General features: G+C 38.3%; 1 protein-coding gene across 1 annotated transcript; it reads right to left on the bottom strand.

Moving 5' to 3' along the window:
* Positions 1-13,385: 13,385 nt before the first annotated feature.
* Positions 13,386-56,601, bottom strand: PAXIP1 (PAX interacting protein 1). Its single transcript, XM_085316429.1, has 21 exons — positions 56,379-56,601; positions 50,585-50,719; positions 48,667-48,710; positions 43,440-43,503; positions 42,288-42,401; positions 32,741-33,382; positions 29,053-29,776; positions 28,122-28,216; positions 27,127-27,222; positions 26,629-26,766; positions 25,697-25,818; positions 25,012-25,196; positions 24,834-24,877; positions 22,562-22,629; positions 21,131-21,233; positions 18,658-18,826; positions 17,105-17,205; positions 15,778-15,912; positions 15,617-15,692; positions 14,306-14,365; positions 13,386-13,873 (listed from the first exon to the last, which is right to left on the bottom strand). Exons 1-21 carry the CDS (start codon positions 56,463-56,465, stop codon positions 13,857-13,859), a joined length of 3,219 nt encoding a protein of 1,072 aa, XP_085172555.1. The 5' UTR covers positions 56,466-56,601; the 3' UTR covers positions 13,386-13,856.
* Between the last annotated feature and the right edge of the window lie 15,488 nt (positions 56,602-72,089).

Below are 72,089 nucleotides of genomic sequence, written 5' to 3'. Positions count from 1 at the left end.
TTAGGGAAGTTACAATAATTAATCACTCCCATTTCCATACGTGGGAAAAATATTGAAAGAACTATCTCCAAAGAAAATGTGCATTGCTAAAGACCAGAAAAACTGATTCCTGTCCCTTTGCAAGCACGATCAGAAGGAAGACAATCTATCAATTGTAATGCATGTTTCTGCATGCTATTAAAGCCATGCCAGAAGATGACAGCAGTGCCTACCCTGTTTCTGGTCARCCTATATTGCATATAGTGCATATGCACAAGCAAAAGCTAGAATAGGCCCATTACTAATAAGATTCACTCTGGTCAGGAAATGAGAGGAGAGATGAAGAAGAGATTATAGCAATATCCAGGATGTCCTTTACCTTTTCCCCTTTGCTTTCAATGTGCAAAGGCAGAACCACTAATTGAACTCCACATGCCTGGATTATTGTAATGAGATTTCAATTCCACCCAATTAAGCCTGACTTCACACCAGTCAATTCAAGATGAGTTTTTATACTAATTTCTGAGTGGGAAAGAATGAGATTCTCTCAGCAGCCAGCAAGTCCTTGGTCTCCTTTGTTGCATTTTCATGGCCATAGCTAACACTGTCTTCAAAATATAAATACTGCGAGACCAAGCTAACCAGCCTGGCATGGAAGTCTTCCTTACGCTAGATGCATGATGTCAGGTTACCTTGACTCTTACCTTTAAAGTCAATGGGATTAAATCAACTAAACCAGGGGTGTCCGCTGTGTCGACATCTGCACTTGGGCTCATCAGCTTCTTCACTGCGGAGGGAGCCGTGGCTGGATCTGGAGCTGGCAACATCATCTCTGCAGCCATCCGAAAGCGAAGCAATCATTAAAGCAGCAGAGGAGCTTTCTGCCGTTCTCCTCCAGCGTCCACCCGGCGTGGACGGCCTCTGACTGTGCGAGGGGCCGCAGAGAGTTGGTAGCAACCGCCGTCAGGGCCCAACCAAGGGGAACAGGACTTTGCCTGGCAGCGGGCTGCAGGCTGCAGCAGACCCCCAGGAACAGCGATCAGACAAACGGGAATTATTTTTCTGTGTTATATCATGCTGGGAGATTTTTGTCTACACTTTTCAGATCATTCAGATCATTTATTAACATTAAAACAGGAGTAAAAATRCTTCAGTGTTTTTGTTGTATTGCCACGGACAGCAGCAAGAGCAGAGCTACAAAACATGAGCATCTGTATGGGATTTTCCCTAGCGATTTTTGTAGGGCAAGGGGGGTCCCAGAAATCTCCCTTGAGTCCCGGGACTCTGCGAGAGGAGACTGCTCCTTAGGTGCCCGTCTCGCGGCCCGCTGCTGCGGTGTGTGCACACGTACAGCCTCTCGGAGACGCAGAACAGCGTTCCCGCTCAATCTCTACCTGTAAAGGATGGATTAAAACCAATCACAGTGGAAAAGGAAAGTCAAATTAATGCAGTCCATGTTAATGGACTGCTTACTAAACAGAGAGGAAAGTCTTTTCATGGAAACCTACGCAGACACGCACATCTGCAATTATCTTTTTAAATTCCAAATCAAAGCAAATTAGCAGCCTAGCGCTGAGCAGTAAACATGATTTGATTAGGCATTTCATACTCAGGATACAACAGGATTTTTTTGAAGAACTCAATTACGATCGTGATTCATGCTTTCACTGTGTTATGAAGAGCTCACAACCCAGCGATGACAGCTCCGTACAGAGGGTCACATTTTGAGAGCTTTCCTTTCAACCTGGCACCCTTGGTAGATACTGAGGTTGCAAAAGMTGCCAGCTCCCCGTCTAACTGCGAGCTGAGTAATTTTACTTTATTTTAAACTCAAGCTCCGGYTGCTGGAGYTATATGAATAACACGAACTCCTAACCTTAGTTACTCAATTCCCTATTTAAAAGCAAATTTCTAATCYTCTGGCTGCCCAGAAAGGCTTGAAGACATACTTAAAGTTTTAAACCTCCAGAATTAGATAGCTAACGTACATTTTAAATGTTATGACCGTCAAATCAGTGTCTGGATCGTAAGCACCCGGGGGTGGCAGCACCGGGCGTTGGTATGCATGTCACTCAGCTGAGCCGCAGTATTTGAGACCGTCCTTGCGTRGAGGAGCCCTTCTGCATGGCACCACCAGACCAGAGGGCACAGGAGGGCCCGGGGGCGCTTTGCRGTGACTCTGTTCATCGCTAAGGTCATGGCTTTGCGGTAGAAAGTGCTAATGACGGGTGAACTCGAACGTGAGAGACAAGGATGTGTCTGCTGGAGGCTCAGCAGCCATGAATCTCAGCAGTGCATTAGCTATGCAGCAGTGTATAAATAGTTAACTCTCATTAGCATTAAATATAAATAAATATGGTCTTAGGGGAGGGACATCTGTGTCCAGCAAACATCAGACTCACCTGGAGTTCTCGCGAGGGYGGGTATATAAATAACAGACCTTAGTTAGTGAAGCCGTTCGTAGATGCCTTGCTTCTCCCCAGCTTTGGGTTAGCGAGGAGCGCCGCGTGCCGCCGGGCTGCCAGGCCCGGGAAGAGCAGCAAGCCAAATCAACCGGCATTAGCGGGCTCCTGCTTGACCTGGAGCCTTTGAGCCCCGTTTTTCTCCCCGGAGAAACCTCCCCGCTTGCACTCGACGCTGCCCTTGCAGGTGAGGTTTGGTGTCCCTGCTGCGCAGAGGCACGCGGCAGCGCCGGGCGCTCGCCCTGCCACCGCCACGCCGATCCTGCCCGTCCCGGCGTCCCGGCACGGCTCTGCCCCGCCTGAAACGGCGGCCTCGTTCTGTTGCCACCTCCTGCTCCCGCGAGGTGTCCGCGGAGGAGGAGCAGAGCGCGGAGGAGCTGCCGGTGGTAACCGCGACGGCAGCCTCTGCCGCAGGCGTTGACTCGTAGCTCGGCGCTCGAAGAGGCGGGCGGCTCRGGCGATGGACGGCAGCGCCGGCGGCGCGGACCTCTTGGGACACCAGGGCTGCGTCCTCGCCCCGGGTCTGCAGGAGCGTAGGTGAGACCCGCTTCGAGCAGTCCTGGAGGAAGAGGCACGTATGCCCGAGGTATTTTCCATACTCGCTCTGTATTGCTTTCTACAGAGGTGTAACAATTAACATTTTCACAGAGGTTCTCCGCATTTTATGAGTGGAAGAAGAGAATCAGAGATTATTATTCTTTTTTACTGCTGATGAGCTGTTTTTTCAGTCTCCGTTTTTGCAGCAGCTGTGAGTCACTGCGACCTGGCTAAGCACAGACCTGCAAGGGGCAAGTCAGCGGCAGAGCTGGCGGGCTCGGTCTCTGCAGCGCGGCGGTCGCCTGCCCACGTTTTGGAAGACGAACTCCACGACGGGTAACGCTGCGGTGGAGGCAGAGCGGTGCTAACTGGGGAGAGCGGCACGAGGCGTCTGCGGCTCTGTCCGCGTGGCTCTAGGTATACTGCACATCCAGTATTTGGTTACCCTCGGGCTCTGCAAAGTGCTTTTGGTGTGGGTTTAGCCTGAAATTTGGTGATAATCCCAAGACAGGTCGGTAAAAATATTTCCATGCTTTACGTTAAACATATGCTTTCATGCCTTGGGGACTGAATTTACCTGGACTTTCTTCTCCGGATTCAGCAGCTAAAGGGCAAATCCCAGCTTAATAAGGGAGAGCTGTTCAGTCTTTGCTGGTACYGACGTACTAAATTCTCTTGTAGTGAAACAAAAGGAAATATTATATTGCTAAAGACCTGGGAAGCTGTGTTCACCGTGACAAAGCAGCACAGCACAACTCTGCCGTTTCTCAATTTGATAAGTAGACAAGCCTAGGAAATGCTTTATATATATATATATATATATGTTTGTCTAAAGAATATAAGACAGTGGAGGCTGAGTTTTGGCGAGGGATTTTTCTTGGGGGGGGGAAGGGGGTAATGGAATAAAATCCTCCTTACCCAGCAAATGAACTTAGTTTCTGCCTTTGTTTTTCTCGCATGGTGGTTTGGTAGACCACCAAAATAAATCAGCAGCTGAACTACCCTACAGCGCTACATGGTATTACTTGTTCATTAGAGGTGCTACCGGAAGGAGCTGGTAGGTTGGCTTTCATACCTAGCACAGCCATAGAGGGGGATAAAAACTTGAAAAGTTTCTTCAGTACATCTCTTTTCCTTATCAGAGTTTGGATAAACTGTTAAACCTCTGCAATGTTTCAGCAGTTATCAAGTGATGCTGCTGCAGAACTGAAAACTTGAATTCCCATTCCGATTTCCCCATGGTGAGCAAGTTTGATTACAGTGGCATAAAATGTTTTGTTTCTGCTTTGTTTTCTTCATTTGTTTCATTCCAGCTACTTTATTTCATACCTTAATAATTCCTTGTGCCTTCCTACTCAAAAAGCTCCAAACAAATTTCATCAAATCGACATTCTTTTGCAAAATATTTCAATATAAATGGAATAAGTTACTAATTTCACAGATCCCAGAGGTTCTTAGCCTTAAGAAATTTCCTGCTAGCCTTTTTTTTGGGGAGAGTACATTTTTCTTCATTGCTCGTAGGCAGTAGATTAAGCTTCTGGTCTTGCTCAGTATTACCCGTGCATCTCTCTTGAGGTTTGCATAGGAAGAAGCAGGATGGCACTATGCTTCCAAAAGATGCTTAGCTTTTCTGCCTCTAGGCTGAAGACCAACGACTTAGCTCTTTGGAGCTACCCTACAATTAACTATCAATCACATCTTTTGCATTCACGCCTCCTTGTGACCCATCTATTGACCTCAGTATTTCATTTAGCCCTTATATCTTTCTTAGACTGCCCCTAGCTAGGTTTTGTGATGGCTCTGGGTATCTGACATTTGGCGAATTTAACAGTCTACAGAGAGAAGCACCTCTTGTTCCTGTAGGAAGGTTTTAATTCTCGCAGAGTTGTACTGTTCATGCTTAAATAGCCCAGCAGGTGGGTGTAGGGGAGCAAGCTTGTTGGGAAGGAAAATGCTTTTCACTGAACCACCTGAGGTCACTGAATAAAACACGTGAGTTTTCAATCACAAAAGCTTTTGTTCAGATCTGCATATGTKCTAGGGCTCGGCCAGTTCGATCGTCTACATCGGTTGTCCAATTTGCTCTCTGTGTAAAGCTTTCTGTAATATCTCTGGGTTGTCACAGCTGCAACAGTACTTCCAAGGGTTTGTTAATATTGAAATTTCACTGCAAATATAAACAACTGGATATTTGAAAAACAAAATGGAGCTTGCATTTGGTCCATTCTYCTTTCAGTTATTTTTCTACCTTACAACAAAACAAATCAGAGCGGTTTACAAATGTTATGCAGCTCTATTTTCTTCTGCTTGCTTCTGTCTCCAAGATTTAGAGAGATTTTTTTTTAATAACTAGATTTTATTATATTATCTGTTCAATAAAAGTACAAATGCAGTCTGCAGTAAAAGAAATCTTGGCATGGTAGGACAGGAAATTAAATCATGTCAGTCGCTGCTAGCTGAGATAGGAAGGCTGGGGGGAACACACACACCCTGGGACACTCATGCCAATGTGCCTCCACGACCTGCCAGGCTGCAGAGAAACTCTGGAGAAGTTGCTAGTGAACAAAATGCTTTATTTCCTTTCTGGAGCCATGCTGGCAACCCCCACGTTGACATGAASACCCGACTAGGACAAGTGGAAGAAATAGCATCCCCGCCAGCGACGGCAGAAATGAGAGCTGGTCTTCTCATTGCAAACAGCGCCCTGGAGGGTTCAGCGACTTGGCAGAGGACACCCAGGGCTACTTGAAAATRCACAAAATCCATTACTTTTAATTCCCTCACTTGCCATTGCATTTTCAATATCCTGTCCACTTCATATACTGCACCATKCTCTGCCTTCCACAGGAAGATGGTGGGTTTGGAGGATCCAGTTAAAGCAGAGTTGCCATAGAAAGGCTCCGTGCRTGCACTTTGCCCACATGAGATAGCAAAACCTAAATCCCCTTCCCTGAAGAGGATGTGCTGTACTCAGCAGTGCYGACTTGCATGTTTTGCAGTTTACTATCATCAGCTTGCTTGCAGAGGAGTCCAGAATATGAAATTATTTGTGCAGAAACCGATTCTACCTTCTTCTGACTACTAGAGCCCAAATTCCTCACCTTTCAAGGGAAGCCTCATTGCCTTGGGCTCRGTGCAACTGCTTCGGTGGGAAAGAAGCAAAGCACACACGTAGTGTGATGCAGTGGCTCAGACTGCCCAGACTGAATTAAGTGTGAAACAATCTTGGGAAAAAACAGTTTTAACCTCTTGCAGGTTTCAAAATTCTTAGTCCCACAGCTTAAAAAAGATTTAAGAGAAAACTGTTACCTTTCTTACTGGCAAAATATCTAGAAATGTACTCCATACTTTTCTGTTGATTAGGGTTCTGTGTTTCTTTAGCAGATAGTAAACAAATATCTCAAATAAGGGGCTTAATACTTAGTAAATCTTGATTTTTGTTTCATTATTCATCTAACAGTTGTGGAAGCCAGAGTCATAAGGATAAGTGTGTGTTGGCTTGGCAATGCTGTTGCATCTTGGCTCGACACTACCTAGCTTCTGAAATTCTATTTTCTTTTGAAATGTCACTTGCATTATTTTCATTTGCTAGCTTGGTTTAGCATACTGCTAAAGCAGGGCTGGTTGCAAAGTTGGAAAGACAGATGGATAGATAGATTATAAACCACCAGGCTCAGAGGTGTCCAAACACTTCATTAGATTTCTGGGGACGTTCTTTGCTTCAAGAATTGAAGACCTGATTAAATTTCCTTATTGCAGGGATTAAAGGAGGTAGGGAAGATAATAAGAGGGGGGAAAAAAAGAACAAAAAGCATACTAAGATGCTCACTGGAAGATCTGAATGAAGTTGATTACAGGAGGAGAAATGCATTTTCTGCAGAGGTTGACATAGTCAGGGACTATGATGAAATGAGGAGATTGCATAATTTGGTGATGGTTCAGTTCAGAGCTGACAAGGGGACATGGACCCAGGAAGGGAAGATCGAAAAAAACCTCAGACCTCAGCAGGTCAGCTCCATGTACCTCACTGTACACTGCAGTCAAGTATTCTTTCTGCAGCAAGACACTATTATGAGTCTTGAGGCAAAGAAAAGGAATTTGGTACCWASTTCCCTGCACCCAACTCCARTGTGCCCTCTTTGGGCTTCAGACAAATCAAGATCCCACATTCACTTGAGTAAAGCAGAGCGAAATCGTAATGAGCCGGGGCTATATTCTAGCCCTTAACTCGGTGCCAGTTTGTGCATACTTTAAACCGAGCAAAATCAAGCAGCATACATTAAATTACCTCTAAAAAAAGCATGTAGATGATTCATTCTAAGAGGTTTTGATGCCACTCAGCTCACGTATTTCCCTTCAGAGAGTTCCTGCTGTGAGGGCTCCCTGCTCTTGGCTCAGGTTCCTGGCTAGTGCATAGCTGAAATCCTCTTCCAGCTCCGGAAGGCTAATGGGCTCCTACCAGTTTGGGCCCTATAGGTTAGCTGTGCCTCACCACGTACAACTGGAATGTAGAGCTTCCCTGAGCAAGTCATTTCCCCATCTTCTTCTGCAAAGTATCTTTCTACAGGAGACAAGGATTGTAGGAAAGAGTCAGTGTTCACAGGAGGCTGTGAATTTGTCAAATGTAAATGACAATTATGAATAGAAAAGGATGTTTCCAAAAGCTGTGAAAATGTTGAGGAGGTGCCATTGCTCAGCAGGATATTCAAAATTTAACACTATTGCTCTCTCCTGAAACTAAGCCAATGTTGCACTTTACAGTGCTTTGGGGATTATGAGGACTCTGCTTCACGTATTTGTTCTTTGTTCATATGTCACGTCCCCATAGGAAGAGGGATGCTGCCTCCAGTGGAGTCTCTTAGGGGAGACTGGCTGGCAAGGGAGAAGCGAGGCACTTATGAGCCTTGCTCAAATAAAATTTGGCCTATTGAGCCTAGAAGACTTTTTTGCTTTAGGAGTAGCTAGGAAATGTCCTAGCAGATCCACTCAAAAAGCTGTATCTGATCTGGGATCCCTACGTAAGGATAAACTGAACACCATGCCCTTTTTCTCCCTGGCGGACACGCAGCACGGTCCCTTTTTGAGAAAACAACACTTGAGGATCAAATCTACCACACAGGTAAGGGCAGGAATATTTTACCAAGCTTTTCTCACTTGCTCTTCAAAGTCATCTGGGTGTATTCTCTGCAGGTTGAAATTCCCTTGGTAGAGTGCTGAATATCTCCCATGGGCTCAAACGGGCTTTTTTTCACTTGACTTTCTCCAGGGATAGCGCATATATCCCCCTGAGGAAGCATCGTGAGCTTGCCTGTCCCTTGAGAGAGGCCTGTTGTATTCCAAAGAGACTCTGGATTTCTATTGTAGAAAAAAAGAGATAGCACTTTCCTAACCCCCTTTGCTAGTGCTAGGGAAAGCTCTTCCTCACCGAAAAATTAGTACACAGCTCATCCCCTGAAGATCGTGTCTTTTCCTTTGAGCTTTGATAGGCAGCAAGCTAACAATGTTGACATTTGAAGTATCATCATTAGCACTGAGTGAAATGAATTGGGTAGATAGTGCATGTCTCAGAACCACTGTTTCATGTTCTGTAAATGTCACAGTATTAGCCAGACTCAGAAATATTTGGAAACCACAAGTTGAAACTATCGGGGTATTTTTTGGTTTTGTTTTTTATTTTTGAATGAAAACACAGATTCTGAAGACTCGTAAGAAAGCAACAAGAAAGAACTGCCTGTACCCTATGGTGCTTCATGCAGAATGTATGTAGCAATGAAATCATTTTGGAGATACGTTTCTTTGAGCGTAACTGCTGCAGGTTAAGAAAAACACATCTACAATTTCCTTTTTGTATTCTTTATCATGGCTCTGTAGAAATTCTAGGCAACTTGTCCCTATTAAGCCCTGTTTGTTCTTCGAGGGGTCAGCCCGTAAGTCCCTTTTCTTCTTTCAGTCATGGATACCCTGTTTCTTCTGCTGTCATTCCTTGGCTTCACTGCTTTGGAGTATCTTTATTCTTGCTGTGAGCAGCACAGGGCAAGCAGAAGAAAGGGGAATGGAATGGACTTTGACTGACTCTCTAGATGTAAACTCAGAATTTAGGCAACATAGGTTTTATTCTGCCTCACTACTCCCAGTACAAATTTCTCTCTGAACCTCAATTCACATCTGTGAAAAGGGTCATAGTAGTTCTTACCTAATATATATATTAATTTATTCAATCTCCTAGCACCTAGTACCTTTTTTGTCTCTCTTTTCACTGATTAAGATTTGTCCTCAGGCCTCCCGGGTCCTTGAGCGTACCAAGAGAGTGTATGGCAGAGCAGCATTGTCCACAGTAGAGGAAAATAGGAGCTAGGACCACAGAAGCCAATTGGACATACATGAGTTCATAGGACCAGAGGGGATGATTCTGAGGGTGCTGGTTGATGTCTTCACAAGGCTACTATCACCTTTGAAAGGTCATGGTGGCTGGGGGAGGATCTTAATGATGTGAAAAGGGCAAGAAGGACCCAGAGAACTACAGGCCAATCAGCTTCACCACAGTCCCTCGGATGGTTTAGGAGTAAATCCTCCTTGAAGACTTTTGCAGATACATGAAGGACAAGAAGGTGATTGGCAATTGCCAAGATGGATTTACCAAGGATAGATTGCATCTGTTAAGTCTGATTGCTTTTTATGATGAAACAACTGGCTCTGAAGACAGGTGAAGAGGGGACATCCTCATGGACAGGCAAAACCTGAAAAAGCCRTGTATCTTTGCAACAAAGGTGGCCAACAACATCCTGGCCCATATTAACAAGAACACAGCCAGCAGGTCAAGGGAAGTGACTATTCCCCTCTGCTCTGGACTTGTCAGAACACATCCGGAATATGAGGTCCAGTCTGTGGCTCTCCCATGCAAGAAAATCCCCAGTGACCTACTAGAGTATGTCCAGCAGAAGGCCATCAAGATGATTAGAGGGCGTGAGCAATGCACACCAATGCACAAGGAGAGGCTGACAGCTAGGTTTAAGGAGAGGGCTCAGCCCTAAGATGAGGACCTACTGCTGTCTGCAACTGCCTAATAGAAAGGCAGAAAGAAGACAGAGCCAGAATCTTTTTGGAGGTACTCTTAATCAGAGATAGAATCATAGAATCAGCAAGGTTGGAAGGGACCTCTGGAGATTATCTAGTCCAACCTCCCTGCTCAGCAGGGTCACCTACAGCATGGTAGACAGGGTTGYRTCCAGGCAGGCCTTGAAGATCTCCAGAGAAGGAGACTCCACAACCTCTCTGGGCAACCTGGTCCAGTGCTCCGTCACTCTCACGGGGAAGAAATTCCCCCTCACGGTCAAGTAGAACTTCCTGTGCTTCAATTTCTGCCCATTGCCTCCTGTCCTGTCACATGGGGCAACTGAAAGAGTTTGGCCCCGGCCCCTTGACACCCTCCCTTCAGGTACYTGTACACATTGRTAAGATCCCCCCTSAGTCTTCTCYTCCCCAGGCTGAAGAGGCCCAGCTCTCGCAGCCGTTCCTCRKAGGGCAGGTGCTCCAGCCCTCTGATCATCTTTGTAGCCCTACGCTGGACTCTCTCCAGTAGCTCCATGTCTCTCTCATACTGGGGAGCCCAGAACTGGACACAGCACTCGAGTTGAGGCCTCCCCAGGGCTGAGTAGAGGGGCAGGATCACCTCCCTCGACCTGCTGGCAACACTCTTCCCAATGCACCCCAGGAAATAGGCTAAGATGCAACAGACAAGTGGGAAGATGGGAAATTCTGATTAGATGTAAGGATTGTTTATTTATTTATTAGGAGGGTGGCCAAGTGCTGAAACAGGTCGCCCACAGAGGTTGTGGAATGTCCATCCTTCAGCATTTGCCAAGCTTGAACGCATCTCCAGAGGTTGCTTCCAACTTCACTTTTATGATTCTGTTCTACAGTGCTGCTTAATGACTAAGGGCAAGTGAAAGGAACAGGACAGTGAGGGAGGAACAGATCTTCCTAACTTTTAATGGATCTGTAAATGCTATGTTTGTGGAACATCCTCTAAGGTTTACTTGAAACGTTTCATTATTTATTTTGTACTATCAGGAAGGTTTTCTACAAAGAACACTAGCAAATGTTAAGAAGCGACAAGTTCCTACAAGGTAACTAAGCAATGAAGTTATTTTTTTTCTGAGAATTAGAGGAGACATCAGAATCAAATAGGGGACGCTTTGAGTATTATACCCTTCCATTAAAAGGAAAGTGTGCTCATAATAGCAATCTAGTATCAGAATACTGCATCAAATCCTTTCTTGACCACTAATCGCACACACAGCAACATCTGTGCAAGCCAGTTGGCTCTAGACAGCTCCCGTGGTTCTTGAAGGACTATTTCTTGGCAGGTTCTGTTTTTTACTCTAATTGAAAGGTTAATCAAATCAGTMATACTTGTATGTTGGCTAAATAAACACACCGTCTCCACTGATGATGAAACAGATGTGTCACCACTCATGTTTCCCACGGGGTTCATTTGTTCCATGATTGCATTTGCTTTTCTTCAAGCTTCTCTGTGCAATATCTGACAGTATTTTGGATAGCTTTCACAAAATTAAAATTTATCTTTCAGATGCTATTGCCTTGATATTGTCACTTAACTATAGTTCTTTTTGTCAAAGGCGTATGTATGTATCCTCAGCACTGCTTGGTTGTGGAAAAGGTGGGAGAAGTTAATCTTAAAAAAGGGATAAATAAACTACGAAGTCCAGCAGTTTATGTTGCTAAGGCAGAAACTGGTAATGCATTTAACCTTGGCTTCTCTGCTTCTTCTTCCCCCAGTGAAAAGTTTCATTCTGCAGTAAGTGATAGCAACAGGTCTCGTTAGCTTGTTAAGAGAAAAAAAATGGTATATCTTCTTCTCCATTAAAAAAATAGTATTTTTGCAATGCACTACTGTTGTTCTTTATGGTGGGATTCATCTCACCTATCTTCAGTTGTCTAAAAAAGCAGACACCTACTTGAAATTAGTTTGTTCAACTCAATATGTTAAGAGGTATGTTTTCTGCAGGGGCCTCTGCAGAGGTGCTCTCACACCCCATCCACAATAAAATGAGTTATTCAGTTATTATGTGTTTAACTCCCATCACATTCCCCTCCTTCCTTTTCATTTATTGTTACTTTCAGAAACTAAAACTGTTAAAAATGCTATCAACTTCTAGAGCTAAGTCTCCACACTGAAGATTTTTTTACTTAATCTTGTAATGAAGAGGAGATTGTACCATGAAAAGCTGAACAAAAAAAGTACTTAACCCTGCTGTTACATRTAAGTGGAATTTGGGGAAAAGTACCATTTCCCCCACCCTGTTCCACACCATTTTAAGTTCCGATACATTGAAAAACATCCTGAGCCAAAAGTATGAAATTTCTACAGTTTGTTACCTTACCAATAGTCATACTGATAGAAATTTTACTGTCACTGTCACCATCATGTAGCCCCTTATTACTTACAATAAATAATAGTACTAAAACAGGAATAAATCAGGTTAGCTCCAGAACCCAGTGCATGCAAAGACAGTTAATAGGCATAGTATTGACCTCAGTGAGATTTCACTCCCCTTAAAATTTACTCTCACTGTGTAGCTTGAATTTGTCATTTGCTTAAGCACCATGCTGAACTAAGGCATGAAAAGAAAGGCAACGGGAAAAGTGGCCAAATATCAGGTGGATTTATATTTTAAGCCTTGACACAAAAGAGAGATTTGAAATTAATAACTTGCCCACAGAAAGCTTTGCTTAAGCTCAAAACAGCAGCTTTTCTCAGTTTAATGTTACTATATTTATAAAAGCTTCTCTGTAAAATGATTCTGCACAAAATTGTGAAACGCTTGAAAAAGTACGGTGAGCTACAGTTTAAAATAGTTTTAATCTTACTTTTTTTGCTCTGTGCATGGTTCACAACATGCCATAACATGCTTGATGCTATATAAACAACTGAATATTTGCATTCCCCATCAGCATTTAATGGCTTACTGATTAAAGACTATGTTTTTAGGATGATTTTTCATCTATACAATCTTCAGTGGTAAAATGGTAAATTTGAATTATTTAGACCTCTGTGTATTAGGAAATACAAGTTGAATATAGATTTGGGAGATTGTTTTTTAATATTTATTTAGTAAAACTCACTATACAAATAAAAGTTTTCACAACAACATAATACGTAGGGTTATAGTTGCTCCTTCCTTCAAGCTATTCCTTTGTATCAGTAAAAAACACATTTATACACTTACAACAATTTCCCTTTAACGTACTGGGCTTTTATATATTAAAACATACCTGGTAAAATAAGCTTAAAATAATTTTACATTGCTCGGAAAAAGATTAGTTTACCCTTACCAGAGTGCCATAACTGCACAGTATTCAAAAAAATGATCCACCACTAAAATATAGAGTCAAACATTTAAAAGTACATTTATTTAAAATGTGGGCAAAATATCAATATAAAAGAAAATAGAGTATAGGAAATAAAAATAAAGTACAAAACATTTTCATCTTCAACATCCATAATTTAATAGACAGCAAGCCCTTTTATTTTACATCCAAATTACACTTTTGGCCTGAAGTACCATTGTTTATGTTAAAATGCTTAAAAACTGGCTAATCATGATACCTAAAGTGGGCTTTTTTTAAAATGGTAGTATAATACAAAACATAGTAAATTATGTTTCCTCATAATAAAATTACACATCCTAAAAAGATGCAGTTTATTTTTGCTTTCCTGCTTTAAACTGCTCATCATCCCTAGGAAAACAGCTGGAAAACAGCATCCACAGGAAGTTTTAGTTACTTTGTACAATGGCTGAACGGTTAGATTTAATGCTCCAAGAATTCCGAAGCAGTAAGGCATTTCACTATCCATCAAGTAAATTTATATGTATGTTTGTTAAGAACAACAACTTTGAAAAATATCTGCAAAACAGAGCTTTTAAAAACACTCAAAAAGACAGAACAGAACCTTTCATTTTCCTATACTGCAATTATTAAGCAGGGCTTATAATCTTCTTCAGTAGAGGTATTCTCCACTTCTATAAGTCACTAGTGACAACTATTTTTCCTGCTGCTTAAAATTCTACAACTGATACAGTCTTGACAATCCTGCCTCCCCCGTCCATCGAAGTATTTTCTTGCAGAAATTAATTCCACTTTGAATTTAACCTGGTTATCTGTGTGTTAAACTACTCTCTTTTCGGGTAAACAAACATTACGCATCCTAAAAATTATGCAAGTAATTACATTCTAATCAAGAAAACCATTTAATAAACCACACTGCCTTACGCTTTTGACAGCCTTTACACAAAAAGGATATGATTCATAGTCCAGTGTTTGAGTAAGTACTCCAGTCAAGACAAACTCTGCATTGTGGACATCTGGAAATATTGAAAACACGTATAAAGTTTACTTAACTTTAAGTTTAGTAAAGGTTACTATAAAGATATTATTCTTTATTCTGCATATGTGTCAGAAGAGGCTATTCTGTACCTTTCTGCTCTTCGCGTAGAGACTTTAATGAACATTGTCCTACCACCAGACAGTGCCCTCCCGCTAGCCATCACAAAGTATGCAAGCATCACATTGCTTGCACTGGAAATACAAGATTTCCCCATGCGCCTCTGTTAGGAAATACAGAATGTCTGGGTTTCTACATTGAAGTAAAAAAGCTAAAGTGAAACATACAGCATGTCTGGGCTTTTACACTGAGGTAAAAATAGCTAAAGTGAAAAAACCCAAATCTTTTCACCAACCTGATAAACACCAAGACAATAAACTTGTCTTATGCAGGACTGATGTCCCAAGTTCAAGCCATAGCCTTCCTGTTATAACTGAACTTACGCTATTTCCCCTTCAAGGYAAAACAACTTAAAAATTCTACTGCCATTATTTAAGAGCACTAATTGAAAGATGACCAATAATATATTCACCCTGCAAAAAAAAAATATAGTAGAATATATATATATTTGTAATAGTATAGTGCTGCACCAAAATGACATCACATGTGCACTGTGATGCAGAAAAAACTAAACAACTCTTGCAGGGTCTGAAAAAGTTTTAGCAATAACATAATGAAGTAAAAAAGCTGTGTGCAAGGAAGAGTGCAATCTGAGCAGGACTGGCAATGTTACTGCACTGTTGAGGAAACTCTTCCGAATTATTTTTGAGTATATAGGGGGCAGGAGAAACCTTATCTGAAAACTGAAGGTATGGTATTAAAAAGGACTCACTTCTTTTAAACTGAAATAAATAAAAATCAGAACAGGTAGAGACTGAGTATGGCTATATTGCAGCACAGCACAAAGACATGGGAATAGTTTTAAAAATACRTAGCTTGGATATGTTCTGTAGTAACTTCTGCAGCCTAGAACTCAAAAAATGGGTAACATATGCTGTTGATAACAGAGTGAAAAAGCTAGCACTAAGATTTGGCRTGACGTGGCTAGAAAATACCTCAAYTAGAAATATCTAGCAAGCAATTGGGTCAGCCTTCTCCATGGCTTGCAGGATAAGACCAAGTATTGCTCTATTTTTATCTGAAAAGTTCAACAAGTATCTGTACATGTAAAATAATAATAAATCAATACAACAGCTATAATGTACAAATTACATTGATAGCTTATACATACCTATGCCTCTAGCAAAATATTCTCGACATAAATGAAGGTCATTTTCACAAGAAATCAAGATTATCTCTGGCAAACTCTAAATGAAAAAAAAAATAGATGTAAGCTCACAATAATGCAGTAAGATATTTTCAGTTAATTTTAGAAAGCAACACTGCACATACTTTATTCTGTTTATGCTCCATGAGTTTTCGAAAAGAAGGCTGTTTAGATAATACTTTTCCTCCTGCACATTCCACAATAGCTTTCATGGTGGAAAGACTGGGACAAATTCCAGGAGTAATGTAAAAATATTTTCCCTGAAAAGAGAAAAGAAAGAATACAAAAGAGTGTTATTTTGTTAGCTGATTTCTGATGTGTATCACATCAAGTTTTATTATCATGCAACTCTCATCTTCTACAATCACTAGGCAGGCTGTCAGSTGGTGGTAGATCTCACAGCTTTTAGTAGCCTACCACAACAAATCCATCAGTTGATGAGTTGGGTTTAATTACTGCTGATCTGTTTTCTCTGGAGATGCCAACCCCTGATTTTGGAAAAATCTGAACAGCTTAGGTGTGCCTATTACAACACTTAAAATAACAGCTAGGAAACCTTCAAATGACCAATGGTTAAATGAAGATTTTTTTTAAAAAAAGAAAACCTAGGTTGGTGAGATGCAGAAGTAGAACAATCCTCCTTGCTTCAAATGCAAGGATGCTTAAAGGACTGCAAAAGAACTCTTCAATTTCAGTTTTTSATTAATAGCCAATGTATTACTTTCTGAGAAAAAGAATCCTACTACTTCACTGAGATTGATACAAGTGATCAAATCATAAAGCATTTTTTTTTTTTTTTTACCATCCAAGAATAAACAAAATCTTGCTATTTAGATTGCAGAACTGAGTGAAATGTAATAGCTTTAATGCAAGACTTAGGTGCTTATTCATCAGGTGCTATAAAAATCCCCTTTATGGGTGGCTTGCCCCAAGAAAGCACCTCAAATTCAATTAGGCTGAAGAACCTCTAGAAACTTGGATCTTTACATTCGTCTCTGCACAGTAGCATAATTTTAACAGGAGCTATGAAGACTGTCTCACATCATCTTAACAAGCAGTGTGGTGCAAGTGCAGTCTTCAAGGCGTATCAGAGTAGAACTCCCTGAGGCTGAAGTGCAAACTTGGTCTTTCATTTTCTGGGCAAGTGCTRGTGGCATTTTACAAATAAAGCAGCAGTCTCCTAGATTTTGTGAGGGGTCAAATACTGTAACKATGCTGAGCATGTTTTGTTCACTTCTATCGGTACTTGTCACTCAGAGGGCTTAGATGCTATATCCATCTCAAGGATGGTCAGGCAGGAGACAGGCATAATGCCAAAACTAAAACTTACAGCAAATGCTACACATGATATGCTAGTCTGTTTTATTGTCCTCAGCTACGAGGCTGTGGTCCCAAAGCTGAAAGTTAGGTTGAAAAGGTCCAAGCATTTAAATGCCTTTATAAACTGCATACCTTAAAGAGGGGAGCTACTTGTGCTCTCTTTAGAGACTCCTCTAAACTAAAGCAGAAAAGAACCTCAGCTTCAGCATCTCTGAGCACGAAGTTCTGCTCATCTGAAAAAGAAAGACTGATGATGTAACACAGGAAAGAGTTTTTTTTTAAAAAAAGTACAGCCTATCTTATGCTGAATCAGATTAGAAAATAATGGTCATTACTTACTAAAAACGTATTTATTTTAACATGATTATAAGATAATACCCCTTTCATATTATACTTCTTATAAGGATGACCTACAGTTTCTTGCAGAAAAACTTAAGTGTGCATGTATTTTACACTTATTTATCTGGCAACATCCACTGTCCTAAAAAGTCCCCTTTCCTAACTTATTGGAGAAACTTATGAATTTTYAGTTGTTGAGTCTCCACAAAGGAGCAGAAAGATTATGTTCAAATCACCGTGACAATCTGTGTCAGAACCCCAAAACTGACTTCACGTCCTTACACAGCCTTAACCACAGAGATGGAAAGATTGCCATTTTCCTTGCCTTCTTACTTAGCTGATTTCTTTTTGCATGGGAATTTCAGTCTTAACTTCACTTCTCCACAAAAAGCTTTATTAAATTAATTCCTAAATCAGGTATAGTTCAAAACACTTAGGTTTAAAGAGCAAAAATCTTTATACGGAGAAGAGGTATGTTTTCTCATAGACAATTCCAACAAACTGCATGAGATGGCATTAATACTTATYTGTAAAACGAAGAAAAACAGTATGACAGTTTTTCTAAACTGTTGCCATGTTTTCCATTTTTGTACAGAAGTGAAAGCAGCCCATTAGTTAGAAATCCACTACATTTCAGTRGACAAGTAAAGTACTTCAAGTACTAGATCAGAAGAGTTATCCTCCTAAACCCCCAATCTTCTTTGTGTTCTAATAGATCTCAAGTGGGCTGATTTCTCAATTCACTGACACTGAGTCAAGCATGTTATCTTCTCCACATTTATAAACACGTTTGCTAGTTTATTAGTTAAAAATTATCCACAGATTTAAGTCTTAGAAAAAAATATTGAAATCAAAATCATCTTGGGTTTACATAGTACTGCAATCATAAGAAAAAAAAATCAATAAATGAGATTTAATCACTCAAACAAAAAAAAATACTTTCACTTCACTTAAAGGCATTAAAGCAAATTAAAGGAAATGTATTAAAGAAAATGGAAACTGAATGCAAGAAGGCTCCACTGAAAGAAAACATAATTGTTGCTTGTGACAGCATTATTTAACCATATCAACAAACTTCTACTTTGAGTGAAATACAAGCTACTTGTCAGCATAATTATTTAAACTTTGTCAATAATTCTCCATGGGTTATGAGCTATGATAACCAGACTTGTTACAAACTTAAAATCCGCATTTCAATACTGCACTCTTTAGAAAGCTGGCAAAAGATACTATAGTCAAAAGTCAAAACAATAAATACTTAAGTATACATTCCATCTTTGCACACCAAAATCAAGCATCTAACCATCCTTAAGTTTACTACAGAAATTTATAATAATTTAGCTTACCAACAAAYTTCTGGCATTTGAAACACTCCTCTAACCATTCTGGAGTTACTATGTGCTTGACTACTGAAATTGCCGTCAGGAACTTGACAGTACGGGTCACTTTACTGGCAATCAGATGGGTGCATTTCTGGGCAGATTCTGCTACTTCACCCCCAAGGATATACAGTTTCTGAAAGATGTACAAAATACAAATTAGAATGGAATAGTCTTTTAGAAATSGAAGAAAAATGGAGAATCACAACAGCAACGTCAAATAAAATTCACCTCCTAATAGTAAAGATAGGAGATCTCTGTATCAGTCATTACTTTACTAAAGCTGATTAAAGGACAGAATTTACAACCATGCAAAATTCAGGTATTTCCAGACATAAATTTCTTCTGAAGGCTGAAAGCTACATTCAGGTCTGTAATTTCTGGTTGTTTTAGAGGGAATGACCAAAAAAAAATACAAATTTGTTTTTAAGTGGAATATTTTATTAAGTCAAAGTAAGCAAAAGCTTTAATAATTTTGCTATTTTCCTTTACAGAAAGTATAATATATGGACTAGTTACAGTGAACTTGATCTTCCTAGTCATTTCATAGAAAATAAAAACATCTCATGAAAAGCATGTATTCTTAAATACATGCTTCATGTATTTCTGACATTAGTGACTATTCCTTTTTTGTTGGTTTAAGCTACCAAACTATCTTATCACAATTGCCATCTTTTCAGTTAAGATATAAATCATCTGCACAGATTAGTAATACAACCAATCAACTCCTTATCACAGGAATTAGAAAGGCTGCACATAGAGTRCAACTTCTGATGGAAATGTAAGCAACAAAAATATTCAAAAATTTCTGAACAGACCTAGTGTCTACACACCATGTAGTTCCATTTTTTTTCCAAAAGTATCTTTAAATATGAATATTTAAGACACTCAAGTCACTTTATTGTATCAGTCCTCAGGAGTCACCAAAGCAAGAAGGCCTAATAGGTGCATTATTAGATGCCCATCAGAGGTCTCTGGCATTGCTCTGTCCTCTATTGCTCTGACAATAATAAACAAGAGAATAAGACAGGGAAAATGTTTGAAGTTCTTCTTTACTATGCTTGCTTACTTTGACTATAAAGACAAGATACAGGAATACTATTCACTGACACTGAGCCTCTCTAGTACTTATTTTCTTCAGGGTATACATAAAGCCCCTGTAAATACTAAACTTGCATACTTATGACAGGCAAAGGCTGTTATTTTCACAGTTAATATATGTTCACCTCAAAACTGTATACCTATGAGTGCAGATCTTGACAGACTTGCATTCTGGTTTTCAAAGAGCCCTTTGGGAATAGAGGAAAAAAGACTATCCCACCCTCTCAAGAAGATGGTGGTCTCCAGCCTCAGGAAGGTATCCAAACTCTGGAAGATCTTAATGGTATCATCACTGTCAAGTTTGGCTTAAACTTCACATGTCTTGAGGCTGAAGTTCATTTTTATATTTGTGAGCCATAGCTGTTACCAAAACAGATTCTCCATACAATAAACCTGATACCAACATGACAGAAAAGGAGGAGCTGTCACTGGCACAGTATGGGATATGCCAAAAAATATTTTATATTACAAAATATTAAATATGACGTTTCAAACGCAAACATTGCAAGGGAAAAAAAAACTACAGACTGCAGCTACTCAAAAAATAAGTTTATGTATAACAAAGAAGGTATTAGTTATTTTTCAACATGACTGAAGTGATGCATATTTCTAAGCAATGCAGCAGACTCAAACTACTCCTTGTTTAATTTTGATTTTCTGGAGGAGGCATCAGTAGCAGGATCTTTCATGCACTACTGAGGTCATCAGTTGAAAAAAATTACAAACATCAGCCAATATGTGACAAATAACATAAATGAAAAGTTCTTTTAGTCCAAGTATTTTGTAATTATTGAGGTTCAAAGAGGGACTAGATTTTGATACTGCTAAAAAAAAAACATTTTAAGTTATTCAAAGTTAAGTTTTAGAAGAGCTTTATTAGAGAAGTAAACAAAACCTCCGAAGGAAAACATTATTTCACATCTGCCATAAGCTCTGTCACCAACTTTCTTTGAAGTATTTGGAATTACAGACACAACAACTATGCTAGAAGAATCTCAAGTCTGATCTTGAGTATGACTATCACTTCTTTCCTCACTTAAATTTGGTCATGAAGTTTGCTGATTTAAGAACTATTGTGGAAGGGGCCTCCTTGCCTTTTAAAAATACATACATACAGAAAGAAAAGGTATTGCAGAAGCACAACGCCATTAACTAAGGCAAAATTAGGAACAGTTATCAAATAAAACTAAGTTCACATAAATCTACACTCTAATCTCAACCTGTTTTTTTAATTCATTAGATATTGCTAATAAAGTCTTACAAAACAGAAATTCAAATGTCAGAAAAAAAGTTATCAGATACTCTAATATAGCTCCTAAGAGATAAGTGTGAAAGTCACCTTGATATATTGCTGAACTTGCATAGGTTCAAATCCTGTGAAGAGCACCATTGGGGTCAGCTCTGGGGTGAGTTTTTTAGTAGGTGGTGGTAGGTCCTCAATCCTAGAAAATACGTGAAATATAGCTTTGGCCCAACTTCACATTCCACTGTATTACTATTATTTTAAAACCAGACCACTCTTGCAACTTTTACTGATGGAAATACTTAAATGAATAAAAATTAGGTAGGCTCAGTCTTCTGAAGAAAAAAYTGCTATGCTGAGAACAAGACACGCTTAAACTAGTGAAAAATCATGAATTAAGACTAATCCAGCAACTGTCAATCTCCAGAATAGCTTCTCAAGATGAAGTATTTCTCTAAACATTCACCTGATTCTCTGGCTACTTTACTTAAATTTTGAAGTAGCATGCTTTACCCTTACAAATAATTGTTAGCTTTTTGGTGAATGCCAGGTATGTTCTGGTGAGATAGGGYGGGAGAAAAAAGTACCTGAGTTTTTAAACCAGTCTTGCAATATAACTGCGCTATTAACTGCAAGCCTAAGTATCTGGCACACAGACTGCGATATGAAAATTGAACGTTTAAGAGATCACTCCATTATCTAAGAAGTTTTGAAAACATCAAAACAACTTCTTAGAAGATACTTTAAAGATCCATTAAAAGTTCCTGAGTCTTTTCTAATCAAAAATGGCTCAAAGTTATCAATTATGAAGACAGTTTATTATCTGCCAGTTATTTTAGTACATTCTCTTTTTCCTTACGTTTCTATTTGTCTTTACATATATTTTTTCTTCTTGTTCTTTTCATTTCTCATTTGAATTATCATATAAAATGTACCAATCCCCTTCAAATGATTCTCTATGCAGCAAAGCCTACAAAAAAGCCCAAACAAACAAACAAAAAAATATRACAATACCAGAAGGCTGATACCTGATATCAGGGAAAATCCACTGATTGTCATGTAGGTTAGTATTGCTTCACTTACTCTCTTGTACTCTCTTGCTTGCTGTGGGCTGTTTATGAACTTGTAACTTAAGCACAAAACAACTTTTTGTATTAAAACTAAACATTTAGCACAACAAATTCTGTCCCATGACTAGACTCCTATATGTTACAGTGCCTAAATCTCCTATTTTTCTTTCTTCTCATGGGAAGTTTCCCACTTCTAAGGTTTTACAAAACCTTCCTCCATTTTTCCAATTCTTCTTCCTATTTTCCCTTTTCTGTTTTTTCCCTGTTCCCTTACAATGTCTATCTCTAGTTATGTTCTACTCCTTCAGACATCAAATCGAGTAGCTGGCAACATACAAAATATGTTGCAGTTATTCCAGTTGGCAGGGCACAGTATGGCACTATACGGATGGCCAGCTTACAGTTCTGTGGAAAAGTAAATTAATGAGTATTGCCACTTATTGTTAGTTAATCTTACCTTGCTCTTTTAGAAGATGGCTGAAGACTGGACTCATTTTGCTTTGGTTTTAAAGGCAACCTCACACCCTGAAATTAGACCATTTACAAATTTAAATTTGAATTTAGCACGGCATCTAATTTATGTTGTGAAACAGAAAAGCAATTCTCCACTATTTTGAGACTACATTAAAAAACAAAAAAATCCCCCTAAAATATTACTTTAATTGAAAGGAAATGCTACCAAATGTATACTGTGTACCTGCAGCTTACACACCTGACTCGACAGCAAATCTGAAAATTAATCAAAACTGCTCCATAAAGTTATGCAACTAAATGGACCACCTAAAATATCAGTATTTTTTTTTCCTTTAAATGTAGCTGATAATCATTATAGGAAAATCCAAAGAATAAGTAAATTGAGACTGAAATGAGACTAAAAAAAMCACCTTTCCATTTGTTAAATACATGAAGACTACAATAATCACTCAGGTGCCTTAATACCAATAGAAATTATTGACACCTGYATTTTAAGCGCTCAGCTTCCCTAAGTACATATACAGAAGTTCCAGTGGATGTTCAGATATTCACTGGACAGATGATCCCACTTCCYCCATACTAGATCAGCTGCTATGATGTTTGCTCAGGAAGCAGAGACAAAGCTTTTAGGTTCTCTTTGGCCTGAGTAACTCGAAATCACAGCTCTTGCTTGCAGGAATGTGACACCCATTCCTTTTTAACCTTCAAACTACACCTGAAATTTAATGAGGAATGCTAACGGCGTATGACCAGAAAGACAGGAAACCTTATTCTAGCTCACTGGGAGGACAGTCCCTTGGTAGGAACAGGGGATTTTGCTCCCTGTTTTCCGGAGTGTGGATTTTCTGCTAGAARATCACCAGTAAGAATAGATTGAGGCGGGAAGAAGGGAAGAGAACCTCTGGTCGCTTTCTTATAAACATTCYAGCTGTAAAATGTAATTCCACTGTAAAAACACAAAAGGTTGACTGCACTAGCACCATTTGACAGCCAGCTATCCCCAAAGGGGGACCCTGTACTTGAAATCCCAAGATGAATATAACTGTCTACCGTACTTAGTTCAACACTTCCACACACCTAGCATTTTCTATTACCAAATCATATTCTTAGTATGTGGGTGTCCTGAAGGGGGTTGGACTTACCTCCAGATGTCCCTTCCAACCTAAATCATGAGCTTCTGTGAATCACTTCACAGATCAAGAAGAAGCATAAAGCAAAGGTAGAAAGGAAAGTACCTAAATCAGGCTTTCTGACCCACATAATTCTCTCCATCTGCTGTGTAAGACAGGGCTGAGATAACAAATGATTCAGAACAGAAAAAGTAAGGCAAAACATTTTTGTGCAATAAGCTGATAATCACCTGTTGCAGAAATGAATTCATTAGTTCAAATTGGGTTTTACCTACATCAGTACAGACACTGTGAAAACAGTTGTCAAGTATAACTCTGAAATGGGAGGAGAAATCACAACATGAAAGCTTTCAGTATGATAAACTGAAATAGCCTTCTAAGCATTCACAACAAGGAGGGAGGTCAGAAAATAAGTTGCTGTTTCCACCTTAGCTCTTCCAGCTATCTTACAAGTAACTGTATTTTACATATTTCACAGAATACACTCTATGCATGACAAAAAATACATGTTTTCTATCTTGTTCATGGTGCATTCTTAGTTTCCTTACTCTTGTTTGCACTGCTATTAGTTCTAGAACTGCCAGCTACACTCTTTAAAGCATGATATATTACAAAAATATAAAAATTTAGTACATATGCCTATACTTTTAATTCTCAGAACAATATCTTGACGAGATGATACAAAGCAGTTCCACCCTTAATTTACACTGTTTGTCCGATTTAAAGCTAAATCGGAATTCTAACAAAGTTGTTACTGATTTTGGGTGTTCTTACTTAAAAAAAACCTTTAAATGGCCTCATCTTCAGAAAGTGCTGGAGTACTGACCTAAGAAGGTCTGATGCTAAATCAAAAAGTGAAGCAGCAGCCTAAGATCTCTTTAAAGAAAACAGATTTTGTATAACACATTGCAGTTTCTTAGTTCTGCAAAAGATTATTTCTATGCTCAGATTCAGATCTCAGATTTACAGAAATAAAGCAGAAGGAACACTACCAGGAAGTACAAAACCATGATGGTCTGTGTGGGAACCTTTGGCATCTTTCTCACACCATGTGCACGTGCCACAGGTAAAAACACAATGGAAAAACCTTGTAAGAACACCCGTATACAGAGTAACTCAACATACCATTAGAAGCTCTGGTGATACCTTTAATGGAACTCTCCAAGCATCTAGAAAGTGAAAAAGAAAACAGAAATCAAACTCTTACAGATTTATTTACAGCAGAAGATACATGCTTCTGTCCTGCAAGCAGCTACATATAAAAATGCTACAGAGCAAAGGATATTGGGAACAGAATTCTTACCCAGTAAGTTTAGAACTAGATGCTGACTAGGAGAAAGTGGATCTTGAAGACTGAATACTGTATACCGACTGTGCTGTATCTGCCGTAATGCTTCAAAATTTCCTAGCAGTATGTCACAGAGCCACTGTGCATTTACACATGGTATTCTCCACTCTTTGGCTTTTTCATACTTTAAGCCACTGGCTCTTAAGAAGAAGAAGAAAAAAATATGTTTTTATCAAATAAGTACCAGCAATTTCCAGCAGTAAATCCTAAAATATCAGCAAACCTGTATTGGCCTATTATTCATTCTAACTGCAACATACTAGAACAAGCGTAGTCAAATCAGGGGAGAATTTCTGCCTCAGATAGAACCAAATTAGACCTAGGTTTAACTGAATTCTATCTTCCCCAATATTTTAGAACAGTTAGTCTGAAAAATGATATTTCACTTATAGATGGCAAAACAGTCAAGATGACTTAGACACAAATGTTTTTTTCTTTTTTGGCTTGTCTTCAGGAGGCTGCAGTTTTTAAAAAATAAAAGTGTGCAGTAATTTAAGAAACAGCACCACAAGTTGACCGCTATAAATTTAAAACAAACATCCTTATAATAACCAGATGCAACTAACCCCTCACACATCAAGAAAAGCATTCATGGCAGTAGGCAACTGCCATGCAAGTATTGTAGAGATAAGCCACTTACTCTTTACAGATGAGAACGGTATTGCTGCGACACAGATAGCCTGTGTATTTGGCACCTGCTAGGTAGGCCATTAGTTTGAGGTCATCTCTGTCGCTGTCAACAAATCCAGTCACGGAGATTATCTACAAATAGAAGACAGTTGCAAATAATTAAAAAAAGAAAAACATTTTATCAGAAGTGCTTTTTCTAACTTTTTGTACATGATAATGGAAYATACAGTATCATAACTTTGGCATATAGGCACCTAAAACAAGGCTTGTAACATAATTAAAGTGCAGTTAAACAAATGATTTGTTTATATATAAAACCTCAAGTTTTATATCACTAGTTCTGACTCGGGAAGAAACATTTTCATCCTTCTGGTCAGCTTTTTCTTATTTACAAAGACTACAGTTTACTACGAAAGAGCTCATAGCGAGTTTTCATTTCACACACACCTCTCCTCTCTAATGGTGCTGTTTATGTGCTGGGAATTTCCCCTTCCTTTAACAGTCTCCTTTGCTAGATGCTGCCTCCTTCAACCCTCAACCCTCAATCCTTCTCCTCCCCTCAAAATATTCCATTAGGAAAAAGGAAGCATATACTATTAGATGTGCCGTTAGCCAAAGAACAGAAGGCCTGAACTCCTGTCAYCTTACTATGGATAATTTATGGATAATCTTTGTACCTCAGTTTCTCTTTTTAAGAGAATAACAACTTAAACAGAGATGTTAATCTTCAGCTCTTAGAACTCAGTAAGACATACAAAGCACTCTGGATCACTTGGTGGTATGCACCATATCACTATAGGACCTTAAGAGCAAGAGAACCTTTTCTTCAGACGAGGAAAAAAAATCATATATGCTACTTTGAATAAACATCTTCTAGCTATACTTTAATAATATTTATGAAGTGAAACAAGCATTTTTTGGAAGCAAGTCTTTTCTTCTTACGTGTTGAGAGCATGGCTTTCCTCCTGGTGGAAATGCCACYGGAAAATGAAGGGCTCGATGAGGTGGTACCATTTTCTTCTTCTTCAAGATTGAGTTCAGCCAATGTGCTGTAATACATCTCTTCCTTTCTCGTAAAGCCTATCAATACATGCATAAACAGCTTTTAAAAACTGAAATACATCTCTAGTTTAGACTTCTTCTGCAATACWAAGGTTCTCTTTTTAATGGTTTGTTTTTTTCTCTACTTATTCAGAAGCCTCTTTCTCATAGCACCTTCTGCGGGTTTCTGTGGAATAAGTCTACTATGTGCATTATGGAATTTTGTTATACTATAAACTGCAAAATGAAAAAGAGTGTGCATCATGAAAAGCTCTGATTTTATATTCTATAAGCTGTATTACATTCTATAATCCAAGTAAGTACATTTTGCAAACCCTTACTTTTGCAACAACAAAATGAAAGTATGCATGCATGTATAYATGTTACTACTTTGCTTACCTGAGCATACATATTACTGACTTGGCTTTCACAAAGAAGATGAGTACATCTGCTCGTAAGCGTAGGGTCTACTGTCCCACCATGTGCTTGAATGATCTGGTAAGAAAATAAACCTAAGATTTCTAACATTTATAACAACTTTTAAATTACCCTAAGAAACTAACAGTCTGAAAGGAAAGTCTACTGTTTAAGAGACTACCACTGTTATCACCGCTTCACTGGAAAGATACTCCCAAAAAAGGTTTGTTAGATGGTTTAACATCTTTTTTTTCTTTTTGGAGGGGGGGAGGGAAGAAAATAAAATTTAATTTGCACTTTTTTACTGAGTTATGAAAGGCTAACTTTTTAAGACGAAAAAACAAATACGCATTAAAAAARAACAACCCTTCTCACTTTTTTAAATTGTAGTAATCACTCAGGAACCACTAAATTCTACCTCAGCAATAAACACAAGTGCTGTTAAAAATGTCAACAGCTTACTTGATTATGCAAAATTGTAGGGCAAATTCACTACAAAATCCACCAGAAGTTTCTGAAGAACATCAAAGTCCTCTCATTTAGGAAAGGATACAATCAGATTTTTCTGAAAAACAGAAGTTGGCAAAAAAYAGAAACACTCTATTCCATCTTACTTCATTCAGGTGGATACCTCACAGCCTACCTAAATACTAAAATTTTGCAAAAAGTGATCTTTTCCTTTTTATACAATGAAGCTAAAGCACAGTAATGCTGGGTTACATTTGCTGCATTATACTTGCACAATTAAAGGCATAAATAATTGGATATAGTTCAGCCTATAACTTGTTTAGCTAATGTTCCAACTAGAGACTTAATCCAACTAGGCTTCTTATCTGAAATATTTTAATACTTTTTTCCGGTCAATTGCAGTTCAATAATGTTACTTAGGTTRTAACACACACACAGGACACAAAGAAACATGCATATCAGTGAAATACTTCAAATCATTTGTTTTGGAAAAAAAAGTAGAATCTTACCCGTTTCCAGGTTGCTAACAGCTGCTTATCAGACATCTGCTCTGGGTAATCCGCAATTGCAAAAACACAGCCCAGTAGGAAATATTCTTCAGGAACTGGAATAGTTTGACACACAGAAGAATAGCAAATTAAATGCTTAAGTCTTGCAAGATATATTAGAAAATATTTCCTACTCTGATCTTTCCTATTATCAGGTTATGAACTACATTCAATTTTAAACAACATTTTTCTTGGAGAAAGTAGCATCAAAAATTTCAAAGCTGGCCCACAATGTCCGAAGGCACAAAGTTTAGTGTTTTTTTGTTTGTTTGTTTGTTTGTTTTGCTGAAGGAGAGAAGGGAAAAAAGAGGTAGAACAAAGGGGCAGCACCAGAAGATGACAACATACTGAGAACAAAAATCATCTATGAATAGGACAAACTAACCAAAAAAAAAAAAAAAAAAAAAAAAAAAAATCTGTCGGCCAGGTTAACATATGTACAACTCAAAGCAAGGTATGACAGTTTTCAATCTGATATGGAATCTCCATTGGTTTTCTAGTATTTCTAAATTTAAGCTGTCTGCCAGCCATTATCGTCTTTGAAAGCTTCCCCTTTCTCCTGCTCCAAAGAAAATAAGGGATTTTWAAAAAATATATGGTATACATAGACTAATATAGTTGCCATAGCGCAATGCATATGCTAGTGGCATAAAGTATAAATTTGACACAAAAGTTCTCAATGCTCTCTTACTTTCCAGACTTCTGCATCGTCCTTATTGTAAGTTAAATCTGTTTGCATAAAACCTAGTAAAACAGGTCCTGAATCATGATTTAAKTTTTTAAGTCTTACAATCCCATACTGTAAATACATCAATTTTTTTTTATATTTTAACCCAAATTATGTCATGTCATTAGCTTTTTTTTTCAGGATCAGAAGGCAATAATTACTAACTCTCTACTGCTGGATCATGCCCATAGAGCTGCTGCTGTTGCAGCTGTGGCTGTTGCTGCTGGTGGTGTTGTGGTTGCTGGGCTGGAACTTGATGCTGTAGTGCTTGAGACGTTTGAGTTAAGTGTTGTGTTGCCTGATTCTGCATTTGCTGTTGCTGATGCTGTTGGTGTAATCGTTGTAAATGCTGCTGCTGCAGTTGCTGCTGCTGCAGTTGCTGCTGTTGATGTTGCAGCTGCTGCTGCTGAAGGTTCTGTTGTTGGAGTTGCTGTAACTGCTGCTGCTGTAGTTGCTGCTGCTGCAGCTGATGAAGTTGCTGTTGCAAAGCATGCTGCTGTTGAAACTGGAGCTGCTGCTGAGGCCGGTGTAGCTGCTGTTGAGCATGTAATTGCTGCTGTGGAAACTGAAGCTGTTGTTGTGCAAACTGGTGTTGCTGATGAACTTGCTGTTGCTGTTGGGAAAACTGATGACTCTGTTGCTGTTGGAAAGACTGCTGGGAAATCTGGGGCTGTTGCTGCTGCTGCTGTTGTAGCTGCATAAGTTGCTGAGGTTGAAGGTGTAAAAGAGGATGGTGCTGTTGCGGCTGCGCTTGATGTGACTGCTGCAATAAATGTGTCTCTGGTGTTAGTTTCACTTGACTAAACAGCACTGCATTTGGATGTCCCTGTTGACTATGATTTACTTGTTGTTCTAAACTTTTTGTAGGTGCTGAAAGTGAYTGTAAGATCTAGAAAACAAAGATTAGTTTTGTAATCTTTTTGTTGTCATGCAATTTTAAAAATATTTAAAGAATTACTGGGAAAATATATCACTTAAAAGAAAAGGATTTTGTACTTAAATACATGTTGAACTAAACAAAAATCCTTAACTGTTAATAGTTTTCTCACAYGAGAGAACAGGACTTTCACATAGGAAAGCATGGAGTTACACATGGCTTTCAATATATGGCAATGCATATTTTAGTACAATATAAAATTAAAACCCACCTCTGTATTCTTGGTAATATCTTCAACAGTATCATGACTATTAACACTATATGAATAATTATATTGCTCAACTCAATCAACTGTAATATCCATTTTACAATTCTAYTGGCCCATTCAGTTTAAATAGTTTAAATTGTTAAAAAAAAATAAAAATAAAAAGCATTGCTAACTAAGAGCATTTTAATTAAAATGCATTGCTAATAACACCTCCATTTCTTAGTGCAGGTTTGAAGCATGCAAATCTAATATAATTTTCTTTCCCTTGACTCAGTGTACGGATGTTTAGTTCCATTTTTGAAATTGCATCCCAAACGGCATGGATCCAARAAGAGAAATATTGGTCTGCTCAGCRCTAATACTTTTTGAAAAAAATCTAATAATAATAATAATACATTTTTAAGTTTTGGCAGAGTGTTGGAATAATTAATTCCATTTTTAAATGTATGGTTCACAGTTAAGGGAAAGATCATTTCACACTAAGCAGACATAGGTTATCAATTTTTTTTAAAGTATCAAAAAAGGGGAAAATAGGTAAATTTGTAGTAATAGGAGAATGAGTTCTATATGTTATTACAAGTGCTTTAATATAAACTATGTATTAAAAATCTTAAGGAGCAGTAGGAAACCACTTTTGTGAAATTCACAGACTTGCCATTCATAAAGTGTTTCAAACATAAAATCATCTCAGGTGAATCATGCAAAGACTTTCCCCCCCCCACACACTATTTCATCACGTATAGTTTAAACTTCAGTGATGAGTGTGTGAGCAGGGGTGTAGAGGAATTGAAGCACATCACCAGAACAGAAAGCCAATTGATTTCATCCTCTTAATATCACATGTCCATCAACTCTTCATTAGAGGCAGCTCAAGTGTTTCTACAAYGCACTTCAAAACAGCTCAAGGTCCATGTGTGATTTTGATAGATGTTGCTTGGTACTGCATACATTTACAACCATGATTGTTCCCCATTACTAACTGCTAGACAGCATCACACTATAAACACTAACAACTAAAAATGACATACAAAGAAAAAATGTTTCAGTGGCTCATTATGAGACGACATCTTTATGTTAGCCTCCACAAAAAGTCCCAAAAGTTGAAATCACAGGAACTTCAGGACACGTATCTCAAAATAAAGAGATAAAACTTTCAAAAGTATCCTAGGGTTATATTCACAAAGGAAYTTTTTATCTGTAAAATTCTTAATTAGTATGGATCCTGACCTCCAGTGGAATTCTCTGGTTCAAATTAAGCATTAACATTCCAAGACTGTGCCCCAAGACACGGAATCCACCCAAAACTCGTACCCGAGCAGAATACTGCCTAACTTAGCCAGAAGGAAATTGTAAGGGGAAAGGTAGAATTGGTTGGTATTTCTCCCTTTAGGGGGAAGACCCATTATTCTAAGACACAAAGCTTTTCTCCGAGTGCTGGAATGAGCACCATAACTTACCCAGAAGCCTGACAGACTGCATATTTGAAAATAGTCCTTGCATACCATACTGAAGACCTCAATCTTACAGATCTTTGCAGAACGCAGCCTAGCTGAAGCATGATACCACTGACTACCTTGTATCTCTATGAATACTGTTAATACAAAAATATTCTACAGGGAGACCATTAAGGAGTATTTTATAGCATGATAATCAGATTGTAAAAGATACGGTGTTCAGATATGAAAGCACTGGTCAACTTACCACAACTGGCCAACATGACAGCACTTTGTTGGTTCTGTTCATTCCTTACCCAGAAGTCTCAGTCCTTAAACACTTTAACGTGCTGAGTAGAGGGATTAGAGACTCATTTTTAAAAGGAATACAGCATTTCTATGTTCCATTCAGAAGTCATACAGACAACAAAGAACCAATGTTTCCGAGTGGCTTCATTTTTTTTGTATTTCTTTTGAGTACTGGCTGTAAGTTTCTATGTTATTCAGGCACCTTTGAAAGTTTTTACCTTCAGAAGAACATCCAAATAAATGCACCAGTACAATTATTTAAATAAACAGATGTCTAACATTTACCAGTGCCTACTTTTCTCACCTTCCTTTCCCATAAACACGTTATAATTTCAAAGCTGCAAGTTATTTCAGAGCTTGCTCACTCACTTTGTGTTCCCTTCTAAAATAAATTCAATACAAAAGCTATAATTATTTCAACTATATGAGTAGCATAAGAGGTTACAAGTTAGGTTTCTGCTTCATAATCCTGACTGTACTGTATAACAACTTAATAATAACCAGCAGAAGAAAAACACTGCAGAACTGAACCTTCTATGAGCACAATCAATTTTGGAGTTTTATGTGTTTATGCCTCTAATAATACCTTGTACTGAATAATAAGCTTGAAGGGTATGAAATCTGGTGTGCTGAAGTAGCCAAAAAACTTTAAATTAATGAAGCTTTCTTTTTCACCCCAATCAGGAAATTTATATTGTAACACTATGAGACAGTAAACCAAGCTACAGTTAAACACAGCTTTACTCATCYGAACACTTCTGTCAAACACATTGTTACTTTTGTAAAATGCCTAGTAAGATACTTATTACTGTGGAGGTTGCTAATTTGGCTGTAACTTTGAAGTAACATAGGGAATTTTTACTCTTTTGTACACTTAGAGAACAAGAAAAGGAAACTAAAGTTCTTAAACACACTAGTTCCTGTTAAAAAGTCCAATATTTTATAAATTAAAAATCCAACACTTACATGTGCTACATTTGATGGTCTATTAATCTGCTGAATATCAGCACTATTAGTAATATTCCTTAATGTCCGTACTGCTGGACTCCATGTAGCCATCATTTCCTGTCGATCAGAACTTTGGGCACCTTGTACTGAAGCCATTAAATTGCCTCTGATATCTGGAGGCAAAATATTACCTGGCACTGGTGGGACATTGGCACATAAATTAATTAACCCAGAGTCTTTGCCTTGAGGCAACCTACGCTTTGCTGCAGCTGCCTGTGGGACTTCAGCTGGCGTCCAGTTCAAATTCCTTTCTTGCTTTTCTGGAGAGGAATCTGAAGAATCATCAAACATCAGTTCCCCTTTTGCCTTGTCAGCTGTAGTTGATTTTGGTGAAAAAGCTTGATCACCCAAAGGTGATCCTTCTCGAGAAGATGCTGGACTTGATAATTTTTCATCTGTACTAGCTTCATTTTGAGAATCTTGTTCTTCATTTTCAGCTTCTTCCTCTTCTTCCTCCTCCTCTTCTTCCTCTTCATATATAATTAAGCGAGGATGATAAGAAGTCTCTTCTTTTTTAGTCTTATCAGCTATAGAATCTAGTACCCAGTCTGGTGTCACAATTTTAATGCTGTCCCGTTTACAAGCACATTCATATTTCTCCTGGAAAGAAAACAGAAGAAAATACTATATTTAAAGACAAACACCTCTAAAAACTCTTTTTGGRTGGACAGGCTAATCCCAATCAAGTGTGAACAGTATTTAGTAATTGTTAGTGACACGAAGACATATCAGCATAAAAGAGACCTTCATGCACTGTACACACTTTGCAGCTATTATGGTTTCTTGATGCATACAACTGTTCATTACCAATAACTCAGTAATTATTCCTGACAAAAAATTTAAACCAAAGCCTAAACATAGGGGATGTCAGGCATATGAGTCTATGTATTTTCAAATAACCAATCAGAAATGTAACTAACAGTTTCTTGAAATAGCTGCAATGAACTTCTGGATGGAATTTAAACAATTTTGTCAGTAATTAATTCTGTTGCTAGCTTAAAAGGCACCACAATAACCACACCAGTGATATTTTCAAATAAAGATTATACTTTTTGAAAGGGTTYCTAAGTAAACTTACCTAGAATAAAACTGTCAAACTGTTTCAGAGATTACTGTCTGAAAGATAATATTCATTGCTTCTCTTTCCACAGACAGTCATATATGTCAGTCAAGGAGGAGATCTCAGTATGTGCTTCAAATGTAGTTAAAGTAAAAATTTGGGGTTATGTATAAAGTACATCTGATTTCAGGACTATGTCTTCAAAATGAAAGGCTGTCATATTTTAAAGTGTAAGTTCAAATATTTGTAAAAATAGAACCATTTGTCCTATAAGCACTCTACATTTGGGGGGGGAGGGTTGGACTAGATGATTGCCAGAGGTCCCTTCTAAGCTCAACCATTCCATGACTCAAAAATGATCTAAATAATTTTAAATAAACAACCCAAGCAAATATCAGAGTTCCCTCTTGTTGAATCTTAAGACAGAACAAAACACAATTTCAAATATTTTGTACCTCGAAGACAAAACATAAGTTTTAGGGTTGGAAAAAAAAAAGTATGAAGACTGCGAGAATGCTTTCCCTTGCTAAACCAAAACACTGTAGTTAGTAGAAACACCTCCTTGCTATTCCTTTCCAGCCCTTATTCTTTAACATTTTTATTCTTGTGAACTTTTTTGTATTTATTGCTGCTGCAGCTTACAGCTAGTGAACTAAAGAGAGTGATCAGTACACCAGMAAAGATTTGGAAAAGGAGATGAAGCAAGGAAAAGCTTTCCAGGTTTTCTAGTGTATGTTCTATGAGCCTTTGTAAACTAATATATTTAAAAACCACATAGTTTGTGTGTCTGGTCTTGCTGGAATACAAACTAGAGAAATATAGTTTATATTCATGTCATTCTCTTTAACTCAGTGGAGAGATATTAATTCACTAGCCTGATCAGACTGCATTGTTGACGTTTGAGAGTCATCACCATTTCTGTTTTTCTGATACTTCAGTATCAGAAAAAGAAAAGGGAATTATGTCTGGAACGTTTGTGGATTAAAAAAACAGTTAGTAAGGAGAAGGTTTTGATACTTGAATTATAAGTTTGTAACGGAGGAACGTCAAAAWTTTATCATAGCGGTGAAAGGAATCATCATTTTAAAGGAACAATTGTGTGTTTTCAAACAGCTTAGACTGTTAAAACACAATGCCTCAACACTATAATTTTCTTTTGTTAAAAAAGGGCTAACAGACTTGGCACTTAGCTTTTCAGACTTTGACATTAGTACTCATAAGTCCCTTGAAAAATTTACCCAGATTCATGTAGGTTTAAATTCCTCTAAATCTTTTGTCTTGCTTGCATATTTAAATGAGAAACCCTTTGGAAACAGAGCTGCCTATTTCTCTATACAGTTACATTTGCACTATTCTTGCTTAGTGCTCTGAGTAGCTTGTAACTCTAGATGCAAACAAAACTGAAAAACTTTAAAATTACTTTTCATATTAGATTAAAGTGGAATAATCTTGAGGCCAACCTGGTAAATGTCTTTAATAACTGAATAGAGAAGTGCATTCAGAAGCTGTATCAAACATTACTCTTGACAATTAAATCAGATTGCTGGCTTCCATTTCAAATGATGCCTCTGTCACCGTGTTGTTTTTATCAGGAACAATGAGACTTACTGGAGCATAAAGACAGCTTAAAAGGGCAAAAGATTTTTTCATATGAGAAATAAAAGCAACGAATRAGATGTCATACCTTATTAGCTCTTCAATATTTTGATTCATCAAAAAAGGGAAGTGGGATGAACACTTAACAAAAATAAAACCATGCTGTAAAACCCGACCTTCGACAGGCTGACTGCATGCTCCAGCAGTAGAAATCATGACCTCACCAGCGTAAGGAATGCTGGGGCATCTCTTGGAATAGAAGTCAGCAACCTGTTGTTTGGGGGACTTGAAACCAAATGCAAGTTTAAAAATCTACTACATGCTCCTGCATGATCCCTGAAGTGACCTACATGGGACATTTAACACACACTCCTACTCTGTTCATCACTTTATGACTGCTTAAACCCGCAWGTAATTTTGTTCAATGAACTTTAGTATTTTAAGGGTAGAGTTTCTGTTAAATTTGAGACAACTCAATAGTAAGATCAGTAAGCATTAGTGTTATCTTCTATGTAAAAGCAAACTGGTGTTTTTAAGACCACAGCAAACAAACAAACACCGGTCAATCTGTGTGATAAAGTCCTTAGACACATCCACAACAAAGGTTTAAATTGCACCACAACTTCCTACCATTGAGTTAAGACAGACATCCTATTGCTCATGGCCAATAAAACTGTTTCAGATCAGCAGAATTGCTGCACTCATAAGGAAATTGCTGTATTCAGACTTAATGCTGCTATTAGTTGTTTCACTTCAGTTCCCAAGGGTTCTAAATTGTTTATACAAACAATACAACAGCACTTCTAAAACAACAGATGAGCTTTCATGGGGAAAAAGACTACTTCTAGAGAAAGTTCAAACARAATTAGACTAAATTCAAACTAATCACACCAAAGTAAAAACACAGATCCACTAGACGGAGAGAATCTATTTTTTCACTCAAGAGCTTTCAAAAAAACACTCCTCAAACTATTAGTAGCATAGTTCCAACTTTGAGTTAGTATGTAAGACACAGAAAAGTCTTCTAATCAGAAGTAACTGGATGAAATTAAGGGAAAATTTGTTAGACTGAATCACAAAAGACACTTAATTTCTTCACTGTGCGAGTGACAGAGCACTGGACCAGAGAGTGCCCAGAGAGGTTGTGGAGTCTCCTTCTCTGGAGATCTTCAAGGCCYGYCTGGATGCAACCCTGTCTAACATGCTGTAGGTGACCCTGCTGAGCAGGGAGGTTGGACTAGATAATCTCCAGAGGTCCCTTCCAACCCTACTGATTCTATGATTCTATTAGGCTGTGAAACAATATCCCAGGAGAATCAGTGGCAATGTACTTTGACTACACTGAAGAGTAAGTTGTTAGTAAGCATGAAATATATCATGATTATCCCTAGACCCAAAATTGTCCCCATACCTTTCCTGGTACTTCAACAAAAGGAACTGGACTCAGTGGAAGCCTTAATTTAAGGACTCTCACACATATATATTTATATATATAATTATATATATCTATATATATATATGTATGTATGTATATATATATATAATTTTTTTATATATATATATATATATACAAACACACACACACACATATATATATACACACACATATACATATATATATATATATATACATGTATATATAAGGAATGAAGACTATTAGGAGACCAAGAGAAGAATTTTCAGACTTGAAGAGCTGCCTGGCTACAGTCAAGAAAAGCAGAGTTCCAGACCTACCCTTTGAAGCACAGCTAAGCCCCTCTCTGATGAAGATTCTCAGAGCCTGAATTGGCAGACAATGATGATACTAAATCTAAGTTGGGTCCCGTTAGCTCTGATTACAGCCACCAAGCACTTATTTGCTCAGTATTGCTTAATGCAAATGAAGGCAAGGCTTACATGCGTCATCCCAGGTGCCTACTAGCTCCATTTTCACATGCAGAGTTCGGAAAATCTGTTTCTSTAATTTTTACTTCTAAATTCCATTTTCTGATCTTGAGGCAAAAGACAGACAGACAATTGCCCAGTACACATCCTGATAGGACAGCGAAAATGTTTTAGGCTGCATAATATAGCTAAATGAATGCCACGCCTCTTCACATCCAATACTACTAAGCAGAAGTGACACATCCATCCTTTAGCTACTGCTTTCATCGCTCGTCCATATTCCTCAACCACTTTACTGAACGAAGACAAGTAACACTAGAGTCAGCATCACAGCAAAGTAGAGGTTATTGCCACCTTACTCATAYGGGAAGTAGAGGCCTTGTACAGCACATGGCCCTCTACCATCCAAGACCTTTCAAAAATAGAAACTACTCTGTCCATGACTGAGGACCATGGCTTTCTTGACTATCTGCAGGCTGCCAGAGTGAATCCCAACTATATGAAGAGGCACAAACTGACAAGAGATGGTTGTACTACAAGTATAGGAAAGCCAGCTGTGGCACTGCATCTTCCAGATGAAGTCCACTTTCCTGGAAAGTGGCAAGGGAGTTGCTCAAACTGCAAACACATTTCCTCTGACCAAAAACATTTACTTATCAGACTGGAAGAGTCTTGACTTACTGAGTTCTATGCAGTATTTCAGGAGACTCACAYGGAAATTGATGCCTATTCTCCTCTAACAGTAATGTCAACACACAGTACTAGCTAGTGCTCTAGGTTGAGACAGTCTCAAGGAAACAAAAGCACAAACAAAACAAAGAAGAAGAAAAAAAGATGGCTCCTCAAATTCTCCCAAGATAAAACAATGTCTAAAAAAATCAAAAACCCACCCCAAACCCAAATTGAATTTGGCATGAGTTCTGACTAGTCTTTTTATTTTTTGCTCATCTAAATTTGTAAGTTGACTCAAGTGTGACTTTAAAGAACAGATATCAAATTATTTAGATCAGTAGCATGCTTAAAAGATCTTCACTTCCTAGTAAGCAAGTGCGTATGACATCCATTTGTGTGTGTGCATGAGTGTGCATGCACACATACAATATAGGTATGTATATACACACCTACAGTGTATGCATATACAAACACATACGCAGGGAGTATTTTATGTCATTAACTCCTCATTAGTTTACAGACACTGAGGGCACAGGTATCTATGAAAAGAATCTGCAAGACAGTGTTTCTTCAAAGGTAATTCCTGAATCATTCCCAAAATATCTGAATTTAAGAGTTGACTGGGAGAATTTTTGCCAGACTGCCTAGAAGCTAGTTAATTCACAATTTCACACTATAAAGCTTCACATGCTAAAAAATAATAATAATAAAACTGTGAAATATTCTGCAAGATCTATCATTAATTAGTCCATTTACTCCACATGGCAYTGTGAATCAAAACACTATCGACATACTTCCTTTACTATCAATYTCTGTAGACTTCAATTCCCCTTAAAAGTCCTTTTTTCCCCCTTATCAATTCAATTTAAAACATATTTCTCCACAAAACCACCAGTTTCCCTTACCAAAAAACCCCAAAACTCAAACCAACAAGTAAAATAAATACATACAGACCTTCCATGAAAAAGTCAGAATACCAAAAAGAGATGGCAGATTTGAGGACAAGTTTCTATCTTTTTTCCCCAAAGCTACTTTTGCTGTTACATCTACACTATATATAAGCAGACTAGATGGAATCCAGTCACACAAAGTGGTCTCTCCCTGGACAAATGACAATGCTTTACCATTGGTTTCAATAGATTTAAATAACAACCTCCACATCTACAAAATGACAGACTCAAAAGACACAGCTCAGGAAGACGAAATCTTCACTTGCGAAAAAATACTACTATCTGAATAAAAATAAATAAAAAAAAACAAACAGGAAATTTGAATCTGAAGAAGCTGTCAGAACTCCAGAAGCTAGCAACTAAGATGCAGCTGATTTTATTTACATCATGACCATTTTACCATGCCTTGAGAGTATATGGACATTAAGGTGGGCCTAAGTACAATTTACACTTGTTTTTATTCCAATAAAATTTTTTTTTWAAAAAAAGCATGAGTAAGGAGTTAGGGTAACTCAGAATTTCAGAATTCAGTAGCAATAAATATTTAAAAGCTGATCATTTGAAAGAATGAATTTTAGGAAATTTAGGAATATAAATCAGAAACTGGTCAAATACTGTATATCCCATAAACATACTCAGAAGTTGTAAACTGCAAGACTGCCCTTAATTTGAAACAATTACATTTCTGTCCAAATATTATACACTCTCATTTCAGTGAGAGGTTATGATGATGGTAAAGTAGAATATTTTCTCTCTCCTTCCTCTCTTATCATTTTATTATTTGACAATATGCAAAACTAGTAAAACTTCCCTGTTTCCTTTTCTAACTAAGCAGAACCACACATGAGATCAGAGTTACTGTTCGGTCAAAACATTCTCTTTTATGGAAATCCCTCAAAAATATCTAAACAGTGAAAAAAAACTTTTAATGAAAGATTTAAAACTAATTTCAGGATCTAATATTTAAAAGTGATTGAACTGGGATTTTCTTTGTATGTCAGACAATATAAATTAACAACCAGCACATTTCAGAGGAAATTAATTTCATTTAATGATTCTCCAGAGTTACTTCCTACAATGAAACTGTCATTCATATGCAAAAAGGTGATTACAGATGRAACCAAGTTTATTTGCAGATATGAGTTTTCATTCTCTCTTTGGGGTGAGAACTATTAAGAATCTTGTTTTATGATCTCATGTCTAGTCCAAACAATCATTTAAGACTTTACCAGTGTCATAATTGTTCTCATTACAAAWTTCTGCAGATTCCCTTGTAGTAGTATGACAAAGCAGAAGGACTATTTTAAGTAATTGTTCTATAAATTTATCCCCATTCAATGATTATGTAAAATAAGCAGGACATTTATTTAAGGCTACAGATATGAAATGCTAATTTTTTTTCCATTCTATAAATATGTGAAAAGCTCAAGACAACAGCCTAAAAAGCTTATGATTTAAGGTAATTCTTCCTCAAACATATACCATGCATTTTGTCCAAGTATTACATTTTTGGGGGATTGAGGAGACAACTAAGATGGTTTTGATACACCCTCTTGTTTTTTCCAAAGAAAGATCACCTTACATAGGCTTGAATTCTTGTATGTTCCCTAAGTATTCATTATTCTGGTCATCTTTAAAGATAAAACATTAGCCTAGATAATCTTTTTATTTTAATTCTTATTTTAACTGAGAGAAGCTGTATCATCTATTGTCTATGCACTTACCAAATGTACTTCCTATTAGACAGATACGTAAAAATCTTAACACTGTGCAAAGTCTAAAATAAAATTCTATTAAAGACTTAACATTAGTCTTTTAATATGGTATTACCCACTAGCTAGTAAATATGATTTAAGTCTGACTTCATTAAAATTTTTAAAACTTTACACAGACTACACGATCATTTTAAGACTTCTAAAATCCACCTGAATATGCATGCTCCAGCTATCATTGCCCATCCACATACTAAAACAAACACACACACACACACACACACACACAGTTATAATGCAATAGAGAAGAAAAAAAAAGTATTTCACATGACCCTGCCCTATACACAACTTTCTCTTTTCCTAGTGCCAGACCATGTTTTATTCTAAAGCAAAGTTTCCCACRTATTGCATATAGAAGTTTACTGTCATCCCACGAGTCAAATGTTTTTCCTCTATTTTAACATTATACAGTCTACATTAACTTAGAAATATTTACAGAGTCATTAGTGGGACAATAATAAATTGTATTTGCATGAAGTAACATTAGAAACTTGACAAAGTTTTACAGATTTATAAAAGGAAATAACATAGGACCTTATCTTATAGTTACTTACATACAATCAGCTAACCATCTGTTTAATAAMGTGATTCCTCCTACTGATTTGAATTAAAAAAGGCAATGCGAATATGCTCATGTTATTAAAAGACAAAGAATAAAACACAGAAAACAGCAAAAACCTTTCTCCATCCACTATGCTAACTAGAAGCATGTAAGCATGTGTTAAGTGAGTTTGGATTTGCTTAAAGTCTTTCAGTCTTTTAAACAAACACACTAAATCAATTACAAAAGTATTTCTTCTGTTGGAAGATGATTACCTGAATGGTTCAGGAACCATATACTGGAACTATCACAACCAGAGTTTTAGTAGCATTGTAGTACAGGTGACTATTCCGATGGCTTTAGTGCTGCCTCTAGCAAGTTATCTGATTTTTCCAATTCAGTTTCATTATTTGCATGAAGACAGTAACATTTGACTTCCTACATGGGAGTTACGGGAGTCCCTACATGGTACTATTTTGACAATCAGAAGTGGTACAGGAATGCTGTGTACTGTGTATCCTCCCCTCTCTATTCAAGAGGAAAGAGTTGATGGATTATTTTGAGATTTATCTTTAAAAAAAGAAAACAAAACACATTCTTACTTCCACTTCTACTCTCCTTATTCCTTTCTCCTTCAAAATATCTATGGGCATTTTATTATTTTTCAATTCTGTGTCCTTCATTTTTCTTCACTGATTCTATCCACATATTTACAAACCACAGTTTCTAACGCTCATCATATATCACTAATTAGGGTAAGAAAAAGAGAACAAAGAATCAAATACTTTGTTCAACCAGAGATATAAATATAGATATGAAACTGAGTGCCTTTTGAGTTAATCAGGCTCAAGGCCATGCAGAAAATAAATATGACTTGATTAACTGCAATGCATAATTTTGTTGATTCTGACTGCTAAGACCAACAAACAATTCAGAAAATCTTAACTTTAGGGAGGTGGAAAATTTTTCCATTATTCAAAAGCATATGAGAGCTACACCAGGAAGAATTGTACATGTAATAAACTCTTACCCCCTTTGGCTCAGGCACAATCAAATGAGTACACTTATTATTGAGGCTCAGCTGGCAATTCCCTCCATAAAAAGTAATCAAAGCCCACAGCGTACTTCGGTCTTCAGATGAAACCTACGGGGAAGTTAAATAAGCCTTTTAGTTCTATGCAACCAGCTGCCTTTTGCTCAAAGATTTCTASTACGATTCATAACATATCATTTACAAGTCTGGCTAATGTACTACCTATTACTGTTAAATACAAAATTAGCATGAAAGTTAAGGAGAAAAAAAAAGGAGAAAAAACGGTGACAGAAAGAGATGCAACAGGAAATGGCATTAAAGAAACATTCTTAACCTACACAGAAAGAAAGAAAACACTCTTCACATCTGTTAACTAAACACTAATGTATTACCTTACCCAAGAGAAGCAATTTAGAGATCAAGTAAATGAGTTAGTTATTGATCTTAGACAACTTGTTTAAATTCATGAAACAGAATTTTAACAAGTAGACCACATTAATAGCCTATGTAAACACAACAAATGTTTGTTATTTCTAACAATATATGTTCCTCCTCTGCTAAGGACACCATGCATACTTAGGCTATTAATGTTCAAAGTTAGTGATGGTATTGCAGGAAAAAAAATGAGAAAACAAATCTAAAGCACATATACCCCATTAATACCTAGACCCTGATCCTGGCTGTACACACACACACACACACACACACTGCAACTAGTTCTCAACAGGCTACTACTTACAGATCTATACAGCTGGGCAAGCCACTGAAGGACTACAATTATACTTAATTCACTCACTGGCACCCTGGTTAGGATTTCAGTTCGTATTTAGGTATAAAATATTTACCAAATATTCCATGTTAATGCATTGATAAAAGAATAGTAACAAAGGTTTCCTACAGCAGTGTGCTCTTCATTTTAGAATCGCCATACTGTTGAATGCAAGATAAATTACTGAATCACTGTTTGAAATGCTACGTCCTCAGTTGTAGTCAAACACTACACCTATGATGTGTAGTGTGATGGTAACACACCTATCATACACAAAAAAGCAAGCACAGTGCAACAGAATCACTGAAACCTCTTTGTTTTCTCTAAGGATTACACATGTATTTACACTGGAGTATACTGAAATATGGTAAACTTCTTACCTGAGAGAGACAAGCAGTGACTCCAAAAAAGATCTGACAGGATTCTGGAGAAAAGCCATTTACCCTGGAAAAATCAAGTGTCAAGGATACAAAATATTTTAAATGCAAGTTTCCTGAGGGAGACTAGAAAGAAATTTAATAGTATGCATTGTACTTCTGAGATATCATCAAGTATTCAACCTTTTAAAAACATGTGCTTTATTTCCAATTCAAGTTGTATGTTTCAGGGGAAAAAAAAAAGTTGATATACAAACTGGATCAGGATGTCTCTAACATTATGACTGATTTTGGTAACATTATACATTTCTCACTTCCAAAACATCTCCCTCAGCCCATCCCAGGTCACTGAACACAGGAATTTAAGCTTATAGGAAGTCAAGTCATTACCAAGAGCTCTTCTTCCATGCTTAGAAAATATAAGAGAAACTGAAGAAAGAAATTTTTGCTACAGTCAGCAACGGACAAAATAGAATGAATATGGTGCAAAAAAAAAAATCTGTAAAAAAAAAGGCTGAAAGTATCTTTTTTCTCCTAAAAGAAAAGCTAGTAACAGATGACCGTGAGAAAGTCAGAGTACCTTCTTTGCAGGCTCATTAAAAAAAAATGCTGTAATCTGCTAAATGATCTCATTTAAAATCAACAAGAAAACAAGTTAGAGAGTAATAAACAGTTTCCAGAATAACTAAGTTTGGCAACCAAATGGTAGAGTTTCGCGTTGAAGCTATCTTTTGAAACCTCACCTGCCCTTCACAATTTCTCAAAGACTGGAAGAGTAGAAAAACATTCCCTCTTCCTAGTATGTGAAAGAGTAAACTAGGGAATTTCCATCACTCACCTTAACTGATACTTCTGGAAAAATACATGAAGGCATATTTACGTTAAACCAGTCAGAATAAAATCAGTAGATGAGTAAAGCCAATCTGAATTCATCAAGAATAACTATGTCCAGTGAATCGTTTTTCCTTTTGTGCTCAAAGAGTATATACTGTAGATGGAACTAGTGAAGTTCTTACATTTCTATTGTATTACAGCTTTAGATACTTCATCTTAGAAGYATGAAAGTAAAATGCATTATAAATTAAACAAGTATACAGAGCATGTTGAAAAGTTGCATCAAAAAGGGTAAATAGTACACATCATCAACAGCATGTCAAAAAAGGATGTTTGGAGTGGAATTCAACAGTTTTCTTTATTTAAAATAAAATTTGTTATTTTTGTTAGCGAGCCAAACAAAGACGCAGCATGCTTACTAATTCCATAAAAGAGATCGAACAATGAACATACCTAGGCTTATATACCACAAACTCAGCCAAACCTGAAATATTAGGGACACTATCTGAAAACAGTAGTAGACAAGTCAGTATAAGCAAGCATCAAATCTTTTGCAGTTAATTTATTCCTACCAAGGTATAAAACAGGATAGGAAGTTGGCTAGCCAACAGATATAAAGGGAGAAAAAAAAAAGCTAGAAGCTATTATGAATCACAAACTGAAAAAAACTTCACACTAGGATGTAAAAACAGAAACATAGCCTGAAACAACTCACATGAACTTTTCCGTATTTTCAACACTCAAAAAGACCTCTGATAGCAAAGTATATTTGTTTGCAGATGAATGAAAGACTTGCATAAACTAAAGAGTATCTGAAGAGCAATGAGGGGTGTTTTTTTTTCCCCCAGACCTAGTAAATATGACTTATGAGATGAAACTGAAAGAATAAGAATTGATGGGTTTAACAAGTTAAGAGGAGACAAGTCTTCAAATCCACTTCAAATGAAAAGAGAAATAATTTGTTCTTCCTGTTGGAGTAGCTCAGATGAATCAAAACAGAGTTAAACTATAGCATGGAAATGAGGTTAAATTCTAGCAATACAATAGGGAGGCACTGTAAGAAGGTGCCTTGGGAGACTATGATATTTCTGACACTCCCTGATCTCCTTTCACATGATTCTGTGCTTAAAATAATGTAAGACTTGTTGGAAAAAAAAATCACTATAAAAATAGGTATGCACTCTATTACAGTGCAAGCACATATTGCGATTTTTGTTACTAAACAGAATTATTTTCCCTGTGTTATTATGAAGTTGACAGTTGCATCAATGATACTTAAATTTTGAGATCTGGAAGAGGACAACACACAGCAAGCAGTAAGTTGACAACAAAATCCAGAACATATCAAAACTTGGTGACTAGATTACTGCCATTATCCACAATATTCCAAGAAGTCCAAATCCTATGAACCACCCTAAATTTCATCGTGTTGCTCAGTATCACATCAAAGGCAGAGGTTCAGTACTGGATGGTTTAAAAGTGTATAGTAGTCTATGCCTTAGCATCTGTTGCTAGCTCACAGGGTAGCAAGAGYTCAGTATATCACTTTTAAGAGGTTCATCAGCTTCATTGCAGCTGCACTCTAAACAACAGGAGTGAAATAGACCCTCTTAAAAGAGTTACRAGCGGCACAACAATAATGTTTCAGAGAGGTCTGGAAAACAAAAAGGAGAGACTATAACAAAGCTTTTTTTCTTTTCCCTTTTTTTTTTTTTTAATTTTGCTTTCCCCAGCCACAAAAATGGAAAAGTACTCTGACCTTTCATCTGCACAACAGCAAGAAAAATAAACCCTTCTCCCTCTTGCTTTTTGCTGCTATTAAGAAAATTTACAAAGAAATCACTAGTTCTCTTCATGGTATTTCAATCAAAGTTTTAAAACAGGAAACTGTATTTCCTTTTCCTTCAGGAAGGTTGTTCTCAGATCCATTTTTCTGTTACTTCCCCTTCACTATAAGTTAGTCAAGTTTTGCTTAATATCAGTTACTGGAGAACAGGAGAATGTTCTGCTTTCTAAGCTCCCACTGGTGAAAATAACTTTCACAATGGAAAGTTAAAATTTATCTCTAAGGAACAAGCAAAATTATTATGCTTTTATCATGTGTTAAACCTTGTTAAACCTTATCAAATCTCACCTTTTTGTTGATAATCAAAYGCCCATCAAATATGTCTCGAAACTGAAACCTGACTATAAAATTCTTAAGGCTCTTTGGGCTGGATCTGTGTATTTAGCTAATAAAAGATTTGTTTTGTCAGTAAATTCAATGACAATTCTGAATACTAAATCTCCAAATTAAAGACAAACACAAGACTAGAACAATGTATCTCAAACCTCTGCCTGAAAAAAAGCCCTCAAAACCCAAATTGGAGAGGGAAGTTATTCCTATTAATTGTTCCTATTATTTTCATTACGATAGTACCCAAAGTCCTAATGAAAGGTAAGATGCCACTGCATCAGAAGCCCCAGAAAGACTGAAAAAGAACAAAGTCAAGACTTAATACATTTCAGTGACTGTGTAAGGGTCAGAATTAAATCAAAAAACACTAGGTTCTATGAACACAACAGGCTAAAAAAAGTCAAAAGTCCAAGGACACATTTACTGCTGCTAAGTGTACAAAACTTCCTCCTTCCACACAACTCAAGAACATTATACTACTGAGACTTGTTCTTTTCATTTGGACGTTCTTTATATACGCATAACAAAGTCTTCCTCAGTGACAGTTATTCTGGGCTACATTCACATATTTACTGTGGCAATTAAATTATGGACAGCATTACTCAGAAGTTTTATCTGTGGATTTCTCTTCAAGGTATGTAAGGTCAGCGCTTAAAGTATCCTTTTAAAACTACCTGTTTTTAGATGGAAAATCAGTTTTCTAATAGTGTAACTTCTTACAGGAAAGTGGAACACTAAAATCCAATGACAGATTATTTAAGCTTGAAGCCATAGCCTATTCCAGAAGTGTTCCTATTCTATTCCTCCTTTAACCAGTCCTAAGGAACAAGGGAAGGATATACAAAAGCGTGACATATACAACTTTATGTTCCCGTTTTGATGTTGAAAGTTGATAAACACAGATGCAAAACATAAAAGACATCAGCCTAGACCACATCACAATAATTATTTTGAATATAGGAATAGCCTTTTTTTTTTTTTTTTTTTTATCTTTTAATGTTCAATGCTTCTTTCCCATTTATTCATTCATTCTTTCTTCTGTTCAGGTCAGAAGAACATCCCTGACTCAGGAAAGTTTTTCGTACCAACTGGTAAAATCCTGTCTGGCATATTAATTATCACGATCAGAATAGCTGCTAAGACCTCAATGTATAATTTTGTTTTAGCTGATAGATTCGATGCTTCTGCTTTCTACAGTTTACTCCTCGAGCTGAATTCTCTTGCGAAAGCAGAGAACATAGTGTATTCGCAAAACAGTCAACACATAGCAAGATGCAAAAGCCCCTTGAAATACTAGGTATAATACAGGAATTCTGAATCACTGAAAGACATTAAGACCTAAATTCCTAATAAGAACTGGATTTTTGCTTCTACCACCTTTTGTTGTCCAACATAGCCACCTTCTGCAATGAGATCCTGCACCTGACAGCTTACATACTTAGTCCTGGCACTGTTCATTAGAATCATGTGCTGGTTAGCTGTCCTGAAGTGTACTGCTCTGCTCCAGCTTTTCTATATACAGGATCTTTATCAGAAGAGTGATGAGAAAAATTTGCATGAATTTCTTTCTATAATAACAGCCATTATTATCACTCCTATAATCCAAAGAAAAATTGTTCGGGACATACAAAAAGATAAAACAGTAGTAACTGATGAGAAGAGGAAGGAGTATACCATCTATGTGCAAGAATCCAAACAGATTAAAAGAGAAAAAAAAACAGTCAAGAGAGAATAACAAAGGTTTAGCAAGGGCAAGGACAGGCTATTCCAACACTGGAATTTGGAATTTATTCCAACTAGTGCTATCTATTAATAAAATGTTATTTATAATACAGAGTGTGGATAGGAGTTGTGTGTTTGTCACTGGCTTAATTCTGCTAGGCCCTTCCATTTCAAACCCATATTTGCCTCTCTTCTGCATTGCCACAGTTTTTCCAGATCTTCACAGCTATTATCAACTTCCAGCTAACATGTTTCAGCCCATCGAGTAACACTTTTCTTAAAAGTGCCTAGACATATCCAAGATAGTCAAAGGAACACCATAAGCAAAGTAAGACAAAGAAGCTCCAGGCACACTGCAACCATGGCAGGCAAAACACATCCTGACATTTTAAAAAATTTGAGCTACATACACTTGCAACACTCTTTAATCACTCAATGCTGTTTATTTTAACATGTTTTGAATAAAATACATTCAGATTTGAACAGCTTAAAGGATACGGTAGAAGAGCTCCACAGCGAACAGACAAAATCACCCAGGAAGGCTGAAATAAAAGAAAAAAGCACAAGAAGTTAAAAAAAAAATTGGTCTGCATGCGTGAAATGCAAATTACTTTCCAAGTTTATATTAAAGCTAGCTCTAATATATGTCTCCCAGCTTAGAAGTTCAGAGTGTTTTACAGATAACACACTTTGACCTTTATGAAAAACTGTTCTGATTTATTGCAAGAGTTCTTAAGACTTCTCAAAGGTCACACAGTGATACGGAAACAAAACCCCTTTCCATTGTCCTTCCATTGTGCCCGGAACATCATTTATAGTATTTATTCATCCTTTACCCCTTTTTCAGTTCTCCCTACTCTAAAAAACATCCCCTGCCTTACATTCATGTCTAAGATATCAAGAACCATAAGCCTACACAGAGGCATAAAAATCAGTTTCTAAACACACAGTGAAGCTGGCTGCCAAGCACTGTGGTGACAACTCCTAACTCAAAGTATTCTGGGACAGAAGGAATTAAAGGAAGAAAGGTAGGTAGAAGAGAATGGAAGAGATGTAGGCTGCAGTCTTGAGATAGCATATGAGCAAGATGGGGGAAAAAGTGGCATGACATTCAATAGGAAATGATTTTTCCTCTAAAAAAAAAAAAACAAAAAAATTTTGCAGCAACTATGTTTATGATATCACAATTCTTGCTATTCTCTCTCACACAGAAAAAAAGATATACAAAAATCAGAGATATATGTTTGGTAATTCCTCGTTTCCTGCAATAAATTGGGAAAATTTTCCTCGCTAAAGTTTTTCCTTTCCTTATTTCTATTCCTTTTCTCTGTATATTAAGCTACTTTTGCCTCTGACTACAGTTCCTTTAATACTTAGCCTAATCTTCTTGATTCAAAATCATGCTGTGATGTTTTCTGGTCAAACTGAGTCACATTAAGGAGAGTCTTGTGCTTTTGTTTGAGAAATAAAAGAAGGTTTAATTAGCAGTACTTAGAAAGAAAATTAATTCATTTAAGTAAATCTCATTAGAAAGCAAAAAGTTATTGTTAGGACACTGATGTCCTTCTTTCACATGAGAATGGCAACAATCCTCTTTATAAGGTTAAAACTATACCAGAAAACATTCCAGAATAAAGAAAATGTTAAAGAGAAACAAAATTTTTAATTAAGCAGTGTATTCACTATATCCGTAAGGTCTCTAGCCAAGCACCTTCTATACTGTCACCACAATAATAGGGCACCAAAACTAAGTACAGTTATCTGCAACCACATAGAAAAAAAAAGTCAAAAATCAGGTGCTCCAAAGTAAATAATAGTGAAATAATGAAGATTTTTCTTCTAACCACTCTCATGATTTGCAGAGCTGTCATGTTCATATTTTCAAGCATGGAGCCTGAAAGCTTTCAGGGGAAAACTAATCCAATAGTCTAAGATAGTAACAAAATACCAGTAAATCAYAGAGAGTAAGCACAAGAAAATAAAGATTAAAAAAAGTCACAAGACTTGAAAAAATAAGAGAAGAAGTCTACTTTCTTTTTTTTGTTTAATTAACATAGTACACATACGCAGAATCACTCCATCTTCCTGCACCTTGCRAAGCACACGTGTTAAAAATCTCTGAGCAGCCTACTATTTCTGTTGAAACTGAGGTTTTCCATTGCCAGAAGCTCTAAGAACTTTCCTGGCAGAAACGGTTGTGGCATGATCCCACAGATGATGAAGGAAGAAACTGAAAAAAAGCTAATATGCCAGGRGCAATAGGAGAAAGAAGAGAACATGATTGTGCTAGAAGTCTATCACTCAGCACAAAAGTTTGTCAAGATAACATAAATGATTTCCAAAGATAACTGTCACCTGGGCATTAACAAAACATGAACATTTTCTATTACAAGCTATGTCAGTAGACAACATTCACCTTTACCACAGGGAGATCAAAGACTTCACGAGATTCTCCAACCTCTGGATTGTCACCATCTTCTGAAATAATATGTGAAGCCAGTGCATTGTAAGAAACTTCCTTTGCTTTCCCAGCTTTCAGAAGCTGAATTACCTAAAACCAACAGAAGAGTGAGGAAAGTCAACACTAATGCAAGAATATAYTAATACATTAGAAGACTGCACACAATCTTTTGGTTTTCTTACTGAAGGGTGGTTGGCAGTATTAAACATTACTGAAATTATCAGATATATACCACTTAAAACCTTATTTTCAAAGGTTTTATGACTGTGCCATATTTTATTCATTCAAGATGAAGTTTCACTATCCAAAATAATTCAAGCCGGGGCAGAAATCTGGGAAGAGTTAATTTTTCAAAAACATTTTCTTTAAAAAATTCATTTTTCCCCCTCAAAAAGACTAAGAAAACCCTTCCCCTTGGCATTTGTTTTTGCAGTTGTTAGCTTTTGAGGCCTTTGAATACTGTTTAAAAGAAGAGCTTGAAGTTTAAAAAACACATCAGGACTGTATAATGCAGTCTTCATAAGAGCTCTACCAAATTAGGTCAATTCCTTACTTTAACAGAAAGAAAAAAAAACATGTAATCTTGCTATATGTTCACATTTAACCATTAAATAAGAATTCCATCTTCAAAATACACATYTGGTTCCAATACTTCTAGATCCAATCAATACACACCAACCCACAGAACATATGAATAGGTTTGAAGAGGCCCAACTGCTTTCAAAACAACAGGGCTAGGCAAAAGAACTAAGCAGAGGTGCTCTCTCCCTTTGTTTCCAAATGCAGCACAGTGGCATAACATAGAAAAACCAACATGCTGATGTGAATCTTGAGTGGACAAAAGTAAAAAAAAAAGTAAAATAAACAGTAGGGGAAGGAATATACCTGAACAAGAAACTCAGGCGTACCAAGAGTAGGAAAAAAAAAAATAAAGAAATTGAATATGTTGCTATGGAAGCCATAATACTGAATCGGTAGCCAAAAAGCAAAAAAAAAGAAAGCCTGATACTAGAAGGATCTGCAAGCAAAAGAAAAGAGAACTGTAATCATTTTCATGGGAGAAGAGACATCTGACAGAGACAATGCATTGGGAAATTAAATGAGGGAGAAGTAAGATTGGTTTAGAAAAAACAGAAAGAAAAATGGGTAGAAGGATGTGTTCTCCCTTAGGTACAACCTCAAAGAGMTAGAACAGAAGCTCTTCACTCTATTGCCCAGAAAACATAAACCCTAGCACCACTTGCAAAGCACTTTCTATTTGTGCAAGGCCAATCTGATTAAAAACTTAAGCATTCACTCAGCTCAATTACAGAGGTCTATGTGGTGAAATCAGCCCTCCCGACAGCCCCAGAATATGGGATTCATTTTCATGTGAATAAAAGTAACTAGGAACAGAGGAAAAAATATTTTAAAAGAATAAGATTTAGAATTCAAGTGCTGAAAACGCTAGTTAAGATTACTGTCTCCTTTTTATTACAGATGGCAAGATGAGCAGAGTTTAACTTCATAATGATTTTACAAAGCCAAACTGGTACSATGTTCAGTTGTCCAAAACCCTGTTAGGGACAGGTGTCTATCCTTCCAAACCTGTTAGGCACAGTCCCATCATAACAGGGCACTCTCTCCCCACAAATATAAACAGCAGAGAGCAAGGCACCACATTAGATCAAACAAAATATTAAGTAATTAGTCATTAAGCAATTACTAACTACATTGTACAATAAATAGGACAGAAAAGGCCCTGAAAAACATAGTCTTTCAAAACGTAATGTCAGGCTATTACTCAGCACCTATGCTGATCACAAAAATAAGGATGAGAAAATTTCCATTCAGTGAAAAGAAAATTTTGGCATTAAGACTTTGGCATTGGACTTCAGTTCTTGAATGTGCAACCTAATTAAAAAAAAAAAAAACTTTTTTTCTGTAGTGAATTAATATGTGCTATTACAATATTAGAAAAGAACTATGCTAAAATAACTGAGTGAGTTCATCACAAGCTTRCTCTCCACATTGCCACAGTCAGGAACAGAAGAGAATTTTTTCATTTTACACACTAATMTCCTATATCACAGGATACTTTCCTGTGTGAAATCCAGTTAACTGCAAGGTAACACAAAATGGTGTAATTTCAATGTAAAAAGTTAAATCAAAATATAGCACTTCTGAAAACTGTAGATACTTAAAAACACTCCCAACAAACAAGTTCTTTGCCCTCTATGAGTTAAAAGCTCCACTCAATAGTATATTCATGGAAAGACTAAAAAGAAGGAAAATTTAATGAAAAATGGGCATTCATATCCARTAAGTAGCAGGAGTAAAAAGTTACACCTAATAAATAAGGAATATGAAATTTCTGTATCAAATTAGCATTGTGTTAAAGAGTTTGCTTATACAAATAGTTATATTAGTAACAGTAGGATGTTTAAATATGATAATAATTTCATATAGTTACTTATAGTGGTATGAAAAAGTATTTTCCTAGTGTAGGTTACATCAGTGTCAAAATACTTCTTAGAACATTGGTTTAAGTACAGTAATTCAGCATCACAGACATCACMAAATCAGTAAGGTTGGAATGGGACCTCTGGAGATCATCTAGTCCAMCCTCCCAAAGATTTCCTGGTGCTGGTTCCACTGGGGCATAAACCCAGGGCATTCTGCATTTAAAGCAGATGTGATAACCATAGTTACGCTGAACTTAAACTATTGAAAAGTTACGCTGGCATAATTAAAGAACATCACCTATACTATTATCAACCATATACCTGTAACTAGAAGGGAAGAAAAAAGAAAAAAGTGGCAAGCCCTAATATGGTCATTGTAGAAATCCTGTAGTTTAGATGGTAGCTTAAATCCATGCATACTTCAATAGCACTTCATTTTGGTGGTTTATAAATTTCATYTTTGTTCTTTCTTACTAAAATCTGCAGCAGAAAAAACAAGATTTCAAAACTAAGAAGTGAAATAAGACAATAAGCCACAAATAATTAAAATAATAATAAAACAAGAGAAACCAAATCTGCWGCAAAAGGTCCTTGTTGCACATTATTTTACTCTCTCTGCCTATTTTACTCTATTTGTCTATTTTTAGTAGCATTATCTAATGACTGGAGTTTACATCTGTTAGGAAAGATGGAAAACACTTATTAAAGAAAAAAAAAAAAAAAGATAACATCTAGCCACCACCTCCAGTGAGGTGTGATGAGGTGTGAACAGGCAAGTGCACATCCCAGTGGAATGGATTCATATTTAAGAGTCAGAAGCCTCATTCTCCATCATTTGCCAAAGAACATCTAGGCACAATTCCAAACTTTTGTTTCCCTTCTAACTTATGCAGCAAATATTTTAATAGGTAGTAGGTATGTAGCTATTCACCTGAATAGATTATATTTTGCTCTTATTATTGGATTGGTTTCATTAGAATCCTCATTTGTGCCAGGGCTGTTTTAACATTTATTAAGCTATCCAGTCTTCAATGAAAACATCTGGAAATTTAAGCTGATCAGAGTATTTCCCCAAAGATGAAATAGAAAACTTCTTTTTGAAAGTAAGTTAGCATCCATTGTATATAAATAAGCAAATAATTTTGAAAATATTTGTAATTTTTATAATACTAATGGATAAGTATTTTACTATGAAAACTATTTTTTTAAATTTATTTGTAGAGTTTAACTTAGATTTTCTCCTTTCTGCCTGGRTTAAAAACACAACAGATAAAGAGCCTTCTTGTTCTTTTTTTTTCCTCCAGGGTACCACAGAGGGCACTTGTGAAAAGCAGGACAATGTTCCTKCATGGAACTTGCCCAAATTCAGTAAATCCCACTTCTTACTAGCTTTGATTCAGCTCCACTGCTACCAGAACCACAACCTGCACTCCCTGACGTTCCCGAGGGCTCACGAGCTCAGGCACCGATGCCAAGGAAGTCCTGATGTCCACATAACCCTTTGCCAAAGCAGCAAGCCATTTCACTATCACGARCACAGGACAGAACAGTGTTTAACCAGCAGGCTGTTTGCAAGAACACCTCAGAGCCACAAGACTTTTCAATTTGGGTATCTCACACAAAACAAAAGTGGCTAAACARCTTCCAGCACGACCTGAAGCAGTGGTAGCCACTTTTGTGTAGTAATATGCCAGAGCTTATGAACTCTGTCAGAGCCACTTTAGCTGTCTATCTACAACGTAGAAAAGCCATCCACAAATACTTGAGAACAGAGCGTACCTAATTTAGAACACATCAAAGCTTGACAACAATGAAGTTAACTGCTAAGCACGATAAATTTTATCATAAGAAAAACTAACAAAAGAGAATGACTGTTTACTCATTCTGTGGGAATACTGCTGATTGTCTTGCTATGTGAACACAAAACTAACTACATGCCTTTCAGGACACTATTCAAATGATGATACAGAAGACAGTCTTACCATTTTCTGCATCCATCTCCATACACATAGTAACACTGCTTCTATAGCTTCTTAAAAATACAAAGTATTGTTCAAGCTTTAATACATTTTCAAATACTTAATGTCTAAAACTGGGGGAGGCRGGGGTGCTCTTCAACTACATTTCAAATCTGTATTTCTTTTAACGTATACTCCTGTTACTGTGAATGCACAAAAATCATCTAAATAGGTCAGTATCTATGTCCTGAGTTTGCTTATATGCCCAAAAGTAAAGGCATGATAATACAAAATCTCATACTTAAYGAAGGAAAGACTACAGCAGCTACCAAACAAGCCAAGACTTAAATTTCAGTATCAAATACAGAATCTGTTGGTATGAAGTTGCTGTCCTAAAGCTAGATATGATACACTTCAAACACTTGTCTGATTGGACACGCCCAGCACACTTTGTTGGCACCTTCATCCAACATGTCTGGATGTTAGGACAGGCCAGCCCTGACAGGCTACTGGCCTGGGTGGTGGGGCTGGAAGGTCATTTGACAGCACCTTCCACCCCTTGCCTCCCCTGCTCCAGGGCAGCACRAGGCAGAGAAGATGTGGAGGTCCTCTCTTGACCACATCATCATCTCTGTTCATCCAGTGGGTCTGAAAGGTCCTGGGACACGCAGCGGCACCATGGGGGGCCTGGACTGTGCTCCTGGGGACACATGGAGAGGAGAGACCGAGCAGGCAGGGAGGTGCGTGCGGGCAGGGAAGTCAGTGAAGCCTTGTTAGTGGAGTCTGCGCCACCACCTCAGGGCCGGACCGCACGGGAGACACGGCCTGTCACTCTCCCYGTCCTGAAGCGGGCACGGGTGCGGGGCCTCGAGCGGCCCGGAGCCACCTGCCTGCGCCCCAGCTGCGGCCGCGGCGGGCGAGGGGAACGCCGAGGGCCCCGCACTCCACAGGCGGGCCCGGCCTGGAGCCGAGGAGCGGCAGGCAGAGCAGCGGCCCCGTCTCGAACAGGAAGTCCCTTCGCCCGCCCCTCCTCCGCTCAGGCTGCTACGGGGCCTGCGCGCCGCGGCCGCTGGCTCCCATGGCGGGTCGCGCCGCGCTGCCCGCGCGCACGGCCGTTACTGGCCGTTAGTGGCCGTTACCGCCCCCCCCACCCCCACTGCGGCCGCCGCGAGGGGCGGCGGGAGGGAGGGCGCGCGCGCTCGGCCCTCGCCCCTCCCGCAGGWGAGCGCGGCGCGCGCGCTCGAGTCCTCGCGGGGAAGTGCTGGTGGGGTGAGGGGGAGCTGGAAGAGCCCACGCTGCACCCCCGGGGGGGGGGGAACCAAGCTGGGGGGGGGGATGACCCTGTACCTTGGGGTCGATGTCTCCCACCACGAAGAACTTGACATCTTTGAACATCTCCTCGGGGACTTTCAGCTCCTCCTCGTCCGCCGACATGGTCCCGGCAGAGGCCGCCGCCCGCGCCGCCGCGCTCGGGCCCCCCTCTGCGCCCCCTCCCCGATATCCCCCTCGCTCACTGTGGAGAGCCGCCGGGGCCCGGGTCTCCCGCCCCCTCCCCCCGCCGAGCCGCCGAACCGCGCGAGGAAGGCGCGCGCTGCGGGACACACCATCCCCCGCCGGGACGCGGGGGAAGCGGAGGGGGGAGGGGAGAGCCGCCCGGACAAAGCAGCTCCCCCCGCCCGATCAGCCACCCCGGCTGCGGCACCACTACGCCTGCTCCTCTTCCATGGACACTATTTCCGCTCCTCCCTCGCTTTCCGAACCGAACCAGGATCCAGCATCCAGGTCGGCAGCTCCCCCCCCCCCGCACGGAACGCGATGGACTCGACCCGCACGACAGAGGCGGGCAGCGGGGATTCCCGGACCCGCCCATTAGCAAACAGGGGAGGGAGCGGAGGGGGGAAGGGGAGGTGGGAGCGCCCCGCCCCCGGCCCCGCCCCCCGCGCGGGCCCCGCCCCCGCCGCCCCCGGGGGCCGTTACGCGCCCTCCGAGCTGCGCCGCCCCCTCCCGACCCCTCGCGGCCCTCACAGCGCTCGGGCGGGAAGCGGCGGCGGCGGGCGGCGGCCGCAGACTCCTTCCGCGCTGGCGGCGCCTCCCGGCACCGGGCAGCGCAGAGCACCGGGCCTGCGCAAGGCCTCGGCGTGGCTCGGGGGGCCRCACTGAGGCTGGAGCGGGGAGCACTTGTGTAGCTCCCGTTTTMCTCGGGCTTTCATCTCCGTTCTTCAGGGGAGATCACGCAGCGGCTCATGACTAACACATTGCAAGCTGAGACAGCATACTGCACGCGCCGCACACAGATTATTACGTTCTATGTTTTATCCATTTTCAAGCCGTTTCTTCAATTTGTCAAGAACCAGAATTCAATCCTGCCCTAAAACGTCATTTCTCCTCCCAGCTGGGAGCCCTGTGCAAATAGGCGTACTATGTATTCCAGCACCCAACTCATTAATTAATGAAACTATTGACTACTACCAAAATCAGACATTTTGCCTTAAAAGTCTACTCAAAACTTCTGCTACCATGATACAGTAAACTATTGAAACCTGCATGGGGAATCGTCTTACCTAACTCCAGAAAACCGYTCAGAAAACTGAAGTAATCACCTTACATTCCCTTTACAGTCAAGAGAGAAAAATAAGCACCTTTAGGCCCTGAATTGCTGACATATTTTAAACCTCTGTGTATTGTCAGGTAAATCCAGCCCCATTCTCACTCTGCTTTCCGGAGTTTGGACCCCACATTCGTCCTACATAGACAATGTTTCCCTGCCATTCCTCAGAGCAATGTTATGGAGATGGCATCAAAGGCTGAAATAAAGCTATAGGACACGATTTTTTTGTCTCTTATATACACAGCCACTTACACTTCCTCAGGAGAAAACTGGATTTATTGAACCTTTCTTCTTGAAAAACACCTGGTGGAGGCTAATCATCTGCTTGCAAATAGTTTATTTATGCAACATTTTTCTCAGAAATGAAGTAGAGTTGATAGCATACAGTTCCTGACCTCCTTTTCCTCCTTTTTCAATGAAGACACTACATTTCTTCTGCTCCAGCTAAGTAGGAAATACTTAACTGATCAATATCTGTTCTAGCCTRTTCTTTCCCGTGCCTGAAAGAGATCTTACCTCTTGCTTGTAGGTTTTATTGTATCAGCTGTTTGATTACAATTTACAGTTTTTTGTGAAAACTGAAGTAAAAAGCCATTAAAGTCTTCCATGATACTTTCACAGTCAGTACAGAAAAAAAACTAGAAATAACYATCTGCATTTCAGCCTCAATTTATCTCCCTCATCCAATTATTCACATTCTTATCTCACTGTCTTTCCTAATGACTCACTCTTGTTTAGATCATTTTCTTCCACCCCAAGACAGACCCCTGGACTGTCTTTGAAAAATGCTTCTGTGGACCTCACCTTCCACTGYAGCTCCCTCTACTGTCATGTTACATAATTTCCACTCTCTTCAACTCCATTTTTGATCCATTTTGGCTTCTTCCCACTAAATTAGAACTACTTTAATCAAAATCTTCATGCACCTTATGTAAAATATTTTCCTTATTCTTCTCAAACTATCAGGATATCATTAACTATTGTTTACTGAGTTTTCTTTCCTTTGGATTCCAGTATACAGAGGTATTTTCCTGCACTGGTTGTTCTCACTTTTCTTTCATAAATATGTGTCTCTCAGGTTTCTGATCTCTGTTCCATTTTTCCTCTGTGTTCTTTTCTCTTCGTGGTGTCATTCATTATTTGCCTTCATCTTCTTTCTCAAATGTGATTGCTAAATTGTCTCTCCTCCCATGAGTATTTTCCTTATATCTATTTTCATATGTCATTGCATATTCCCTCTCCACACTAAGAAAACAAAGTTATACGTCCTCTTGATTCCTCTCTTCTGTCTTATTTTCTTTGCTACTCTAAACACTTCCCCTAGCCTTTCTGTCCCTTGGGCTTACCATATGCACATTATTTTTAGTTCTTTGCACAACACAAAGATTACAAATATTTCAAATCAGTCCCTATGTTTATACTGGCAAAGAAGCATAGTGCAAACAACCAGCACTTTGAACATGATTTTTAATAATTATGCCCTTTCTCAAACCCTTGGCTCAAATTGTGCTACTGAGGCATCAGGTTGGGCTTCTTTGATCTACTTTCTGGTCAGCTATTCAAATCAGAAGAATATGAGATACATTTGGTATTTAAAATCCCATCAATTTGACAGTATTCTACAAAATACCAGATGTTAGCTATGCAAGGTCAGAGCACTGCATATTTTGATCACTGAAATCCATTGCAAAAGCAGTTTTCAGGAAAAAGATACTTGTTAATAAGGTGCCAATCTTAACCAGAATTGTACTTTTTGACCAATTATGATAAAAATCCAACAGCAAGGTGCAGTACCATCTACAGTATGGAAGTATAATGCAATGTAAACAGAGAATTTAAGAATCCACTAAAATAGCTTTGCAAAAAGAAATCTATTTTATAACTTCAATTGCAAAAGAAAACAAATTTTAAAACAGAACACTATCATGCATTAAACAGAATTTCTCCTAAAATGTAATATATATTTTTTCTACTTCTGACWCTTTCTGAATAACAATTGGTATGTTTGAAAAAACATCCAGCATATTCAGAATGAAGAAAATATTCTGATCAAGTTGTAAGAAACAGAAATAAAAGGTTTTCCCCCTAAAATGGTAGAGAATGATTATGTGTTTGCTACTTCCACTGAAGTTCATTACAAAGCAATACTTAGTATTAATAGTTGAAATTGGGCTCACAGCTTTTGACTAGCGTAGCAGCACATATCTTGGCATGATATTTTCCAGTGTCAATTGACGTTTATATTTATAATAAATCTTTGGCTGCCATCACACTTGAARCATAAGATAGTACAGGTTCTATTATTTTATCTAAAGAATCAGCTTTCCAATCTTCTATATCACTAACGTCAATTTCTCCTTTCTAACCTAGCAAAGTAAGTTTTTCCCATAAAAGTCAATGAGAATTGCTCTTTTTTCTGAGGGGCAGAATCATGCTACCAGTTTCAGAATATTTATGCCAACTTCAAAGTAGGAAAGAGCACATTTTTGCATAATGGTTAAGTAGAAGTAGACATAATATGACATTTGAAAAAACTATTTAAAACCCTGACAGAACTTATTTATTTATTTATTTATTATTTTATTTCACACATTAGTTTCTCTGGCTTAACAAACATTTGGAGAGCTAATTTACAGCATTGTATGAATCCATTTCTGAGACAACAGTCATAGTAGACCCTGTGAAGTCCTTCTAAAGATGGAATGAATATACATATATATGTATATATACACACATACTTTACCTACAGATATGTGGAACGTTCTGGAAGTTATTTAAACTGAATTCACTAAAATTACATATATATATAATGATTTAAAAATGTTTTAAATAGACTGAAATTTCTGTGGGGTCTTTTAAAATTTATAATCTCATTTTTTATGTAGAGTATTGCAAATTAAGAGTAAAGTAGCAGAAGCTAATGAACTCTAATCAGATTGCATTGTTAAAATTAAACTTCAATAAGAAAGAAAAACGAGGTATCCTTCTTCCACTAACTAAAATTTACACATTCCTCCTACTTCCCGTAAAATCACTTTAATAACAAAGAAGTTATTTCTACCTACGTTCACCCAGCCAGTTATTTTGTTTTGCTATAGGCTTATTTGGTATCATTATTTCTGCCAAAGTAGAAAACAAATCTAGCTTCATGTTTCATTCTGATAGTTAAACCTATTGCACAGATCCTTAATTCAAATGTAGCACTCCGTCATATAAAGTTGTAGGTCAGATTATGTCTACTTCTACTGCGGATGGATTAGAGACCAGGCCAAAAAGGAAGGCGTGGATATTGCAGCCTCACTGAGGCCATGCCTGTAGGCTTTGGATGTGCATTTGYTTTGCAAAAGGCTGGAGTGGTTTAAAACTTACTGCTGTCAGATTGCCTGTTACTGCCTTGTCTGAGCTCAAGTAACTGTCAGGTAGGCAGCTAGSTGGGCTGCACAGTCAAAGCATGTGCACGTGCCATGGGACAAGGCACAGCAGCAGACATATAGAAAGCTTTCCTGGTAGATGTTTAGATGCATGAAAGGTTTAGTGACCTCTGAGAAGTAGTTTTATATATCTGAATTTTRTACTTTTTATCACTTAGAGTTCTTGTTGCATATAAGCAGCGATATTAACCTTATTGCATAGAAGTATCTTTCTTTTTCCACATTTTTGCTGGCTTCAAGATGACCACTCRCAAAAGGACAGACTACTCACATGAGTAAAAATGTATAATTCTTCCCCGTAATTAGCTTCTAAATAATGCGGGGTAATTAAATTAATGAACCCATCTTCTACTTCTGTATATATGTAATGAGTCACCTGTTAACAAGTTATTTAATTTCTAGCAATTAGACTATTTCTAACAAAAATGAGTAACTCCAATTTCTGCATCGTGTGTGTGATCTAGTTTACAATCCATAAGAACAGAAAACTGGATTGAAAAAGCTTGTTACTGAACATGGAAAATATCCCCTGTATTTGCCACAAATTAATTCTAGATTCTGCTAGCAGGTCAGCACAGAGAATGAAGTCARACCCGTGGCTGGTCCCACTGTTTAGTCATAGCAAGGTGCAGAACAAGGTACCACCTACATCTAGCCTTAATACGTATTCATCATACCGACAGCCACAGGTGTAGTTGCCATTTTTTTCTGAAGGCACATGCTTCCCTGCCTCCTTTTTCATGCAGGTTTGCAGGTTYTCCCTCTCACATCCCTGGACTTGTGCCCATCGCATAGTACGGGATGCTCAGTCAGGTGGYAGTGTGCTTCTCTGTCAAGCCTGTTGGATGCACACACATCTCAGCACAACACAGAAGGATGAGACTAGTTCAGAGGAACTTAATTCTAGTGCAGATGCTAAGCAGATGGCAGAACCATCATCTACACARAAAACACCCAAGATTGGACTCTAAGTAGAGCCTTTGCTTGGAAACGGCCACAATGATGTAATTGCATGGATGCAGCCATTCACAGAAATCAGTTATGCCTAAATATGAGCTCATTTCTGSACTTAGTTACCATAGTGAATAGACTGTGTAGAAATTGTACACATYTTCATAGTCCACACTGGTCTGTACAGCATATTATAGGTACTAGAAACACACCAGACACAGTATGTGATGTATCTTAACTATGACAGTTTGGTACMTAGAAGTTTATGGTCATGTTTGTAGAAAAACTACAAGCTGACRTTTACTTTGCAATAGGTACTGCCTGCACATTATGGAAGTGCATTGAGTTGATAAAATTTGTGCAATTAGTCTTTGCTTACATAAATGCTTTATTTGGGTGCACAAATGATTATATGAAAAATGCACRTGCCTCTGCAGTACCCTATTTAGACATAATTGGCTGTGAGAAAACAACAGTTTGATTTTTTTTCTTGAAGTYAATTAAATTCAGAGCTTGAAGTGTATATTTGTTTTACTCCAGTGAGCAGAAGTTTTTTCTGGACCTCTGTTAATAATACATACTCATGTGGTAGCAACTGGCTCTCTTGGTGTTATTTTTCCAATAAAATATATCTTCAAAACATACCCTAACTTTTGGAGAAAGCTAAAGTTTGTTTTAATGAGTCTGGAAAGTTTTTGAACTCACAGAAGGCATGCTTCCTACATTATCACCATACCAATTTCTTAATGCGAATAAGAATCTGATTTTGTAAATATGCAAAACATATATAGAGGGATCTACTTCAGCTTGAAATGTCTATTTTCTCTTTCCTTCAGTGGGACTACTTGCAAAGGCAAACAGGATTTATAATTAAAAACTTTCTTTTTATCTGTACTGCAACACTGAATCCTAAAAGACTTATTTGGAACTGATGTTTTCATTCTCTTTCAGTTCCAGAGCTGCACTGAGAATGCCTTGTCATTTGTTTGACAATTTTCTTTTTGAATATAATAGCTACCAAATGATTTGCAAATGTCAGCTAACAACRTATACCTTTACTATAACAGCGCATAAATGGGTGGGGGTGAGAATGCTCTCATTAACACATCTAATAGAAGGGCACTTTTTTATCAGAAGTGAGATTTAGTATTAAAGGAGGTGATATACTTCTTTCTATTACCTGTTAAGGAATGTGTCTGGYGTGTTAGTCCACAGGGAAAGGTGAGTGAGATGTTTTTCGTCATATTGCAAGGATAAGAAACGGCCCTAAGCTGCAGCTGGGTATGCCATTATCAAAATATAGCAATGCTAGAGGGATGGTATGCAGTGTAATTGCACTAGTTACACTTGCCTAAAGCCACTCCTGCTCCAAGATCAAAACTARCTGTGGGAATTTTTGTCTCTCCTCCAACAACTGTAACACAGTGTCACACTATTACGGGGTTTGCTTGAGCTCTACTGGGAGGGCTACAAAATAGTTCTTAGGTAATAAGAGAATTGAGTATGCAGAATGGTGCAGAACTCTTCAAAATCACAGAGTCTTCAAGCACAGGGCTGAAAGGGACAATCTGCATGGATGCAGAGAGGGGATGATGAACCCCTAGTTAATCTGTCTCCTTTAAAACATCTAGTAATAAGGACTACACAACCTTTTCAATACCTTGCTCTAGTGTTGTGAAACTTCCCTATGGTTAGGAAGTCTTTCCTACTATCTAACCTAAATCTAATATATCAAATATGCTGTAAGTAAGGCTGATTCTTTCCATCTTTCCCTCAGACTAACAAAAACCCTCTATGTATCTATATGAATATGCATGCATATATATATATAYACACACATATATATAAAGATTATGTCGTAATATTTTCTTAATGAGTTCTGTGCCTGATCATAATGCAGCAGAAAGATTGCAAGTCTTCCCAAAGTGTAAGAACAGCGGATTTGCCACAAATACAATGTAATGCTRTAATTTATAGGCTCCATTCTTCTCATCTCTATAGAAATCTTTGCTTCTGGTCCTACTAATGTATCKGAGGATTTCTATATGTTATGTAAGGTTTGAGAAAGAATGTTTATGAAAAGTGGCAGGTAATTATCTCTATAACCCTTCTTTGTTATTGTGTCAAGATCTCTTATCATTTACAGGCTTTGCATTTGGATAAATCAGTAGCAGCCAGACAATGAAAATGTAATTTTTCCTTTAAGCTTGGGCTTTCATTCATGCAGACTTGAAAAAGTACATGAAACCTGGAGTCACAGAAATGAGCTTCTCCAGAAAGAAACTTGACTTGGCATTGTTTGTGCCAAGTCTTTATGATATGATTCAAATGATGCTAACTTTTTTACATTATTCATATATAAATACAGAAAAAGGCAATTGAAGTTGGTGGAATTCCAAAGAATGGGACAGATTCAGAGTATGCACATTGTTCTATGTTGTTACAGAACAATATGAAAAGTGAATATGATGACTTATTTGTGATTTATTCATTCATTCTTCATTTACAGCTTTGCATTTGTAAGTAAAGTGAAAATCCTAAATTCATGCTGATAAAACCTTTATATCATATCACTTTATTTCCATCTGTTGTCCAGTAAGCTAAATGTTTGTTTAACCCATCCGAGAAGAGGAAGGACAGAAGACACTTGTCTGCGGATGTGGTATCATGGTACAGCTGAGGGGCTCTACCGGATCACTGCTGCTCAGAAAAGGGGCAGTTTTACTCTCTCTTTTCCTTGGCACACTTTCTTCTGCAAGACTCCTGTTGCTTCTCTTGAATGGGCTGTTGCTCTCCTCTGACCAACAGTGTGCCAAACTGGCAGAAGACTATTCCTCTGTTGATTTAGCCTGGATTTATGTGAGGTCTGAAGTGGCATGAGGTCCATGCTGCTGGGGCTGAAAGGGGAGTTGACTGCAGTTAGCTTAGGTCCTTCTACCTGCAGTCTCACTTAGGTTGATTTACACAGTCCCAAGACCTCCTTTGGTCCTAGTTACTCATTTCTGCCTCTTTTTCTGCATTGTGCTGACACAATTTTCCATGTCTCAATGGTGATCCACACTGATCTTTCTGAAAAAGCCTACCAAAAATGGTCATTTTTCAGTAGGTCATTTCCCTGAATCAGTTAACCTCCTGAAGCTGGCACAATGTGAGTAGTGACCCAGGGTTCATGGAGTGGGAGACAGCAGGCAGCCAATATGTAAGCCTCTCTGGCAGCTTACCCTACTAGAGTAACACACATAACCCATAYGTAGGGTCTTAATGCTGGTGCTAAAACCAATGAAAAATACTTCTGCCAAGAAGCTTTCCCTGGCTGACATATACTAGTGCAAATTCACCACAATTCCATCATCTTCAGTGAAGTTGCTCAAATGTATGGAGTCCAAGGCCACAAGGCTCACTTAGATTAACTTTTTAGATGTGTCACAGGTTGCAGAATCTATTTATCTGCTTATAAGATGTTATAAACAGGGTKGATGATCACGTATGCCATACATTTGCAGTCCTAGCCTTGGGAGGATAGCAGGCCATCTCCATTGCTGTACTACACAAACAAGTAATTAATGTTGCTGKGTTGAACTATCACTTTCTTTGTTCATGGAAGGAACCTGATTTTCCTTTCTCATATGTATTTTCAAATGGGATGAAGAACTTACACCAACAGTCTTGAAAAATATGTTCTGATGGTATTCTGGTAACATTTATGATTAGAACAAAATGACACATTCACATAGTCTGAAGACCAGAAGATACGAGTGTATCTTCTTAACAGCCTTTCTTATAATGTGCCCTTAAATTTCATCCAAAATACTCTTGCTCTGAGCTCAATTTCTTGAATTGCTGTTAAAGCGGAACTTTTTGAAAGATACTGAATCTTGATCTGAAGACATCAAGRGATGAAGAATCTACTGCTGCCCTTAGTTAATCAATAATTTTAACATGACCTTGSAGCTAGCTTAATTAATTAGAGGTTGATATCTAGAAGTCTCTGCCTTTTTAGTATGCCAAGCAGAAAACATCATGAAGTAACTCATTTGTTACTTAAGTCCTTAATTGTCTGCCACTCCTCAATTCAAAAAATTAGAATTGATTAGGTATCTAGACTAAGTCTGTTTTAATGATCTCAACTCCTTAGTACTTAGCAGGAGTTGAGGTCCAAGGAAACAGGTCTCACTGTCAAGATTTCACTCATTAGAGCTACACGCTGCACTACTGCTGCTATACTGTTTATCATCTCAGGCCAGTCCTGGCTCTAACTCTCTTTTTTGTTCCTAGGAGCCTTTCAGGGAAATAAAGATTCTTTAAACTCCTGAATGTTCTGGCTACTTGAAAGATACGCTCTGTCATATGCTGATGCTCCCTCAGTATGAACAAACAGTTCTCTGAACCAAGAAAGCCTACAGTCAGTTTGTGTCTCAAGGTCCAGGTCCTCTGTGAACAGGCTAAGGGCAAATAAGGATTAAATTCACAATATGGCTCTCCTTCAGTGCCTAATAAGGTCTTTCACCTCTGTAATATTTCTGATGTCTCTACAACATAGTCAGACATGGTTGAAACTGTCCCAAAATTGGGGGAAAGGTGGACAACTTGTCGTACTATACACAAGAAAATGTGACCATGTTGAACCTCCCTAGGAAATCAGCCTAATAAGAAGCTGCTGCTTTTTTATTTTGGGATTTCTTTCTGATTCTGGCATGCTAGAGCCTGAATTTCTTAGTCCTCAATTTGCCTCAAGGACTGTCTTCCCCCTTCTTGACTAAGGTTTTTGAAGGAGAYATGAGCTAAGGTGAATATATTTATGGCAATTTTGGTCATTTTTAATCTATGACACTGGGGTAGACACCCACAAACAAATGTTTAACCTTCAAAGAAGCCACCGAATAAAAATTCTGGGTTTATTTAGACCTCGCTGAGTTCTCTGTGTAAACTAGAGCAGCTTTGGAGTCCCAGGACTTGCCAAGTCTGAATTCTTGGTGTTGCAAATGGAAGAAATTGTGGCTTGAGGCAGAAAGCAGCACAGCAGTAATGATCTTCCTCCGGGGTGTCAATTACATTTGCTGTTTGCCTTATGGCACACCTAAGTGATTACAGTGTGAAGGCCAGGATACATTTGTTTAATGTATCCTTGAACTTTATTACATTTTCCACTCACGTTACCAAAGCCTTATCTTCAATTACACTCCTTTCCATTTGCCCCAAGCTGTTATTTGTTATAAGGCCAGCCTGACCCTGTGGTATCCAAAATGTCAATGAATTAAATCAAATTTTTATACTTCTCAACTTGAACAGTTAGCTCATGATGCACATAACAAACAGATAATGAGATCTGCATTTTATTAGACACACCGACACTTACCGATGTTTAACTATTAGGCAGAACAATTTTGTTGCTCACAGTCAAAATTACCTTTTTTCTTTTTTTTTCCTCTGTGGCTGAGTAGCTGTCAATTGATTTAATTCATTCAAAATGTGTAGTATACTATTTTCCTTGGTGTTGCTTGCACTCATGCTCAGAAAATTGGACACATTTCTACTCTTTTGTTCTTAAAAGGGAAGGGAGATTTCCATAGTTATATTTCTCTACAGTATAAGATATTTGCCTCCTATATTCTGTGACAATTTTCCCAAGCTTTCTCTCTGATTCAGGGATGTTCCAAAATCACACTCCTAGCTTTAAGCACTCACTTACACACCCTGCTTATTTTGATATTCAAAGTTAAATACATTGTCTTGAATATGTTCCTGAAATAAGTTCATGTAAAAAGTGATCTACTGAGTATATTCCAACAGCTAACATACACATCATCTAGGTGTAGCACTCTACACATCTTATGTTTTTTTTTATATATATGTGCTTATAATTTATAATTTATACAATATATATAGCAATTATATGGTAAAAATCACCAAACTGGGATCTAATCCATGCAAATATTCTGATATATCACATGATATATCACATGATAATCCACTCTCTCCAAAAAGAGTCCAGCTACCACATGGCTCTCCGACACTCTGAGAGTACAATCAGATAATCATAGAATATCCAGTTGCTGAATATCAAGGGGTTATCATATTTTCACTGGTTTCGTGTGCATATTCCTATTCTGGTTCTTGCTTTTGTACAGCAAAGGCTCACTCAATCTTCTTTTTTGACTCTAAAAGGATAAAGGATATAAAAACTACTATAACAATATAATTACTCAGATAAAGAAAAGAAAGCTTGATTCAGATAAAGATGTCTTTTTGAGATATCCTAAGCAGTCCAGAGATTTTAGATACCTATGTTTTACATATATTAGTTATATGAAAAGATCTTACTAAATTWAAAAAAAATCCTCCTTAAAATGAATGGAAGAGATGCATCCAAATCCAGAGATTGTTGATTTCTTTATTTACTTTACTGCTCAGAGAAAATAGCTGCCTTTTTTTATATAAAACTTGAAATATTGATGTTTGATAGGTGCTATACAGGCAAGCACAGGATCAAGATGGTGCAGCCCACAGAAGAGGGGTTTGCTATGTGGAGCTCCCCAAGAGTTTAGGAACCCTGGGTGTGCTCCAGCTGGAGTTACCACACCTTGGTGTTGCCATAGCCTTCTAATGACCCCAGGAGTGCTGAGTGAACCTRGTCAGCAAAGCAGAAGTGACACCGCAGCTTCATACTGTAAGCATCTAGAACTTTGCACTGGGTTATTTGTTGGAATATCCCTATGGTTATCTGTTGACCATGCATATTGTTACCTGTTGACCACTGTGTTGACCATATTGTTGATCATATTTTTATCGGCTGAGGCCACTGGTTCTGCTGTGTAACCATGGTCTGGCACTACTTGATTAGATAATGAACTAAGCCAGGAAGGATAAAAGCAAATAAGCCACATACCTCTGAGGTGGACCCAGACTCACCATCAGCTGGCCTGTGGATCTGACAACCCACTCATTAGCAGGGACACCCCTGATGCCAGCCGCSAGGCAGAACCTGAATCATCTTGGTGCAGCTCAAGTGTGGTAAGAACAATCTGGGGAAAACTATACCAGAGGGGTGGCCCGTAAGGACAAGGAAARGGCGAGAACAGTCATTGTACCGTGCATCTGGGAATGGTCATGGTACTGTGCACCTGTGGCTGAACCACAGAACTCTGATATGTGTATTCCATTTTTAGTTCAGTTATATTTCTAGCTTTGCTATACTTTTTAGCTTTGTTATACTTGCAGATTGTCTGATGTTGAATGTTTAGTGTTATCCAGCATCTGTCATATGTGTAGAACCACTTAGCTCTAATAAATTCTTATACTTGACAAATGATGATCTTTCAAGTTYGRTACAACTAGCCCGAAAATGTGAAAGAATCCTGGATGCCCCTCTAGTGGCAGGTCGCAATGGTTAAYGCCATTTACATAATACAAGCCTTTGCACTAAACCTCGCGTGTAAAATATTCCAGTTGGATGTGTATCAGGAATTGTTTGCTAGATGCACCTTAATGAACTCCTTGTGGTTCTCTACAACCCATGGTGTGGCCTTTTGTAATTCTATTGTCATTAAGCTGGTGCTGTAATGCAGCATTTAATGGGCATGGCCCACACTGGGCAGGAGGGATTATCTGGGGCAAAGACATTCCAAAGTTTTCTTAGAGCCACAGCTCTCATAAGACCAGAAATGCTTCAATAAAGTCTCCTAAAAAAGTAGAACATGCACTGTGGCAAGGATCACATGTCTTTGTGCCTCCTCCTCACAACCATGTCAAACCCTAGTCCCGTTATGGACACTGTGAAGCTGGAGCCATGCCACGGAGAGATGAACAGCCAAAGAAGGATGACCTGCGGCCAGACTCACTGCAGTTAGGCCAAAACAAGAGGGATAGGGAGCACGTGTATGTGGGCAATTCTGCAAGACTGAATATAGTGSTATGAGTCAAAACTGGGGGATATGAGCTATAGTACAGGTGAATGCTGCATGAAAGGTTTCAAAGCCTCAAAATGCTAAGTGAGTTTTTTTGACATTTCTCAAATCAGTGATTGGCCGTGATTAAAAAATGTCATTCATAACCCTACTGCCAAGTCAGCTGCTACTGATCATGCTTTTAAAGACCATGTTAACTATTTTAGTGTTCAATAAAACAAAGAAGAAGAGAGAGGCGCTAGTATATATTGAAGTGTGYGGAGGAGGAAAAAAAGACACTGGCAGTCTCTCCAGGAAGCTCTGAAGGTACATGAGGTCAGATAAGGAGTCCTTTTAAAAAACATAGCCAAATTTCTTTGTTTCCACAAGACCCAGGTTTTAAAGTGCAGATGAATAATATCTTTTAACTAAAGACACCCCATGAAGTATACTCAGAAGAGACCCTGAAAAAAAATCAGTGGTATTGAAGTGGAAGATTTAGACTAATTTTACTCATGAAATTCTGATAGGCAAGTCAACTATTTGGTTCAGCTGAGTTCAGACCCACTGTGCTGCAGTCTAAACCTCAAAGTAAAGCTAACTACAGAAGAGGGACCTATGGCCTGTGATATGTACAGGCAGGAAAAGCATGCCTTCAGTGGACTTAGGAAGCCTCCAGCTTTAACAAGCCTTGAAGTCACATACTGAAATCGCCATAGGGACAAGAATTACAAGGCATGTTCCCTCTAACTGCAGGAACCAGAAGAAACATGGACAAGGTGGAGAGCTCCATAAAAGAAGAGAAGCTCATGGGCCGCAGGTGCCAGCCCTTGCAGTCTAGTGGCTGTATGCAAGAGTAGCTCAGTGACACTGGCTGCAGCCACCTTTGCTGGATTCGTTTTCTCCTATCAGCTTTTGCACATGCACATTGCTGCTGTCACATGCCATATCCCCAGGCTGGAGCTGAATAGGAGCTGCTAGCAAACTGCTGCAGCTCAGAGTGGCCACTTCTGAGTTACAGTATACTAACCCTGAATCTAGGAGTAGCAAGCAGGAAAAAAATCCAGCTATTTTATAATAAAATGCATTGCTAGATAATTAAAAAAAAGTCTGACAACATTTTGCTGTCAAAATAGTGAATATTAGTGTCAAAAATAATGATGCTGCTGATAAAAATCCTTGCAAAAAATGGAGACACACATTTATACAACTGCTTTCATCCCATGGGTTCAGAGAATTTTATAGATGTAACAAGAAGCTATTGCTTGATCAGGTGCCTGCTGAAAGAGAAGGAACTAAAATAAAGTATTTTTAACACAATCCTGTCAAATTCTATGACAAAAAGGATGTTTTAGGTCCTTTAAAAACTGCTGTCCCTATTCAAATAGCTGGGAGTAAGTTAGCTGTCTTTTGCCTGTGATCAAGAGGTAAGCTTTCTGTCAGCCTACAGGAGATGTTTGCAAACCCTTTCCTTGCAAAGGCATGTGAGCAGACTCATATTTGTTGCAGAAAAAAAACCCACATGGTCATATCCTACAATTTTTTTTTCTAGCTTTCAGATAATACTCTTATTTGTATGAGGCTCTCAGTTGCTTAAATAACATGGAGATGAAATAAATCCACAGCTTTCCCCTATTCTCTAATGAGATTTATGCAGGTGGAAAGCCTGCCATGTTGCATGGTGTGAAAATACTGAGAGTTTCATCTGGCTTATATTAACAGCAGTTTCGGTGCTCTCTACAGCCTAGGTAGGCAGGGAAGAAGAGAAAAGAATCACTCCCTGAAGAGATCTCTATGGGGGTGACATCAGTGGTTTCATTTTGGCTCAGGTTGCCACTTTGTTACAATAACAAAACCAATCTTGAACCCTAATTGTGGTTTGGAGATAAGTTATTCAAATTGAGGAGCAGTTGACAGGGGCATTTGGCAGGAGCCAAAGGGAGAAGGGTGCGGACTGTGCTGGGAGTGAGCAGGGTATGTAACACAGCCCATAGATGCCGCAAGCCACTTTGTGCCAAACTGCTCCCTCTCTGCACTGTGATTTTCTCCCATTCTGCAGTTTTTGCTCAAGAAGTTGAAAGACAGTGGCTCAGGTCTATGGCTCTTGGAGACCTTGGGCTTCTTCTGCTCCTGCTTTCTGATCTGCCTTTCCCTCCTCTGATAGAGCTTTCCCACTTCTACCCCA

This window comes from Rhea americana, unplaced genomic scaffold, assembly GCF_003343005.1.
Source record: "Rhea americana isolate MKP2758 unplaced genomic scaffold, rheAme1 scaffold_47, whole genome shotgun sequence".
NCBI lineage: Eukaryota > Metazoa > Chordata > Aves > Rheiformes > Rheidae > Rhea > Rhea americana.
This window is presented reverse-complemented; position numbering and strand designations above follow the sequence as displayed.